General features: G+C 43.3%; 1 protein-coding gene across 2 annotated transcripts; it reads left to right on the forward strand.

Moving 5' to 3' along the window:
* Nucleotides 1-12,415: 12,415 nt before the first annotated feature.
* Ulbp1 (UL16 binding protein 1) lies at nt 12,416-34,292 on the forward strand. 2 transcript variants are annotated; one of them, XM_039098404.2, is made up of 5 exons: nt 12,416-12,891; nt 26,134-26,382; nt 26,820-27,086; nt 27,719-27,901; nt 29,336-34,292. In XM_039098404.2, the coding sequence occupies exons 1-4, from the start codon at nt 12,795-12,797 to the stop codon at nt 27,871-27,873; spliced, it is 768 nt and encodes a 255-aa protein (XP_038954332.1). In that variant the 5' UTR covers nt 12,416-12,794; the 3' UTR covers nt 27,874-27,901; nt 29,336-34,292. The 2 variants fall into 2 exon arrangements, 1 of the variants encoding a protein (XP_038954332.1); XR_005497168.2 differs by lacking the exon at nt 26,134-26,382 and having other exon boundaries at nt 12,804-12,891.
* Nucleotides 34,293-57,832: the final 23,540 nt, after the last annotated feature.

Here is a 57,832-nt window from a genome sequence, read left to right on the forward strand (position 1 = left end):
TCCTCACTCTCCTATCTTATAGGGGATATCAGGTTCCCATGGAGGTGGAACTTGCTACTACTCTAGGTGTTGGCCTTAACCAGGGAGAGCAGAGGATATGCTGAGGCAGAATGAAGTCTCAAGCAATAGCCAACTTTATTCAAAGCATCAGACAATTGGGATATCACACAATGTCATATGAGCAAAGTTCACAGGACTTTACATAGTCACAAGGACACCATGCTCAGAAACACTTCTTAGCTACACAAATAAGGAACCTTGTGTAATCTGGACCAAATCCATGCCGATTTACTCCTGGGATGGGTATGAACGTTCATTCCAAGAACAAATCTAGGATGAAGAGGAACTTAGTATACAAGGGTTGTCTTCTTTACTTAGTTTTCTCAAAAGGACTCAGAATTCTCTGCACACAACTTCATCCATGGACTGTGGTCTGACAGTGCCCAACTTTTCTGCAACACACACACACACACACACACACACACACACACACACACACACCTCTTCTGATGGTGTTGGTTATCTATGCCATTTCACTTTCACCTAAACATAGCATAAAATATTAAAAAGAAAAAGAAAGGGGGGCCGAGTTTTTGATAGGTGAGAGAGATAGGAGAAGAGGAGGATGACCCATGCTCATGTGGCTTTAAGTAGTCACAGGTAGCTATGAATATCTGATAGGGGATGCATTGTTCCAGGACAGTTTGTCTCATCTAGTTAGGGAGTTAATATCAATGTCAATTATCTCTGAGTTTATTGAGTGGCTATTTTGTAGAGTGAGAATTTACTGATATAAATCTGATTGAGAAATTACAAGCCTCTAGAGTTTTGACTTGTTGGTAATATGAACAGTGTTCATAACAAGAAAGCGGAGAGATAGGCAGACACTGCATGGGGCTAGCCATGGAGGCGGAGAGACTGCCAGGGACAGATAGTAGCAAGAGGCAGCATGAGATGGAATTGGGGAAATTAGGGAGTTCAGTGGAGACATTTTGAGAGTTCTGGGCCAGAGAATCTGCTGAGTCTGGCTGACTGAGATAAACATACCCAGGATATGCCATGCATCCAATTAATCAAAATTCATGACAATAGCAAGAAACTGCAGTGCATCAGAAGTATTTCGGTGCATTTCTCTCTATGGAGTCTTGACAAATGCAGCTCAACTACATGTATAAGAGTCAATACATGCGTGTCTTTAGCTATGAATCCGTCATCACCTTTCCTTTCACTTGCTTGTTTTAGCTGAACATCCTCTCTCCTGTGTCTGCTTCAGTGAGACATTCCATCATGAGCCTGCCTTACCTTTCCCAACTGTCTCCAACTTAACAAAATGTTCCTTTATGTGTTTGACCCAGAAAAGCACTATCCAACTGACTTTCGAAAAAAGAAAAACACCTTTTTTAGTATAAAATATAGCTTATTCAAGGCAGGGGTAGGTGAGTTGGGAGGGCAGCAGAGACAGAGAAAGGCAGAGAAAGACAGTAGGGAAGTAGAAGAGCAGAGAAGGATTGGAGTAGAGAAATACAGGAGCTGAGAAGTAGAGACCATGAGCACCGGTAGAGAGAGGGGGGAAGGAAATGGGGAGAGAAGGAGAAGGGAAGAGGGGATAAAACAAGAGCAGGAAGGCTTTAAAGGCTCTTGGCTTCCTCTTGAAGGAAATCTTCTTTTCCCTTAAAATTGATTGTATGAATGAGTGCTCTATCTGCATGTACACCTGCATGACAGAAGAGGGCATCAGATCCCATTATAGATGGATCTGAGCAACCATGTGGATGAGGAGGCTTGAACCCAGGACCTCTGAAGAGCAGTCAGTGCTCTTAACCATTGAGCCATCTCTCCAGCCTTCCAAAAAAACTCTTAAGTTTCCACTTCATCAGGTAAGTCACATGTGCCTGGGACTTCAGCTCCAAGGGATCTGAAGCCCTCTTCAGGGATTCATGGTCACCCATATGCACGTCATCACACAAATATAAATAATAAGCAACAACGTAATAAAGAATCTTGGTAGACATATTAGATCAGGAAAGAAAGTGAGGGACAGACTAGAGGAAGACATGTGTCTTAAAATAGAGCTGACCTCTTGGGATCCATGGCACCCATAGAGTAAAAAGTTACAACACAATGATTTAAAAAAATACTATAAGATCAGTTAACAGTTCTGGAGGATGACCTCATATAGGAAATACAAGGATATCAAAGCCCAGAGCTGAAAGTTACACATTTCTCAGAACAGAACTGATATGAAAGTGTTAACATGCCTGGTGAGATGACTCAGCAAGGAAAGTCACTTGCTGCTAAATCTGATGTGGTTTCCATTCCCAAACCCTGTGGGGAGCCAGGCAGACCCAAGATTTTCTCAGATCTCTGATGAAAGGACAGTGGGGAACCTTACTTCTGAGCCCATGTCAGGAGCAGACTTTCCATTGCCAGTCTGAAGTTGGAGCCAGGGCCTCAAAGCAGTCATGGTTGAGGTTTCAGGGGAAACACCTCTGCCCCACTGGCTCTGGTTATCATCTTGAGGCAGCCATGTCTGAGGTACACTGTGTAATCTTTGCCAACATTTTCTGATTTAGCTCTCTGCTGACCTTCACCCTTCCCTCCCTGTCCCTCTAAATATCATATCAAAAGCTATAGTGTCAGGAGCCATAACAAGACAAGCTGATAACTAGAGGGTGATCTTCCTGAGATGGCCAGCCTCGGAATATTATATAATCTGCGACTGGTTCACCCTTATTAAGCAAAGCTGGAAGGGATTCATTTTAGGAAAGATTCCTGCTATTAAAAGGCTTTTCCTGTTATGACTAAACACATATCAATCATTAAATAATAGCACACCCCTTTGGAGCAGATCTCTGCAGATCTACGAAGATGTACTATCTCATAGTGATGCTATACAGACAAATAGATGACTCCTTAAGTCTTAATGATGATCCTATAAAAATTCCTAAAGTTATGTCAATGATTATTAAGCTCTTATAGTGGGACTGCTATTACTTCTCTCTTTTTTTATTATTATTATTAACTTGAGTATTTCTTATTTACATTTAGAGTGTTATTCCCTTTCCAGGTTTCCAGGCAAACATCCCCCTAATCCCTCCCCTTCGCCTTCTTTATGGGTATTCCCCTCCCCATCCTCCCCCCATTGCCGCCCTCCCCCCAACAATCACGTTCACTGGGGGTTCAGTCCTAGCAGGACCAAGGGCTTACCCTTCCACTGGTGATCTTACTAGAATATTCATTGCTACCTATGAGGTCAGAGTCCAGGGTCAGTCCATGTATAGTCTTTAGGTAGTGGCTTAGTCCCTGGAAGCTCTGGTTGATTGGCATTGTTGTTCATATGGGGTCTCAAGCCCCTTCAAGCTCTTTGAGTTCTTTCTCTGATTCCTTCAACGGGGGTCCCGTTCTCAGTTCAGTGGTTTGCTGCTGGCATTCACCTCTGTGTTTGCTGTATTCTGGCTGTGTCTCTCAGGAGCGATCTACATCCGGCTCCTGTCGGCCTGCACTTCTTTGCTTCATCCATCTTGTCTAATTGGATGGCTGTATATGTATGGGCCACATGTGGGGCAGGCTCTGAATGGGTGTTCCCTCTGTGTCTGTTTTAATCTTTGCCTCTCTATTCCCTGCCAAGGGTATTCTTGTTCCCCTTTTAAAGAAGGAGTGAAGCATTCACATTTTGATCATCCGTCTTGAGTTTCATGTGTTCTAGGCATCTAGGGTAATTCAAGCATTTGGGCTAATAGCCACTTATCTAATAGTCAAAACTGCAGTGAGAACTCTGCCAGTCTCCCAGGTGTCACCAATTAATTGCTCTTATATAGTAACCAGATTTTCTCCTACTCAGAGCAATTATCAAGGGTCATAAAAAGAGAACAAACAATTTATTACAGGTGCAAGGACAGAGGATAAAATATCAACTGGGTTTATCTATACAAAACTTCACTAACAACTATGGTTTTAGACCTTCAGTGAACCTGTAGAACTGACACTGGAGATGAATGTTTAGCCAGATAAGTACTCCTGATGGATATTCATGTAAACATTCTCAGTTGTAAACTTCTAGTTCAATTTATGCTTCGATCTTTCGTATGAACTTGTGATGAACTTTGTAACATGTGATCATGTATTCCGAAAGATGTTTAAAGGCTGAGGACAAAGAGAAGACACACAGAAGGACAGACACAGAAGGACTGAGCTGGAGAGGGACTGAACTGAAGCTGACTCTTCAGCTAAGGAGAACAGAGCTAAGTAGAACTGAGCTAAAAAGACCTGGGCTGAGAAGAAATGCAGAGAGGAATAACTTAGAGACTATAGAAAACATAAGAAAACAATGTGCAGAATGTAGAGGAAAAAAGAAGCTGGAGAGAGCAGAAGGAACAGGCAGGTTTCTCCTTACCATGGGACAGAACAGGTCATTTCTCAATAGCAACACAGGCTTAGTCTTATTAAAAGGAACAAGTCTTTTCTCTTACAAACTTAGCATTAAACTTAGCATTAAAAGAATAGAAGCAATTTCTTTCTCTATGTAATAAAGATTGGAGTTCATCTTTCATCCAGAATGAGTGAGTTCTTTCTGCACTGAGGCTTGGTCTTTTGCTCCATATGCATATGTAAGTATGGATGTGTGTGTAAATATGTAATGATGAGAATGCATGCATGTGTGTGTGTAAGAATGCAACTGTGAGAATGCCTGTGAGCTGGCCCAACTGATTTTGAGTGGAAATGTATAAATGCGCATTTATTGAATCCGTGTGTGAAATTATATGTGTTTATGCATATTTGGCTATGTAGAAGCTTTTCCTTCTGCAAGCCCTATCCACTTCTCTTGGTTCAATAGAAATTTATTGCTCCAAACTTCCCCCTAGCCCAACAAGCCAGAGGCATAGGAACAAAAGGGAAAAGGCTCCAGCAAGTAATCCTCTACTTTATCTCCTGCTGTTTTAGAATGAGGTGCTAAGTGCCAGAGGCTGCAGTTTCTGGCCTCAGAGGAACACAGAAGGCAGGTCAGTTACAGTAGCAGAGCACAGTGACTTAGACATAGATAAGTAAATCAGCTACAGTAACACAGTAACTTAGACGTAGATAAGTAAACTTATTATTATATAGCAACACTAAGTATCTTGTAAGACAAAGTCTTACCCTCTGCCGACCCTCTTCCCCCTCCAATGCCTCAAAAAGAACCAACATGAGAAAGAAGACTAATGTCGGGGCTGGCCCCCAGCACTATAGTTCTTCATAAATGTGCTTGGCACAAGTCATCAGCTTACACAAGTCCTCCAGAGCCCAGAGACTGCTTTTTCCTTCTTTATTTCTTATCCTCTTTATTTCTCATCTCTGGTTCTTCCACTAAATACCATGCAGTTGAGAACCCTTAATTCTAACCAGGGCATCACCCATGTGCCTAGATCTACAGGTATAGCATCAGCGACATCCACAGATACAGATACAGATACAGATACAGATACAGATACAGATACAGATACAGATACAGATGCAGATGCAGATGCAGATGCAGATGCAGATGCAGATGCAGATGCAGATACAGATACAGATACAGCTACAGATACTGATGCAAATACAGATACAGATGCAGATGCAGATACAGATATAGATACAAACACAGACACAGAATACAGATGCAGATACAGATGCAGATGCAGATGTAGATACAGAGACAGATACTGATACAGATACAGATGCAGATACAGATACAGACACAGACAAAGATACAGATGCAGATACAGATACAGATGCAGATGCAGATGCAGATATATACAGATACAGATACAGACACAGACACAGAATACAGATGCAGATACAGATACAGATACAGACACAGATGCAGATACAGATACAAATATATCTACATCTACATCTGAATCTACATTAACAGATACATATATAGCTAGATATACATATATCAATACATATAATAAGATAAATTTAGTTTTATTAAACAATAAAGCCTGGGGAGAAAAATAGGTCAGATATTAAGGTACCTGTCATACAAAAACAGGGAGATCTGAGTTCAATCTTGACAACCAATGTTGAAAAGAGATAAGGCATGGGGTGGAGGCACATTCATGAAATTTCAGCAAAGAGCACTCAGGTGGCACCTTAGAGATTTTGACCAGCCAGTATGGCCTAATCTGTGATTTCCAGGACAGTGAGGGACTGACTAAGAAATAGACATAAAAACCACGATGGAGGACCACCTGAGGAGTGTATCCCCAAGGTAGGTCTCTTTCATCCACATCCCACATGTACATGGCCACACATACACACAAATATTTGTAAAAATATGTTCTGCGGACAATGTTAAAGCAGATGAATTATTGGAGAAACATGCACCCTTAGGCTAAAATAGGGTCTTTTATACCTAAAGAAATTAACTTGCATTATTTTAAGATACATTTTAAGGAGTTGTTTTAGCCTGGACAAGGTGTGGGGAGCATCTTAGTAGGTGGTACATTGTAAACATTATTGATCCCTCATCCTGAGCATAAACATATGGTGCCAGGCTTCATTAGGAGTCACCATCTAGTTGTTTGTGCAAGTCATCACAAATAACGATTCTAAGATATTCAGGTCTGTCTATTAGATTAGGGGAATTTATTTTTATTTTTAGCATATTTTTCTTTACGTCCCCCGTACTAAACCCACAAAATCAAATCATTAACAATTGACAAAGTTCCATTTCCTTTGTACTTAATTCATTGCTTAGAAATAGTGTTGGGCTCTTTGGCATTGCCCATCTGTCACAGGGTCATGTGATCCCACAGTGTAAAGATTGAGCCACAGATTAGGAGGGTGGGGGATACACTTATAGAAAGCTGAAGGCCAGATTGACGTGTCACTCAGGGGTTGCAATGTCCTCGGTGGTAGGAAGTCGGTAAAGATGTTGGTATTGATATGTCTGTCATAATACTATCTGTATCTTAATAGTGTCTACAAGATATCATAAAGGAAAGCTAAGTAAGGCTGGGCCAAAAACACATAGTAGATTAAAAACAAGACTGAGTCAGTGAGTGGGAGCAAGAAAACAATGAGTCACGGTGGTTAGAAGTCACCACAGAGTGACTTCAAGAACAGTGATCATAGTGACTGTGAAGAGGGAAGGGAATCTTACCTGAGTCTATGTCCCAGCAACACTAGAGTAAGGAAGTAAACATAGGGGACATGGCTCAATGTAAGTCCCCACACTATGGCTACTGGATGGGAGATGTGTTTGAAGATAGGACATTAGAGCTTTGGTCGTGGAACACTCTAACTCTGGACAGGTGGACCCCTGGTGACAGAGCATCATGACCAGGCGGGGTTTAGTGGATCTGCTCCAGGGCTTAGTGTGGTTTTGGCCAGTGGGTGGATTTGAAGATACAGTTTCCTGGGTTGCATAAATAGGTGGCTCTGCACCTGGTGTGCCCTTTCCCAAGTGTCCATCCTCCTTGGGTGGGACTCAGATGTGGCAAGTCCATCCCCCTGATCTGATCAATTGATTTTTTCAGTGTGTGAAGAAAGTGTCCCCCTCACCCCAGATGAATGCAGACTGACATCTAATTCTCTACAGACACCCATACCAACATTAGCTAAGGTGCCTGCTTATCCTGATGCATAGAAAAAAAACCCACTGAGATTACTGAATGCTGCAGGTGCACAGACATAAGGGCCCACCTCCTACCAGATCAAAGCTTTTCTGAACCCGTTTATGTACTTTGTTCATGACCTGTGACCCCAGTCAGGTCAATCTCAATGCCATGGATTTCCAGGCAAGCACAGCAGGTTTTAAAAGGCTGGTTGCATTAACTACTATGATAATGGTACCAGGGCTCAGTGAGAAGACTTATTTTCATAGCTGATGTTCTCTAGCTTGAAATCCTATCTTGTGTGTCTTCTAAAGACTCACCATTAGGGCTTTACAGACATCGCAGATTATAGCTTGCTGAGATCCTGCAAAAGAACTTTGGGTTTATCTGATATTTTTTCCCAGAAACCTGCAGTTGGGGTGCAGAACATAAGACAAGAATCAGGAGTGGTTGGTGAACATACCTGCTGTTCATGAAGATGACTCCCTCTCCCATACATACCTGCTGGAGAGCCTTACAGAGGGCAATGGTTCCTTAGGGGATGAGCTTTAGTTATAAAAATGAGGTACAGATTCTATAACTTCTGTGAGGGCTTCCCCTAGGTCTTCTGTTATGTCCCCATAAAATAACTTCCAGCATGAGGGTCTACCTGTAGGCAGCAGGATGTGAAGATGGGCGAGGTCTAGAGCAATCTTTGTGGTGTGGAAGGAAAGGATCTACTACTCACTGATTATGATCCCTGATACCTGTTTGATGGTCTTTCACGGGAGAGCTTTAAGGGCCTGGTAAAGTTTTACTTGTGCTTAAACCTCTTCTTGGGACATAAAGTACCATGTTTCCAAGGGAACCAGGAGAAGCAGGGATCCCCGTGCTAAATGGTAGAATTTTATGTTCTGAAATTATTCTATTGCTTCATCACCACGGTCTGACTAGATGTTTAAGAGAATGAAAGTACCACAATTTAACGTTGTGTTGTTATGATCAGCTAAAGGTCCCAACAGTTAATTTTAGGGCCTCGGAAAGACTGCATTTACTTTTCAATCTTAGTTGTGTCACCTGCTCTAATGAGGAAAGATCTTGCTGTCCATGTGTCTTCTCTTGGTAGCACAGAGGACATTCTCCTTATGATGCTGGAAGCATATTGATTAGAGGTCAACCACAAGGATCTGCAGGCCTCTGTGTTGATTTAAAGGAAAATGGCCCCCATAGGCTCACAAGTTTTAGTACTTGGTCCTCTGCTGGGGGAACTGTTTTGAAAGGATTGGGACGTCTGTCCTTGTTGAAGGAGGTGTGTCACTGAAGACAAACACTGTACTTTCAAAAGACTTCCACCATTTCCAGTCTATTCCTCTTATGCCTCCTACATAAGGATTAGGATGCGATCTCTTTGAGGTTTTACTCTGCAGTTATGGACTCTAACCCTCTGAAACCGGAAGCCAAATAAGAGCCCAATTTAAAGCTGTAAATTAACACTTAAATGTTTTATAACTTGTCTTGGTCATAGTGTTTGTCAAAGCAGTGGAGACATAATTAAGGCAGTTGCTCTGATCAAGGTGACAGGCTAGTTTCCAGGTCTGTAGGCCCCTTTCTTAGGTATTTTGTCCTTTGATACCCTTGGAACATAGCTCATCTGAGACAAAAGCCAAAATACCAGTTGCTATCTGTAAGGAAAACCATGAAATATAAAATATAAAATAAACATTTAAGAAATGTCCTGCATAAGAGAGAGAGACGGAGGGGGAGAGAGAGAGAGAGAGAGAGAGAGAGAGAGAGTTATCCTGATATGGATATCCCCTAATGAAGTAATGTATATGCTCCAAATATAATTGCCAATGCAGCTTAAAAACCCCCAATCTGGCCACTGCAAGGGACTCCCTCTTGGAGTCCAGCAGACATGGAGTCAGGCTGAGACAAGACTCACTCTCGAAATCCCTGCGATCTGAGCCCACCGACCCAGATGCTGGTCGCTGAGTGACACGAGCTAATGCAGCGAGCCAAGCTCCAGCAACCAGAAGGACCCATGCAAGCCCTACCTGATGCGCTAATACCGGACACAATTACGGGCCAGACCGGAGGTTAGTGAGGAATGAGTGTTGGATGAACACAATCCTATTTTGCCATTTATTGTACAAATACATAACTACATCTTATAACCTGACCTCCGAGTCTGAGGCCTCTCTCATGCCCTTGTTCACAACACTATCTCAGTGGATCCTGACTAGTTTTGATGTCCAAATATAATTATGGGATGTCCAAAAGGTCAGTTATAGCATCTTGAAGATTTCTCAAAATAAATGGAGAACAGTTCACACCTAGTTGGTGTGTAACACTGAAAGGTTAGCACAGATGTGCGAGTCAACATCGACTCTGTGGAGATTTGGTTATGAAAGAAGTTACAACTTTGACCTTGACCAAACATAAAGGTTTTGTTCTTTAAGAAGTTTTATTTTTAATACAGTTTTTAAGTTAGAAAATGTTATTGTGAGAAAGATTTATCTTCTGGGTTGTTGATCAAACAAATGTAGTTACAAATGGAAATCTTTTCTTACCCAGACGCATTTCGTTTTTACTGTGTCTGTGTTTATATAGGTAAACACTCCATGTTTCTTTCTCATGGTGACTGGGTCCTGCCTTTTTACTTTCCTTTCTAAAAATCTTCACATTTTGGGCGTCTCTTCTCTTAGAGTCTTGAGAGCCTGGATACAGGATACATCTCTCCACGTTCTCTCATCACACATGTAGCTAGAGGACAGCATCAAAGGGTGATGTGCCCTTGATTGTGTCAGCACCTAACTTCAATTTTCTGCTGGCATTACATAGTCTGTATAGGCTATGTAACATCAAAGTTAAAGTAACTAATTTGTTGCATTTACTCACAATCAGTGAATTAAAAGGATTTAGGACTAAATTGACATATATGACATGGGTATATTAATCCCACTGGAGGAGGAACTCAACATTAAAACATGTGTCACTATGGTGCAAAGGCAATGAACAAGCACTGTGGGTAGCAGGACCCACATAGCAAAGGGCACATAAGCCACTACTTAGAACAACTACAAAAACTCTACATAGAAACTGAAAGGATCAGTAGCATGTAGATGGCCATGATTCAACAGACTGTTTCCATAGTGAACATTCAAATCTCAGTCATGTAGACCTCAACCAAAACAGCATGTGCACACATCTTTAATTCTCCTCTGTGCTCCCTGCAGGAGATTCCCAGGACAGTGTGAGTAGAGAGAGCACTGGGTGGGCAGTGTCTCAGATTGAACTGCTCGTTCTAACTCATATCCACAGAAGCCTCAAGCCTTCCCTTGAGCGGTCTAAAGGGTGCTGGCCAGTGGCTGGGTTGCTGCATGAGTGAGTGAATGGATGCTACAATTGAGACACACACCAAGAAGAAAGTCTTTGTGGGAAAAAATCTGAGGAGAGAGACAGAGAGCTGACTCACAAAGAGCGTGCCTTGGACATTCCGTGAAGGTCCAGTTTGACCCCTAGGACCAAGTTTTAGAGTGAGGTGTGGTAGAGCATGCTGGAAATCTCAGCTCTACGGAGGTAAATGGAGACAAGTGGATTCTTGTGGCTCACTGCTCAGCCAGCCTTGTCTGCAGACTTGCTACTTCCTAAGTCAGTGAATCCCTCTGCCTCAAACAAAATTTCCACATCTGCTGAGGAACCACAGCATTGTGAGTTCTCTGTCAGCCCTTCAGGGACTTGAGCACAGTGTGGGTGAGCACTACCCCTACCCATGAGCAGTCACCCCTCCCCTTCACCATACACAAAAAAAGAACACAGAAGGACCTATGTCAGCACAGGCAAAGAACCACTGCCTGCATGTGGTAACATTTCCTCTGAAACTGTTGTTTGCCTGTGTGTGTGTGTGTGTGTGTGTGTGTGTGTGTGTGTGTGTGTGTGTGTGTGTTTCTTGAGACAGTATCTCATCATTTAACTCTGCCTGGCCTTTAACTCAACATGGATCTGCCTGTCAACCTCTACCTCCCAAGAACAGGGGAGGAAGGCAAGTGCCACCACAATCATCTAAATAGTTGCTTTCATTTTGAAACTCCATCCTCATTATCACAAGGACCTACATTTCATCCTCCATAAACCCACAAAGAACTCTAGACATAACAGACTGTGCTGCAATCCCAGACACAGGAAGATTTTGAAAGCTGGTCAGTCTAGCCAAATCCAGGAACTCCTAACTTCATAGCAGACCCTGCCTCAGAAAACTAGGGTCACATGAGACCTTTGGACACTCTGGCCTCAAAAGGCAAAAGCTTTGGGGAGGCAGAAAAATAAATAAAACACAGCTTGCAAGCTGGACAGAGAACAACTCTGATTTCCAGGGTGGGGCATAACTTGTCAGGCATTTTAGGACAGTTTTAAGAGGTGCAGATGGGAAGACAGAGGAAGTGGGGGTGGGGAGATGGATAGCTACAGCCAGATCAGTGCTGGAAGACCCCTAGAGGGCAGCAGGAAGCTGGAGGCATGAGAGGTGTTGGGGTGCCTGTAGGGGGGCACCACAAAATTATGCATATTGTATCCATGGTTACTGACTCTCTGGGTGCAGCTCCCTGTGGCGACTTTGTGAGCCTTCTGTCCAGGTTTATTGCTGAGATTCTCTGAGGACTAAGGCTGCTGAGTTGCTCCCTGAGGAATCTCTGTACAATGAACTCAGAAGCCCTGAGATCCTGCTGCTCTGTAGCTCACCACACCCTCCTACCTACTGCACACTCTGCCCTTACACCCCACCCTGGCTCACGTCACTCACCCCGCCCCACCTGCCAGCCAACCAAAAGCTTCCTGTCACTTAGTGACAGTTCCCGCTCTTTTCCTTTTCCTGTTCTCTTCCCGCGCTTTTCTTCTTCTGGTGACTCAGGAGGTCACATGCTAGTTCGCACAAGCCATGCGCAGCTGTGCTCCTTCGTGACCCCACCCTACAAAGCGCTGAGACTTGAGATAAGCACTGGCCCACATCTCAGTCTGCTGGGCACAGGGACCAGCCTGCAGGGCTGCAGCTAGGCTGTGAAAAGATCTGGAGAGAGGGAAACTAGAAACCGGTTTTGAAGGACTAAGGACGAAGGAGGGAGGAGAAGGAATTGTCTTGAACACATAGCCAACTTTCAAAACTTTCTGTGGTCCGGGCCATCAGCAGGAAGTGATCAAGTCTTTCCCTCCCTTGGGCCTCCAGCATCTAGAGGAGGAGCTATGAGGCGGGCTGCTGCTGCTGCTGCTGCCAAAGTCCTTTCCTGCTACTTGGCCCTGCTGTGCCTGCTGTCTGTCTGTCTGTGTTCAGGGACAGAAGGTGAGTTCCGGGGATCCCTTGGAGGGAGAGGGGTGATAGGAGGGCTGCAGCGATGGAGAGGAGGGGGAAACACAATTTGTCAGTGTTCAAGGCTACCCTGTGAATTTCCAAAGCCTGGAGTGGGGGTTGGGGAGCACAGCTGCCTCTGTCTTGAGCTAGCCAGTGAGTGACTTCCTGGAACAGGAACCTGAGGGGAATCCTGGGACACAGTGTGGGAGGACAGGACCTCCTCAGCCCAGAGCCTCTTTCCAGAAGAATCTAGAACCCAAGTTCCTTCCTGTCCTCACCCCACCCCTCCCCCTCTCTACCAAGACTGTCTCTCTCCTCAGGAGTTCTCTGGCCCTTTTGCTTTTGAGCTTCTCGGTGTGGTTTGCTAGATCACTGCACAAGCAACCAGCAGCTGCTGCCCAAATTCACACACCACTGTCCCACTCAGTCAGGGCTGTAGGCCCTGCCTTCACTGGGTGACAGCACAGTTAAATGGTGCTTAGTGGGGCATAAGGATGCTTCTGCCCCTGCCCCTGGGCCTGTCTAGACTCCTTCCACTGGGTGCAGGTCAGAGAATGGTGTCTGTTTAGACAGAAGTCAGTTTTTCTGGAAAAGGCAGGTCAGGAATACTTCCAAATTGGCAAGCATATTATATGTGTCTCTGTATCAGATACTCAGTCGATGACTAGGAGGTCAGATTTTATTTCCTTTTTTTAAAGATTAACATATGTTTTACTTTCATAACATTGATGATGGCCTCCAGTTCCCAAACACTTATTAGACAAGAATACATGTCTCTCTGCGCAACTTAATTTATATTATAATATGTAAAATAGTGTTATCAGTTTTAAAAATTTAGTTAATCTTATTTTATACTCCAGATTTTATCCTGCTCCTGGTCCACCCTCTGACTGTTCTCTGTCCCGCATCCTCCCCTGTCCTTGGCACCCAGCCCAGGAGGAGGCCCCGACCTCCCACCCTTCACCCAACCAGACCTCCTCACTTCCTGGGGCCTCTTGTCTCTTGTCTGAACCCAGACCCAGAAGTTCTCTGCTGTATATGTGTTGTGAGCCTCATGTCACCCTATGTACACGGCCTGTTTGGTGGCCCAGTATCTGGGAGATCTCGCAGGTCCAGGTTAATAGAGACTGCTGGTCCTCCTACAGGGTTGCCCTTTTCCTTAGCGTCTTCCAGCTTTTCCCTAGTTCGACCACAAGGGGTCAGCAGCTTCCATCCATTGGATGGGTGTAAATATCTGCATCTGACTTTCAGCTGCTTGTTGGGAGTTTCAGCAGGCAGTCATGATAGGCCCCTTTTTTTCCAGCCTCAGTAATAGTGTCAGGCCTTGGGGCCTCCCCTTGAGCTGGATCCCAATTTGGGCCTGTCACTGGACCTCCTTTTCCTTGCTCTTCTCCATTTTTTCCCTTCAGTTTTTTTTTTTTTTTTTTTTTGGAGAGAAAAATTATGAATGTTCTGTGTCTGGGAATTTTTGGATTTAATGTTTTCTGCACCCAATGTATCCATCTCTTCTGTGGTATTGCCCCTCATGAGAATCTCCCTTCCATTGCTTGAATTCTGTGGGTGAAGCTACCTCTGTCCACATTCCTAAATTTTTCACTCACAGAATTCCTTCAGGTTTTGTTTTCTGTATTGTTATATTTCCATGTTTGAGTCTTGAACAGCTTTATTTGTTTCCTCCAACCATTTGTGTTTTCTTGATTTTCTTTAAGGAATTTGTCTATGTCCACCTTAAGGACCTCTGTCATCTTCACAGGGTTGATTTTCAGGGCTTTGTCTTGTGCTTTCACTGTGAACTGTGCTGGGATGTTCAGCACCTGGTGTGGTGCAGTAGCTGGGCTCTAATGGAGACCGACTGATTGCACTGGCTCTCAGTGATCGTGTTGTTGCCCTGGCATCTGGGTGTGGGATAATTAAATATAGGAGGAGGTGCTGATGTCTGGACTTTTTTTTCCAGTGGGTGTTTTGTTCCTAGGTTTCTCTTTTCTCTCTGGATTTTTGGAGAGTATGATGCTTGTGTATTGTCTGTTTCCCTGGTCTGCTCAGCTGGTGTGTTCACAATGGATGATTACTGGTATTGGAGGTGGGATAGTGGATGGAGCTGAAGAAAAAAGGGTTGGAAGAGAATGTCTTTGTGATCCCTTGGGAATAGGGTGAGAGAGGAAAGGGAGGTCACAGCTGGTGTCCAGCCACAGAGGTTGAAATGAGAGTGTGGGATTGGATGTCAGGAGCAAAGGAGAAAGGTAGGTCCACCTTCACCCTACTTCTTGCCCCAGGAAAAGTGATCTTTATGTTAGCAGGGTCATGGGCACTGATGGAGCTGGGGGTTGTAAATAAACAACTAATAGGGTAAGGTAGTCAGCCGGGATCAACTGTGGGATCAACTGGAGATGAGAGCCGGTGGTTGGGAAAGGGAGAGCTGCCAATGATGTTCTAAAGAAAGAGCCAGGGAGGTGACCAGGGTATTGGACATAGGGTACACACAGGGGAGAGAAATCTGCAGGTAAAGTTCCATACCTCGCTTTTGGCAGGTGTGGCCTGTCAATGTTGTTTTCACAAAGAGGCTTTGTTCAAAGGTAGGATCTTAGTTAGTCATCAGGAAGAAATTGTAAATATTCAAAATTGATGAACTTCACTTTGGGTAAACAAGCACCGTTTTTGTTTATTGCTTCCATTTTGTCATTGATGTCCTCTAAAGATTTGGGTCCCTTTGGTGAGTTGTGGTTGCTTTCCTACACTCAGAGCAGTTTTGATGACCTTAAATTGAGGTTGAACTGTTAGTATTTCCTGTGCTAGTGACCTCTGCCTTTCAGGCTGTAAATGGCCTCACTGTAGATGTCTCCTGTAAATGTTCTCATTATAGATGTCTCCTATTGATGTACTGACTGGGACTTGATAGGTCCATGTCTTCAGGTTTTACTGCTGTGAACAGACACCCTGACCATGGCAGGTCTCATAAAGGACAACATTTAGGTGGGGCTGGCTTGCATGTTCAGATGTCCAGTTCACTATCATCAAGGTGGGAACTTGGCAGCATCTAGGTAAACTTGATGCAGACAGGGCAGAGAGTTCTACATCTTCATCTGAAGGCTGCTAGTGGATGATTCAATTGCAGTCAGCTAGGAATATAGTATTAAGTCGCACACCTACAGTGACAAACCTACTCCAGCCAGACTACACCTTATAGTGCCCAAACATTTACACATCATCACATTCTACTCCCTGGCCCCCATAGCCTTGTTCAAGCATATGAGTCTAAGGGAGCCACACCTAAGCATGGCATAATGCAAAATACATTTAGTCCAACTTCCAGTGTCCCCATAGTCTATAGCGGTCTCAACCATGTTAAAAGTCCAAAGTTCAAAGTCTGTTCTGAGATTCATCCAATCACTTAACTGTAATTCCCAAAGCAAGACAGGAAACCGGCTGGGCAAATTCCAAACTCTGTATCTCCATGTCTGTTGTCAAAGCAGTCTTAGATATCTGACTCCTTCTTCATCGTTTTTGAGTGCAACCATCCTCTTTCTCCTGAGTTTGTTGCACTACTGGTTAGCAGCTTCCCCCAGCAGACAGTCCATGGCTCTGCATCTCAGATTCCTCGGGGTCTCCAAGGCAACTTCAACAGGTTCTGGTTTCAATGTCTGGGATGCACACATGATCCTCTGGGCTCCTCCAAAAGGCTGGCATCACTTCCCCAGCTAGGCCCTCTGTAGCACTCTAAGCTCAGGCTGATGCCCTCACTGCCACTGCTGTTTTTCTTGGCGATAATTCTATAGTACTGACATCACCAATGCATTGTGGTCTTCCCCTACAAGTAGGCTTCACCAATAGCCTCTCTCAGGCTCTCTTTATGGTGCCAAGCCTCAACTACTTTTCATGACCCTGTTATTCCGGTGTTATAAACTCCATTTGAAGCTGTACCTTCCCCAGTGTCCTTCCATGGCCTCTCCCAGTGACAAACCTCAGATGCTCTGCATGACACCTTCATGCTTACAAAACCAGTACCACCTGCATGACTCTTACACATTACCAAGTCCAGCTGTAGCACGAAGTACAAGCTTGGCTATGTCTGGAAACAGCTTCTTTGTACTCCCAGAAAACACTTTCCACAAGAGTTCAACTCAGTGATGCTGGTCTCTCCTTAATCACCACTAATTTCTTAGCTCCAGCTAATCAGCATCAATTGTCCCAGTGGTCTCTGTTTCCCCTTGACTGTAAAGTCAGAGCCACATGGGCAAACTGCTGAGTTATGCTGCTTGTAGGGGCTCAAACATGGCCCTCTTATTCTTACTGCATTATCATTAACTTCCTCTTTTTCAAATTCTTCATTGTCTATGCTTCGTTGTCCAGGTTCTGGCTCTGTACATTGGCCTGGAACTCAGATGTGTCTGCCTGTCTCCTTGGGATAAAAGGGTGTACCACTGCTGGGTAGGGCCTTGCTCCAAAATCTCATTCCCTTAATCTATTTCCTAGAACACAGTAATTGATTGGCTCTATGTCACATCCTGGTGCCCCATTAATACTCTAATCATATATTTTATATATTTTATATTTTTTCTAAGCTTGCTACACTTGTTCAAAATGTTCTGCATGAGAATAAACCAGAGAACAAATTCTATGATGGGACTAAGACTTCCTTTGTCAATGCAATTAATATAAATCTCTTTCCTTAGCCTAACATACACTTTTCAGATAAGGGCAAAAGGCAGCCACATTCTCTGTGCCACACACTGAAATTCTTTTCCTTTGAAACCACTTGAGCCAGGTCTGTACAGTTCAAATTATTCTCAGCAAGAAAGTCTTCCGTATTCCTACTAGGATGGCCCATTAAGCCCCATTTAAAACTTTCCACTGCTTTCCAAATCCAAAGACCCCAAATCCCCATCCTTCCAAACAATAGCATGGTCAGTTCTATCCCAGCAGTACCCCACTTCCTGTGTGATCTTCTGTCTTAGTTAGGGTTTTACTGCTCTGAACACACACCATGACCATAGTAAGTCTTATAGCAGGCAACATTTAATTGGGGCTGGCTTATACGTTCAGAGATTCAGTCCATTATCACCAAAGTGAGAGCATGGCAGCATCTAGGCAGTCATAGTACAGGCAGAGCTAGGAGTTTTACATCTTCATCTGAAGGTGGGTAGTGGAAGACTCACCTCTAAGCAGAGAGGACTAGGGTATTAAAGTCCACACTCACAGTGACGCACCTATTCCAATAAGTCCACACCTCCTAATAGTGCCACTTGCTGGCCCAAGCATATGAAAACCACCACCGCCAAAATCACAAGGTACTACAGACAACCAGAGTCCACCAGGTATCCAGCTCATATGAAGAAGCACAATCTTTATTCAAATTGAAGCTCGGACCTTCCAACCCCTCTAATGCAGTGGATGGGTGTCTGAGGTCCATAGTTGTTGAAGCATTGCCTTTGTATCACAATTACAGCAGGGTGCTTTCCAACTTAACAGTTACATGATTGGTTAACCTTTGAAAATTGTACTGCAGTAAGGCTGATTTGTAATGCTAAGCATACGACTTATTTCCATTGCTCCTGCTCTCTTGATGCCCAGGAGGGAAGACAGAATGATGTTGGTAATGGGTTCTTGGTTAAATTTCTTTGAGGGTCATGGGTGAGGTGGGTGAGAACATCTTTTCCTGAATAGTAAGTCACCAATTGAACCAGAACCCAAAACTCAGAGGAAGCCTTTTGTGTTTCTGTGTGAATGCATGGAGTTAGGCCAGTAGAGCAGGCCTGCCACACATCTGGCAGGACTAAGAAGTACCCATTACTTTATCTCAGGGAATAGTCTGGTTACAATGGTTGTGGGAGTATTCTCCTGGTATTTCTCAGCATACACATAGCCCTAGCACTGTAACTGACTATAAGGTGATCCAGGTAGGTTGTGTCTGTTGCCATCTGCAGTGGCTTGCTTTTGTGTATTAAGAGACTGAAACATTGAGAGAAATGCCTTCACATTAAGAGGGTTTAACATTAGGCAGAGCCAATAATCAGGAGTGAGGTCATTATGGCTAATATTCAAAACCTCATATGTGAGTTCCAATAGGTGAAGAGGACTAGGTCCTTGCTAGTCTGAAGGTTCTGTGTCTGGACCTCAGAGTGTGCAATCCTGTTGGGGATTCAGGTAGACCCTATGGTGATGGTGAGGTCACGTTTGGGGTGTGGCTTAGTGTGGGGACAATGCTAGTTTTGATCCCAATGGTCTAGGAGGAACAATGGTTCTCTGACAAGACACATGGAAAATAGGTCCCCTGGTCCTAAAAGTGAGTTAATATGGGTCCTTAGCACACAGGTGTTCTCTAGTCCCTATGCCATAGCTGCTTTCCTGATTGGGTGAATTTTATAAAGATGGGATTACATTATGTTGTTTATGATATTGTGGGATGAACAAGTTTCTTACCAGGCCAAATCCATCCATAAGTGAACTTTGGGATGGTTGTCCTGTCTAGTTACCTGAATAAAATTGTCCTTGACTGGATTTGCCCACCAACTATCCCCCATATTCACGCACTACCATGATCCACAATAGGAATAGCGAGCACCTCACCATGGTAGTCTCCAATTCTTGATACCATTTTTATGGCATGGACAAACATAAAATTAATGTTTCTTTAGGTGGGTGCTAGTCCAGGTACCCACCAAAAGGTCATGGAGGTCAAAGATGGGGTAGGGATACCAGGTGCCTCTGGGGGCCACCCTATGTCCCTGCTGAAGGATGTTTCCCTTGGTGGCATTTTAGATGATTCAAACCAGGTTATAAGTCTGGTGAGCGTTGTAAGAGGAGGAGCAGTGATTGGTTAAAAGCCAGGCAATTAGAACTAAGATTTGCAACTCCGGTTTCAAGGGATCGTCTTTTTGCTTGAAGACCTGCTATCTGCCTGTGATGTCCTCTGCATCTGAAGAAAGGTCTGTGAGGCCATAGTGGGTGTGGATAATTGAGGTTGCAATTCTGTCTGCCTTAAGTGTCCTGGGTATAATCAGCACAGATCTGTAAGGTCCTTACGAGAGGGTTCAAGACTCGGGTTCTGATGTCTATTGAAGAGCACCCAGTTGCTTGTAAGTAATTATGAGCAGTAGGAGGAAGAGCACCCTGAGAGATGGCTCTCACTTATAGCCAGATTTCCTTCGGGATATAAGCTGGGGCACTGAGCGAGTCAAATATATGTATAAAAGTGACTTCAGCTAATACATCTGATTTGAGCTGGGGAATCATGGGGGGCGGGGAGGTTTCTCCCATACATACCTCGCAGTCAGTCCCAAGATATAGGGTGTGTTCCTGACTGTATGGATCATGGACGACGGAGAGCCACCAAGTCCCTGCCAGTCTCCATTGTTAATTTGGAAAGGGTCTCCTTCAGTGTTCTACTCATCCTTTATAACTGTTTTGAACTTTGTGGCCTAAACGTACAAGCTACTTCCTGTGTTACCTAAGCAATGAATGATGCAGTAAATATTAAAACTGATGTATGTATGCAGACATGGATGTGTGCTTGCTGTTCACCACCCACCCAAGTGTTTTGCATTCAAAAATGAATCTCTCTCTCTCTCTCTCTCTCTCTCTCTCTCTCTCTCTCACACACACACACACACACACACACACACACACACGCATACTAACTTATTTTTACAATGTCTTAGCTAGCTCAATGACAGGGCCACTCCCAAACCTCCACATGGCTAACACACTTCCCTCTGATATTCCTAAGTTAGCACTTACTAAGTCTATATTTCACCTTTCCTGTCCTGGATTCATCTGGGCAGCCCTCCCATGGAGCCCTTTTCCCTTGACAACAACATTTCGGCAGTCTCACCCTCTTCCACCTTCCCTGTGTGGTCCATCCTACACCCCTCTCCAGGAGGACTCGTCTCTTCTCTCTCTCTCTCTCCTGCATTTTTTGCTGAGAAATCCTAAATGTCCTGTCTCTGTTACCCTGGTGATCCCTTAACTGATGGCAACTTTATTTCCCAATCAGAGCCAACTGAGGGCAGGCTTCCTTTAGCCTACCTGTGTGACACTGCAAACAGGGTTTGATCAACATAATTAGCCAAGAACACAGGCCACTAAATGCGAAGGCAGGGCCATTATCAGAGCTCAACATTGAAGGCATACCATACCCAGGAAGGATATCTTCCAATACATTTTGATCACTGTTTTGCCATTTCTTGTGTCGGAAGAAAGGCCTCAGTCCATTCTGAGAAAGTATCTACAGGTACTAATGTTTGCCTGTATCCATTCCCAGTCCTCATGTAGGGCCTTGTTGAAGATAGTGGGCAAATTCTTAATCACTGGGTAGCCAGGTCCACAAAAGTTGTCCATTGAATCCTTCATCAAGATCATGCATGCCATTTAAAATAAATAGCAGCTTGCTGTTAGGTGCTGGGGGGTAGACTGAAGAAAGCATCCTTCTGGGCTTTCTGTGGCATTGGATATTGTTTAACCTGAGGTGGGGTGGACCCTGGTTTAAATTCTATCCTAATAGGGGCTCAGTGTCCTGCTTGTCCCATTTCCCCAGTCCCTGACTGGGAACTGTGACAGCCATGTGGAGACTCCTTCTCAAGTAGGCTTTAGTTTTGTGTGTTTACAGTCATCTACTAAAGATAATGTGAGGCCTGTATTGGTGGTCCATCTTGACCTGTGAAGGAATCCTAATCTGGGTAGAACTTGATTTGGGCCTGGATAATGTATGCCAAGTCACTTCCTAGTTGGGGTAGGGGCATCCAGGCATGACTAGGATAAGGTGGGATACCCATCTCATGCCGAGGTCTACTATACTTTGAATAGTCCATGTATATTGATTTGATGCCTGTGGCCTCCTGTATCCATGACTTTTTGCTTGTTGGTTTTCCATAACCCGTTGAGGGGACTGAATGTTGGCTTCCTGTATCTACTTGAAACTTGATGGGTTACCCCTCCACTTTAATGGTTACTCAAGATTCAGGGAGGTGGTTCAAGCACTGTCTCTCCTAATTGCTCAAATCTTCTAATTCCACCAATTTGGTTTGACCCACTTCTGGCATTTTGGGGGAAGGGGATTTGTTTGGGGCAATCCTTGATCCAATGCCCTATCTTCTTACACGAGGCATGTTGGTTCTTTTGGAGTCGGGGCTTGTCCCTTGTTGATAGTCTCTTACCATTGTTTACTGCTAGGTGTAGCAACTGCTGTTGTTTTTCCTCCTCAGTGCCAACTGTGGCTTTCAGCGAGATTTTGGCCGTGTTCTGTGTTTGTTGGGCATTGGAGTAGGCCTGTTTGTCTTTGAGGCTCTGAGTTATTGTACAGTTTCTCTAAGACTGCTAACAGTTCCTGTACGGACTTTTCCTTCATCCTATCTTCTTTGTGTACATTATGATTTATGTCTGGTGCAACTTGATTGATGAAAGCCATCATCACTGCTGATGTGTTCTCTGTTGACTCTGTGTTCACTGATGTGTAGATCTGGAATGCTGCCATAATTCTCTCTAGGAAGGCTGCAGGGGACTCCCTATCTTCTTGTCTAACATCACCTATTCAAGCCAATGTAGTGGAATGACCAGCACCTGCTAGGAGACACACCCCATCCTTGGAGTCTGAGGATAGATCTGTAGTTTTCCCTTACCTTCAGCAATGGTGAAGTAAGTCCAGGTTGTGCCTGGCCAAAGGAAAAGATGTGTCAATTATCAATGGATTAGTTTTCACCTGGAACTCTTTCCTGAGACTCACTGGTAATTCTTTCCCTCTTTTCTGTGGTGAAGAGAATCTGTCTCAGATGCTGACAATCATCCCATGTAGATTGATGGGTAAAGATTACCATATCCAGCAGTTCTGTAAGGGCCCTGGCCTCTCTGAAAATTTCAGGTGCTGATCTTCCTAATATACAGATAACTAGTAGAGAAAGGCCTTATTGTAAGGATCAGTTTACTCTGATCATGTGGGGTCCCTGTGGCCCTAAGGGGGAGGGAGGGTCACAGTGGTGTCTGTTGTCTTGTGACTAGCATGTTCGATAGCAACCTGCCCCTGTGTGCAGCAGTACTGGTTGTAGGGTTGTGGATCCAGTCACTAGTACTGGTAGAGGGGAGAAGAGGAGAGAAGCAAATCTGCATCCTCACTATCCTGCAAAACAAGGTAGAGTGGTACAGTTGGTTTAGTTTTCTGTCTTTTCTTCCTAAGCACTAGGATGTGTTTCTGTCAGGTGCATGGGTCGGTGGTATATGAGTTCTTGGCAGGTGGTGATGTAGGGGACTTGTTCTGAGTGGCTGGTCCAACTATAGATGACATCCTTGACTTTCTTAACATATGGGGTCCTGGGTTCCTTCATGTGGCCAGTCAACATGGAATGCTGGTAATTCCCAACCTGCAAATAGTGTTTAGTCTGTCCATCGTACCTTCTAACCCTAGTTCTAAAGTCCTTAAACCTGTCCAGGAAAAACATTGCAGGGAGGCAGAACATCTGGGTCTGTCCCATCCTCCTAACCTTGAACACAAGAAAATAAATCAGAAACAATGCAAATAGCCAAAGAACACAGAGATATGAATGACAATTAGTATACAATAGTAAAAGCATTGTTAGATGATGATGAAGTGTGTACAACCTGAAATGTCTATCTAAAGAAATTAGGGGATCCAATTTCTTGCTAATGGGTCTAGGAAGTCTCTCAGTGCTGCTGAATCTTGGTAAAGGGGTATCAAGCAATATTCTCTAGTCCCCTGTGGCCGTGCTAACTCACCTGTTTACAGATTTGCTGGAGAGAAAATAGCCAGATAGTTAGAGAAACAATATCCAGAGAATAGTTCCCAACTAGTCTTTGATTTACAGGTCGGAGACCCAGTGTAGGGGGTCATGGAAGTATCAAACGTGTCCCCAGATGCTATGCCCAGAACACAAGGTTCCCATAGACCACCAGAGTCCACCATGAATTCAACTCACATGCGGAAGCAAAGAGTCTTTATTCAAGCTTGAGCTTGTACCCTCCAATCTCTCCAATATAGTGCATGGGTGTGGGAGTTCCCAAGCTGGGGAAGCCTTGCCTTTTTATCACAGTTACAGCAGTGTAGATGCTTTCCAGTTTTGGGATTTGTTACCATTTGAAAATTGTAGCTTGGAGCATTCCAATGGGCTATTAATGATTTTACCTTGCTATGAGCAATTGTGAGTAACTTAAGTAATCAATTTCAAAACCTCTAGAACACTAGGTTTTCCTCTTAGGAGCCGATTGTCTGTTACCAAGGGTAAAGTGTCTGTTCTTAGGAAAGTCACTGCTGTTGAAATGTTAGGCTGGGCCCTTCAGATCTCTGTTCTTTCCTTCTCCACCCTCATTTGCAGCACTGGGTTCTCTCTTCTTGGTGGAACCTGGTGTCATCTTTAAGCACAAATCCCTTTTCAAGGCTCGAGAGAGTTTCCCCCAATCACTGTCCTCGACTTCCATCTTCCTCCAAGGAGAAGTTATCTGAAGCTGCCAGTGTTGCTTTAGTTGGACCGTCTTCATGGTCCATTGCCTCTTCTTCAGCCACACGCAGTCCATCTATGGACCCAGCTCCTAAACGCAGTCTTTCTTAGAGAAAACTTGTGCTTCTTCTTATCTTATCTACTTTAATGTGGGGGCCTTATTCGCTTTTTGTTCACAAACAAAGTGAGAGTTCTGGGGCTGCAGAGGGTTCATTTTCACGTCCATCAATCTTTTTAATGAAGTGACAAAGAACCTCAGGCAATCAAAAGGGATGAACTCAAAAGTTCAGGTGTAGGAGTTGAAAGAAAATGTGAAGATGAGAATTAAACACAGAAGGGGAAGCAGTGGGGAGAAGCAGAGTGAAAGGTGGTTGAGCCTGTGTATATCCAGCAGGCAAGGCAGGGCTTAGAGAGAGTATGTTCTGATACCTCCTTTTATATTTTATGATGAATAAGTATACTGCATTATGGATAAACGCTCCTTTAAGAAGTCCCTTTAGTAGACTGGTTCTCAGTTTCATGTGGTAGATTTGGCTCAGTGTTAAACCATGCATGGGAACATGTGTACAGATGCCTCTTGCTACTGCTTGCCACTCTTCACTCTGCTTAGTACAAATGCCCCCTTCACATTGTACTGTATGTCTTCTCTTGCTGCTGAAAGACCACAGACCATAAGTGTTCTGAGATATGAGAACTGGCTTGTGTGCCGATGGCATTGTGCAGGTTATAGCCTGTCTTAGAATTTTATTGATATGATAATATGACCACAGCAACTCTTATAAAGGGAAGCATTCATGTTGGTCTGGCTAATGGTTCAGAGGTTTGGGTGAATGTCATCATGGCTGGAAGCATGGAAATGCACAGCAGACAGGGTTCTAAAAATGTAGCTGAGATTTCTATATCCTGACTGGCAGGCAGCACGAAAAGAATGAAACACACTTTCTCCAACAAGGCCACCTCCTAATAGTGCTGCTCTCTATGAGCCTATGGCGGCCATCTTCTTTTAAACCACTAAATTCCATGTCCTGGCGTTCAAAGGTGTTTTTAGCCATGTCATAATGTGGAAATAGATTCAGTCCAACTTTAACAGTCCCCAAAGTCTCCAACACTCTCAAACTTATCGAAAAGTGAAAAGTTAAAAGTCTCCTCTGAGATTCATGCAATCTCTTTACTGTAATCCTATGTAAACTAGAAATAGAAAAACAAATCACATACTTCCAGTAAACAGTGGAAGATATACAATTCTACTACATTTTCTCTCAATAGCCAAATGCATATCTCTTAAAGTTGTGATTTAACTAGAGAGGATCCTATTTATCCAGTGCCCAGATTAGGATCACCAGGATTGGCACTAGGTAATATGACCATAGCCAGCAGCTTCCCATATGTGTCAAATTGCAGTTTTCTCCAGAAAACTTCTCTGGCACACTTAGGACTCAAGGCAAATTTGCCATGCGTCCTTGGGATATCTTCCCTTCTATAAAGGGTGTTCTCTCATCAGCAAGAGTAGAAGTGCCAGTTGCATAGATGGTATTTTCTACCTACATACTTAGAAAAAGACACTTGAGAAAAAGTCACTTCAAGTGTTTGCCAGGTAGGTCCTCCTGGTAACATTGTGTGCATCTGAGGGCTCCTGGTAACCTAGGAGGGTTTTACCAGACTAAAGCAGTGAAGGTAGCCCAAGGCTAAGGATCTAGTTGTCCCCACCAGTATATCCATAGAGTGCTGAGTTCACAGAACATGACTCCTATGTACTCTTCCCTGTTTGTAACTCACCTACACATTTTTCTCACAGATACATGCTATATCCGTTTCAACTTCACTGTCAAGGATCTTTCTTTACACTGCTATGAAGGACAGTGTTCAGTGAACGGAAAACCTTTCCTTCAGTATAAAGACAACAAGGCCAAGCCTTTGGGTAATCTGGGAATGGAGGTCAATGCCACCAAAGCTTGGGAAGATTTGACCGAAACCATAAAAGGCCTTTTAGAAGAGCTGAATAAAAATCTACATAACATGAAATCATGGCCAGTCAAGACCAAGGGTAAGACCAGGACATGAAGCAAAGACAGAGGCTATCAACAAGAAACAGGAAGAACATGCTGGGTGGTGGTGGAATGCCCTGTTAATCCCAGAACCCAGGAGGCAGAGCCAGGCAGATCTCTGAAATCCAGGTCAGGCTAGTCTACAGAGAAGGTTCCAGGACAGACGGGGATACACTGAGAAACCATGACTTGAAAAGAAAAGAAAAAGAAAAAGAAAGAAACAAGAGAAGCAAGCAGGTGCAGAGAGAAGGTTATACATGTATTTATATAAAAAAAAACCTGAATATTGATTGAACCTGGAAGTACAGGGCTCCTGAGCTGTAAGAAATGGCAACCCATGGAGGAAAGAAAAGAATGTGTAGGGGAAGACTTGTCAAGTCAGAGGGTGATGACTCTGTAACGTTTGGGAAATGATGGTGTTGTGTGCCATTTTCAGGTAATCATATCCTAGAAGGCACCCTGGTACTCCAATATGAACAAGGAAGACTCAGTGATAGCTTCTGGACCTTCACCATTGATAGACAACATTCCTTCCACTTTTATCCAACAAACAAGTTATGGGACCCACCTCAACATAAAGCCAACAGTATCATAAGGGAATTTGAGAATAGCATTGATCTTGAAGACCATCTCTCTATGTTCTCCATGGGAGATTTCAATAACTGTCACAATATGTTCTTAAAACTCTGGAAGGACGTGCCAAGTAAGTTATTAAGCAGATTATCATGAGGAAATATCCACAGCGTGGGAAAGGCATGGAGTTCTGCGGAAAAGTCTGATGACTTTCTGTGTGGATGCCAGTATGTGTACATAATGGGAAAATTTGGTAGACTTAGGCAATGTTTTTCTGGTGGTCTCCTTCTCTGGAGATCCCTGGTGATCACAAGGGTTCCTCTTTCCCATCTCATTTCTCACCGTTTCTCATTCCCTATTAACCAATGCCATGACATTAAATGGACTCTCCTGGACCAACAGTCTGTATGCATCACTCTAAACATTCAGGCTTTTCCCATCGTCTGTTATAGCTGCCCTTTGCATCAGTCCAAGCATCACGTTTGAAGGTGTCACTGTTTTCGTCTGGCACAATTAAGCACCACCAGTTGTGTCAACCACAGTAAATATGTCACATTGCTTGATGGTTCAGTAGACATTCTCTTTCTTTGATAGTAAAACAAACTCTAAGGACCTCTTACACACACGTCCTAGTCATCTTTCTATCCAGGGTATGGAAAATAGTTGTCGCACAGGAGTTCCTTGGACCTCCTAGAGAGGGAAGTTGCAGATGGAGGTGTGGTTTTAATCTTCATGCATATGTTTTCTGATTTCTTTTAACAGGATCAACAATAACAGCCCAGGATATAGCCCAGCTTACATCTGCCAACACCACTTCAACTACAGTGAATGGTACCTCTTCTGTACCTGACAGTCAGCATTTAAAGGCAAACTGGAGTCTGTTTCTATTATTGATATTAATTCGTTTTATCATCTAGTTGGCCAAGAGATGGTACAAAAATACGGGTAAGGAACATACTAGGTCCTCACTCTTTTTCTTGGTCATATTTGTCGGGTAACAACATAGAAAAGGTGTCCCAGTGGTTTCGTCAATGTCACTCTCCATCACAGTGGATCTCTGTCTACTAGAATGAAATCTCAGCTTAGTCTTCAGACCCTACTCCACAGTAGTGTTGGAGATGAAAATTGTTGGGTACAGGAGGCTCTCAGGGTCAGCATAACTCTGCAGTCAGAAGAGAATGAAACATGAAAGTCCTCCTGAGTGGACAGAGAACCCGAGAACCAAAGATCCATATAAGATCAAGAAAAACTGAAATGAGGTGTTCCCTCCTCAAAATCAAAAGAGGTTCCCCTAAGACTGTGATTAAAGTCTGTTTTTCTTCTGAGCATGATGTGCTCCAACACAATAATTCTTATACCTAGGGCCAAGTCTGTACATTAGTAGCACCCAGCTAATTAAGGGATAACAAAGTGATCAGAATGAGCAGACTATTCAAGGAGTTGGTATTGGGGGACCAACCTGTAATTCCACCACTCAAGAGGCCAAGGTATAAGGATCACCAAGTTCAAGATAAGCCTAGGCTGCATAGTCAATCCTTGTCAAAAGAACAAAGAAAAGAAAATCCATTCATTTATCTTGCTCACTCTACTGAGCCACAATTCCTTGCATGTGGAATTAAGATTTCAAGGTCCCTGTCCTCTGAAGTTGAAGTCACCTGTGTCCATGCAGGTAACATGAACCAAGTGCTCACTGCTGTCATTGTTAGATTTGCCAAATATTGTCTAGAGTCAAAATAGAGGCCTGTGATGAAAAAGCAAATGGTCTAACTATTTTAATATGAACTCAAAATGTTTACTATATGCACAGGCTGGTAAAACATTTACATCTAATATCAGGTCCCTCAGATACTTCAGCCAATATAATTATTTTGAATAACTTTTATTCCACAAAAAACTTAAATCCACCTGTATATTTGGTTCGACCTACAATTCCAGTAGCTGGAAGGCTGAGGCAGGAGGGTTGCTGGAAGAATTCAAGCCTGTTGTGGACTATATACTAAGCTGAAGGCCAGCCTAGGCAATAAAGTGAAGCCTTGGCCCACCCCCAAAAGATGAAAGCTAAAAGCCCAGAAAAGACAGAAACACTGGTATAATTTTCTAGCCTTTCATGTAGGCTGATTTATTCATGTTTACTAAATTATTTTAATATTTTTATTCACAATCATTGTTTCAGTACACTTACAACTCCAGCAGCAACTGCGGTCTTAGCATATCAGAGGTTAGAATGGCAGAAAGGTCTAGAAGGAAAGAGGAAAGAGAAAAGGATTGGTCCACTGACTCTGGTCTGTGGTGTGGGCGAGTGTCTGAGAGAGGAAGGAGAGTGGGTGCTGCAGCTGATGCCCAGGAGCTCACTGTAATCCACACCTGCTTTTGTCATAGGTGCTCCCTGCTGCTCCTCTTCCTCTGCAGTCTGATCTGCATCACCAGCTGTCGGGTGACACTTGAACATTGCCAGTGACTTCTTCAGCAAAGGAAGCAAACATATTTCTGATGGCATCTCTGAAATCTGACCTGTTGACTTCGGACCAAACTGGTGGGATCCCAGGAGACTGATGGCTGTCAGAGCCTCATGCATGAGGGCATCAGGGTGCACTAGGCTGTTGCCATTGGGGCCTTCCTCTTGCTCTAATCCTTTTCCTTTCTCACTCTTGCCTTATCATTGTGGAGATAAACCTGGGTCTGCCTCTAAATTACACATCACTTTCCAAAACAGGGCTTGCCCTAAGTGACTCCATTTTACAAGCTGCAGGTGGCTGTCTCCTAAGTGCCATGCAGACAATGGAGGGCATGAAACTTCACTTTATACAGAGACACATTTCAGCCCAGGGCCATCGATGACTCAGAGAGTGAAATTACCATAATCTCAAAAGTAAGAATAAGTCACCTGTACACTTATCAAAATGAGTTGGAAGCAGTGAGAATCACATGTACATATCAAATTATATCAGAGAACCAACTCAAGGATTTATCTCACCCTCACCTAGACCCTAGAAGAAGCCACCTAACTCGCAATAGTTATGTCACCACAAACTTGCCCCCTGGCTGTCTGTGTGTCAGGGAACCTGCAGGCAGAGAACTCCTGGCCATCTTAAGCCCTCATCTCCGTCCACACTGCTAATGTCTCCTCCTTGAATCACTGTCTGACAGCTCATCTGCTGCTCATGCTAATGTGGGTCTGCATCTCACCTGCTGGATCCTCAGTCCTGCACCTCACCTGTGCAGTTCACTCAGTGCTGAGGCTTGGTGCAGCCCTGCAGCCCTGCAGCTCTCCATGAGCTTCCTTCGCAGCTCCTCTAACCTCCTGCATTCAATCTGTCTGTGTGTCTGTAATCCCTCTGTCTCTGGCTCCAGTCTGAGCTCTTTAAACTCCAATGGCAACTCGTTCACTCTTCTGCAGCCATTCTGTGATCTAAGGCCATGAGATAACTCTGTTGTGTTCAATGTGTGATCTGAGAGTTTGTATTAGTAATTACGACTGGAGACAGAGAGCCCAGGATGGCCAGGAGCCAGTTGTCAAAGGTAATCAGGACTACTTGTTAATTACAGGCTGTGAATTGGATGGAGGTTGTAAGTTAAGGCATATAGATTTTCCTGGCATAGCTCACTGATTTGGGATTTCATACTTCATAGTAAAATAACCCAGTGAGTAAATAGTCCATTAGCAAAGAAATTAGAAATACATTGTTTTTCAAATGAATGCAGTACCTGATTATAGAAAATTCAGCTTCCCTACCAAACCCTGGTCAACAGAGACTAAACTTGCTCCATTGACCCAATGCCTGCCTCACAGCCCAGTGAAACTTCACACTCTTCAGTGTGACATCTGAATCACCATATTTGTTAGGAAGGGGAGAGGCTTACATCTGTCTCCCAAGAGGAGTGCGTTAGCAAAATAAATAACGAAGCAGAAATAGAAGTGAGCAAACCTCAGCTCACGCATCTATGATTATTAATGTATACGACGAATATAGAAGTATACCATACTACGAATTCATACTGTTCGAAAGAAAACTAAGAGAAATATGAGTGTTGGTGAGAAAGATGAGTAACAGACTACGTAATAGACAAATCCTCAGACGGTGCTGCCTCTGATGCAGCATCATCGATCTACAGAGCCCGAATAAACATGTGACAGTAACAGTCCTAGACCAATTGTCACTATCTTGACAGTAGCATATGGGAGCATAGCAAAGGCATAGATATGTTACATTCAGCAACTGAAAATTATACATACGTTTCAGTGAGGAATGAGGGACAAAGAGACAACTCAGTCATACAGCGCTCATGCTTTTTGAGAATCTGAGTTCCCTCCCCAGAATACGTGAACACTGTCGTGATACATGCTTGCAATCTCAGCATAGAGGACAGAGGGAAAGAGAGAGAGAAAGTGGGACAGAGGGGGTAGGGGGTCGATTATTGCATCTCTGGGGCTTCGTCATCAGAAGGAATAGTTAAATGGGTGAGTTTGGTGAGTTCCAGTACACACTGCCTCAAGACACCGTGGGCATGGCGTCCTGAGTAGTGACAGCAAAAGGTAATGTGTAGTACCCACATGTACTAGTATATGAACAAACATACACACAGGAAAAGATACACACTATGGACCAAAACACAGCTGATGACTTCCTGAGATGCATTACTTGGGAGATGGAATGGGGCTTTTTAAAACTAGTCACGAGATGTTACCTGTTCTTGGTTTCTGGGCCATTTCATATTTGTATTATAATAGATAAAAGGGGCCCTGCTTGTGTCTTCTTAGATGACAAGGGTCGTGACACCATTGTTCAACCACTGTCCCAAGGTGCCGGAGGTGGTAGGATTCACCCTCTAATCATAGGAGGTATCATGAGAAACTTAGACTCCAAGCACTAGACCCTGATTATTAAAAGAGGATATTTTGATTTTATTTTTGACAGAGGAACTCTTTGAATCTGCATTGCTGCCCTGAAAGATGAGCAGATTATATTGTGGACAAATGATGCAGACCACTTTCTCTTGGAAGGGCTTTATTGCTGAGGATAGGACATTAAGAGCCCTGTGTGGGAATGCTGAGCTCTTATCGGCTCCTAAGACTATACAACTTATGACATCAACCAACAATTTGGAGAGGGAAAGGACCTTTGTGGCCTGAGTTGAAGGTCAGACTGTAACATCACTCAGAGGTCAAGTGGTCCTCGGTGCTTACTGTAGGTGTTGGTGTAGATGGCAGTGATGGACAGCCCTGCCACAGCACTAACTCCATCACAGTGACTTCTAATCTAGACCATAGACATCATACTGGAGGGTTAAGTGAGACCAGCCAAAGTCACCAAAGAGTTAAAACCAGAAATAGGCTGTGAGCAGGAATAAGTAATTGTAGCCCACAGTGTTTAAAGGGGGAACTACCCTTTTGTGGTTTCAGCATAGGCAGGAGGTATGACCATTGTGACTGAGGAGGAGAAATCCTAGAAATGCAGAAATAAGGGGTTCATAACTTGACATAAAGACCTCAGATTATTGTTGGAAAATAGAGTCAGGGGGTGTTTTATGTATGTTGTACCAAACTTTCACTGAAATAATGAACACGAGTCTCCACGATGCTCCCAGGAACTAGCTGGTTGAGCCTTTGCAGGTTGAGTCCTATTAACTCTTCAGATGAACCCTCAGTGACAGGCCTTGTAACAACTACAGTTGGAGAGACGAGCAGGACCTGTTAGGACTGTTTCAGACATCACCCATGGCTTCCTTTGTGACCTGTGGAACAAATTTAAGATAAACTTAATGCACTGGTTTAATGACTGGAGATTATCCTAAAATCGTGGAGTCAGAGTTTGAGCTGTGCTTATCCTATTGTTCCGTGGCAGTCTTGAGTAGCTGTCCAGTCATATACAAAAACACAAGAGTCTCTTCCCTTAGGGAGAGCTGAGTGTGGAGAAAAATCTTCTGTACAGACATCATGGGTGTTGACAGACATAGAGATGGGAATAATTTACAATTAAATGACGACTAGTTGCTGCAAAAGGGTTGATACAGAGTTTGGAATAATTCAAGATCATAGATGAGAATTAATTAGAACGTGAGGGAGTTGGAACTTCAGTTCTCCCAGTTGAACCAGGTACTCTTGAGAATCCTGGTTGTAGCTGGTAGATTTATAATTTTATATTATTCCTGTCTGTACTCTGCTGGGATTTTAAGACCATGTAGATGCCAACAGCTTTCTTTTGTTGCTGGCAGTTTCTCTTTGAAGGTTATTTTCAGGGGTGTTGGAGACATTTAGGGGCCCTTTCTCTTTAGTTTCTTATATTCATCATTTTCTGGACAAGGATATTTCTAAGTGAATCTGGGACTCTGGGGTCTCCATATCCTCTCTGAAGCTGTCATATTGTTTTAGAGCTACCCCACTGTCCTCGATGCTAGGACATGGCCAACCTGGAGGTGAAGGTGAAAAATCTTTGCCCTCAGCCCAGCCCTTTCATTCTCATTGCTTTAGCCCTCTAGTGGTAGCCATTGCAATCTCAGAAAGACAGTTACACCAGACTTGCAGAACAAATAGTGGTTTTAATCTGTTTCATAGCTTCATGTGTGACCAGTTCACAGCCAAGGATACATATGAATATCACCAAATTAAATTCAGGGATTTCCTTAAAACATCAGGAGGGAGTTTTGCAAATATATTTTAGGAACTTGATTGTGTGGTCCTCAAGCATGAATTAGAAGATCACTTTGTATCATAACATCAAAAGGTTAGATACTTCAGATGAATACATATCGTAAAAACACATATTAAATCAATCTTAACTCTGAGAAGACTCCATTGTTAGGAAGTTAAAGTTGTGACCCACTCAGTTATCTTAGTAAACCAAACATGTAATGAAAAAGCTGTTTTAGAAACCCATACCACTTTACATTGAGTGTCCTAAGCCTTGTGACATACAAAAACGTCTGCATTTTCAACATCTCTTACCCATCGTGTAGAGTGAAAAGAACTTTTTGTATGAATCCCTCTTCCCATGAGCTTATTCTCGCCATCAGAAATGCATTTCTTTGCTTGCATCTGTTTATGGGCTGCTTCCTTCCTTTGTTAAATCCAGATGTACTTCAGGTGTCTTGTTTTCCTGGAAGGTATAAAACCATGAAACAGCAAACATCATGTTTTGTCTTTTACAAAATGGAATTAGATCCACATTATTATCAAGTGTTACACTGTTACTTGTTAATGTGCTTTTTACTATCTGGCTTTAATAACCATGTGACATTCTTTGTTAAATGCTGATATCTCCTTTTGCTTAACAAATTTAAAATAATTCAGGATGTTAGATTTGCTTGTATTTCATGAATTAAAGGAAATTTGAACTAAGTTTGCATATTGCATTTTCTTGTTTGCTTATCCATCAATTTATGTTAAGCCTTTGAGGGAAGGATGCTGTCACGTAAAGATAACCACTTAGCATATATCTGAAGGTGTAGAACAGATACATTGAATGGAAGATGCAGGCAGCACCTGGATCAGGCCACAGAATGAAACAAGAAGCATTGCTTATGGGAACAGGAGTTCCCAGAAAGATGCTCACCCACGAAATGTAACTGACTGGGTAGATCCTCAAGATGTGAGATGCTGGAATGCCACAGGTCCTAAGACATATTGTCTTGGTCCATGTTTAGCTTGCTTAGGATCCACTTACTGCCTGTCTCAGAATGTGAGCTAGCGTTCTTGTGACTATTAGACATGTCCTTCCAGACATATTCACGATGAGCATAAACCCTGCTTTCTTTAATGGAGACAGACAGAGCACAATGATGACAGTGACTCCACCTGGACTGTGGTAACACTAACCACTGGGGAAATTGCCCAGGCCTCACACACTGCCAGGACTCTGCTCCACTTGAAAACACTTTTGGGTTAATTGCACTGCCTTGTCAAACTGATGTCAATTTCCCAAGTTCAGTAATAAAAATACATCTCAGATGTGGATCTGACAGCTCAAGGCCACTGCCCTGATGACAGCTGAAGGCTTACCATTGCTGCCCGGCCGTCAAGACCACAGGAACCTAGGGATATTGTCTAGGTAATGAAAAAGTCTATGCTATTTTAACTGATATAGAGACCATTTAGATGACACCTCCTCCTATAATTCATCCCCAGATCTCTGATGATATTGACTGACCACCCTAAGCACACACCGGTCACTCTCCCCCACTCACTCCTTTCCCTCACCCACAGTCAGAATACACGGCCAGTGTTCCAAACCCCTCCACACTCCACCATTAACTCTCTTGTTGGGGGTTGGTCTGGTGTTGCGTTTACAAATCCTAAATTCTGAACCGCAAGATCTGGTTGTTTCCAGTGAGAGAATTCTCACATACACTATCTTTTGCTGTGTAAACCTTGCTATCCAACATCCTGAACTCCCCTACCTGTCCATTCCTATGGGTGGGAATTCTCCTCCTTTCCCTGGGATCTCTCCCCCTCTCCCTGATCCTCTCCCCCTTTCCCTGGTCTTTGAACTCCCCTTCCCCAAGTGCCAGGACCATGAGCCTCAAATCAACTAAAAAATGCTCCAGCAACTTGCCAGCCCCAGATGTTCCTTCAGAATCTCCATTCTAGACACCTCCAAAGCAACCAGCCCCAGAACGTCCAACATCACAAACCACTACAGTGCTGCCTGCGCTGCCCTTCACCTGATTTTACAGATAAGAAACAGGTGCACAAAGCTGAAAGATTACATGTCCTGCAACCAGGTGGGGCCTAACTTTCCTCTGAACCTGCTAATGAAGTGGTCAGTATACTCAGACCCCTCCCTCCATCCTCATCTGCACTCCTTTCATGGACTCTGCTCTGTATGCTGGGACAGATTTAGCTCTCAGTGACTCTACCCCCAGACCCATGTTGGGACCGATTGTGAACATCTGGCCTAGAAGAACCTCTCAGAAGTTTTCTTTTAGGATATAAGATGGGGAACAGAGAGACACAACTGAGTCAGAGTGGGAGGAATAGCTGAGGGGTCAGGTAGGCTCCAGGGCTACCTGAAAGGAGACTGCAGAACAGAGGAGCTGTTCAGCAGAGGAGAGACATGCTGTCAGAGGAACAGGTGGAGGACTCAGTAATAGACATTGAGAGAGGAAGAAGGGGAGACAGGAACTACCTTACTGCTTACATCCCAATGACTCCTTAATCACATACTTAAGACGACTAGTTGGGGAATTTAAATCTCACACACACAGACATACACACACACACACACACACACACACACACACACACACATGGGGGCGGGGAGAGAGAGAGACAGAGACAGAGACAGAGAGACACAGAGAGACACACACAGAGACAGAGACAGAGACAGAGAGACAGAGAGAGTAATATAGCCAGGCAGGAGTGTTCCAGGCCTTTACTCCCAGCACTTGAGAGGCAGAAACTCTGGCCTTAAACTCTGTGAGTTTAAGGTCAGCATGGTCTACACAGCAAGTTCCAGGGCAACCAGGGCTACTCAGAGAAACCCTGTTTGAAAAACTAAAATCCACAACACAGGACTCAAAAAATTATACTAATGTATGTGCAGGTGTACGTGCGTGTATGTACATGAGTGTATGTACATATGTGTGGAAGCCAGAGGACAACCTTGGATATGGTTTTTGAACACTCCTGCTAGTCCACATTTGAAGGGATTGTACTTAGGTTGGATATTCACCGAAGCAGATTCTTCAGAGGAATTTAAAATCCCCACTTTCATGTCCCTTCATCACACTGAGGAGAGAGACTATTCATTGAGCAGCTTCTGGGTACCAGATCAGCCAGCTGATCTCACTTCAGCTTCCCCATCAATTGTGAGTTTTGGTCTCCTTGTCTCCCCAAGTCACTGATGAAAACCCAGGGCTAGCCACAGTGTAACTTAGGAGGGCTAAGCCTTGCTTGTTGGTGCCATCTGGTGTTGGAAAAGAATTAGCAGTGCTTCTGTAAGACCCAAAAGTGATTTCTGAAGGCACACAGTGAATGACTGTTAAGTAAAAAATTGGGTTTGATTGTGTGTGTGTGTGTGTGTGTGTGTGTGTGTGTGTGTGTGTGTGTGTGTGTGTGTGTGTTTCTGTGTTGGGCTCTTCTTTCCCTTCTTAAGGTCAATGTCACCGAAGTGTGGTTTACAGGCAATAACACGTTTACGTTAAGCACTCCTTGTTGGCTGAGGAAGTTCTCCTTTCATTGAACAACTTTGTTGGAGCTCAACTGATTGGAGATGCTTTTCTGTGTTTTTAATTTCTCTATCTGGGGGCTGGAGAGATAGCTCAGCAGCTGAGGGAATATTGATTTTACAGAGGACCTGAGTTCAATTCCCAGCATCCACGCTGGGTGGCCCACAACTGCCTATTGGCCCCTGATGTGTATTCTCTGTCAGAGTGAGATGCAGGACCATCAGGATTGTAACCATGTTGGAAAGGGAAAATGTGTTTTACGGAAAGCCACGTTTATCATCAGACAACTGAAAGAATGGACCCTTAGGAGCAGGACTTCATCAGGAATCGCATGTTGGGTGGAGGACAAAGTGCACAGGAGACAAGGTGGGTTAGGGTTAGACTCGGTTAGAGGCAGGATGTGCTTAAGGGCAAGGTGGGTGTCCTGACTGGTTTTATGTCAACTTGACACAGCTAAGAGTCATCTGAAAGGAAGGAACCTTGATTGAGAAAATGCTTTCACAAGACCCAGCTCTGGGGAGGTTTGCTTTTTAAATCAGTGATTGATGGGGGAGGGTTCAGACCATTATGGGTGGTGCTAATCATTTGGCAAGTAGTTCTTGGTTCTATCAGAAAGCAGGCTAAAGATGGGTTGTGGTGGAACATGCCTTTAATCCTAGCACTTAGGTGGCAGAATAAGGTGGAGTCTGAGGCCAGCCTGGTCTTTGGAGTGAGTTCCAAGACAGGCAGAACCAGACAGAGAAACTCTGGCTTAAGAAGGCTGAGGAGGAGGAGGAGGAGGAGGAGGAGGAGGAGGAGGAGGAGGAGGAGGAGGAGGAGGAGGAGGAGGAGGGAAAGGAGAAGGAGGAGAAGAAATAAAGGAAGGGAGGAAAGAAGGAAAGAAGGAAAGAAGGAAGGAAGGAAGGAAGGAAGGAAGGAAGGAAGGAAACAGAGATAGAAGGAAAGAATGAAAGAAAGCAGTTAGGTTGAACAATCAAGCCACCGTGTCAAGACAGTAAGCAGCAATCCTCCATGGCCTCTTCTTCAGTTCCTGCTCCAAGTCCTGTTAATACATTTTAAAAAGTAAATACTCATTTCTATCCCTAGCTAGCTCATGAGTGAGAGTGAAGCCTACTAGATTTATTTAATCAGCTTTATCAAAACTATTGGGCAAAATAACTCTAATCTATTTTTTTATTATGCTAGACTGGCTAATTCCCAGCTAAGCTCCCCAAGTCCTAACAGTTTGAGTCTTGTCTGGATAATTTTTGCTCCATCAGTCTGTCCTCAAGGGCATTTCACTTGGCCATGTGCCCCTGGTCCATCTTGTCTCATGGAGATTTCCTGTTGTCTCCATCTTCTTTCTCTCCTCCTCCTTCCTTTCTCCTTCTTCCTCTCACCGTCCCTACCTGTGACCCCTCAGCCCAGTAACCAAAGCTTCTCCTCCTCCCTCTATTTTCCCCAGTAACTGGATATAGCCACTTTTACTTAACTAAAAACTTTAAATTAGGGAACAATCAGATCTTGGAGTTAGGATTTAGTCTTTGTATACACAGCACAGACCAAACCACAACAAGGTTCCTGCCCTATCTGAGTTTCTGTCCTGACTTCCTGCAGTGATGGATTATGATGTGGAAGTCTAACTCAACTAAACATTTTCCTCCTAAAGTTGTTTCTGGTCATGTTGTTTCATCAGGGCACTAGTAACCCTATGTGTGACAGTTTGTAGATGATTGGCCCAGGGAGTGGCACTATTGGGAGACATGGCCTTGTTGGAATAGGTTGACACTGTGGGTGTGAGGTTTAAGACACTCATCCTAGCTGCCTGGAAGTCAGTATTCTACTAGCATTCTCCAAATGAAGATGTAGACTCAGTTCTGCCTGCTCCATGCCTGCCTGCATGCTGCCACACTCCCACCTTGATGATAATCGACTTAACCTCTGAACCTGTAAGCCGGCCCCAATTAAATGTTGTCCTCATATGAGTTGCCTTGGTCATGGTGTCTGTTCATAGCAGTAGAACCTTAACTAAAACAGAAGTTGATACAAGAAACTAGGGCATTGCTTTGGTTGGCCTGAAAATGATTTTGTGTAGAAGAATGTGGAATCAGGGACTTTGGATTTTGAAAGAACTGGAATGCTTTAAATGGGGCTTAATGTCCCATCCTAGTAGGAATATGGAAGGCTATGTTGTTGAGAGTAATTTGAACTGCACAGACCTGGGCCAAGGTCTGTGGCTCCAGGAAGAGAGATTAACAGATGGGTATATTTTAGGCTAAAGTCCTGGTTTGATGCGTTGCTTATTGGTAATAGAATTGATAGAAGGTGTTTAGTTTGTTTTATGAATTACCCCGCTAAAGGCCATACGGCTCATTGATGCCAGCTACTGAGGGTTTGTGGTTACTTTTGGTATTTACCACAAGAGGAAGCTCAGATTCTCTTAATGTGGGCTCAACGGGAATTTTGGGTTCATTTCCTGATATCCTAGAGTACAAAAGCTTATCAGGCTCATTGTTTAGCTTATTTCCTTTTTAAACTATTGTTTAATCTTCATAATGGGTGTGACTTTGAGTTTTATGGTTATATTATTACTCTGGGAGAGAGTGCAAGATACAACCTTTTCTGGTTACTAAGAAACACAGTATTTTGGGAGAAAGATTTTGTCTTTGTGTTTTTAAAAAGTGTGATTAGGCTCTGGAAAGCTCACAGAGTCATACTGATCAGATTTATAGAGGTAGACCACCTGAAAAAAATGATTTAGGAGACATCAATCTGAACAAACAAAAGATATCTCGATTCTAAACTTTTGTCTTGAGAGCTGTATTTTGCAGTGTGCACCTTCTTGGATTCCTGGTCTCAAGGACGTTCATCTGGGTCCAGTCAGGACACATCTGGCTTCAGCATTTGCTTCATTCTTCCTGTCCCCTATCCCCAAGGATATCTCAAAGCCCATGATCAGCTTGAAGAAGTTATGGAGGAGTCGTCGCCCCAATTCCCTGGACTTTTGGGGAACTGAAAGTGGTTATTCTAAAGTTGTTTTTATGAGGAATTTGAAATTAGTTGTAATTTAACAGGGAGGAATTAGCTAGATTGAGTTGTACAGTCATAATCTCATTTGGTAACTAAGCTAAAATCATATCTTTGTTTTGGTATACAATTTGTTTGTTAAAAGAGTTTAAAAGTGCAAGGTTTATAGCCAGTCCTTCTAATGATGCCATTATAAATTTCTGAGTTGATTACACCTGTGAGTTAAGGGTCAAAGAGCAAATTCATGGCTCTGACTTTGCTAGAGTACTTTCAAGATAATATTAAGATATAAAGACAACAGTCCAGATTGTCTCATATACATAGATGGTTTTCACAAATGTCAGAAATCCACAAAGTTTGAGATTTAAAGTTATTTATCTTTTCTTCAGACATATCTGCTCCTAACTGTTGGCAGACTTAATGAAGACATATCTGCTCCTAATTGTTGGCAGATTTAATGAAGATTGTGAACATCTCTACATCCAGGTGAGGCAATACTTTGTGGCTGGGCAGCCACTGGACAAAACTGCCTGTTTCATCTGCAGACTAATACTGTCCAGAAAAGGACAAATTATGCAGAATAGTTGCCTGATAAACTCTGCCAAGACAGGGTGATTAGCCCTTCAAAATCTGCATTTCAAGAGTCAGTCAGTTGATTTTGGGCCAGAAGGCTGAAGACTTGCACTCACATGTTGCTAACAGGCGACTGTGCTAGTGGAGATTTGTCTCTACAACCTCTCAGTTCTGGAAGCCATGTTAGGCTTCCTATGTATATAGATATTTGGTCGTTCTCAGACTTCTGATGGGGTTGAAGACTGATTCTAGTTTCATAGCCTATCAGGCTGTTTAACTCTGAAAATACATATTTTATTGGATAGTTATCAGATAGTATACAAGCTAGCAATATATAATATAGATTTTAAGCCTTTCCTAAGCTGGAATGGATAACTAAATGTTCTGTTTAACTGATGTAGTGTTGGACTGGGTGTTAGATATATTTTATGCTTTTAATTACAAAATGATAATAGTTGTTCTCATATTTAAGAGAAATGTTTTCTTTTTTTAACTAGACAAAAAGGGTGAAATGTGGGATGATGTCAGAGGTGAGGCAGGTACAAGATAGAAGGAGGCCTGTCACTGGACGAGAAGGAAGGATGGGCTGGGGGAAAGTTTAAAGGAAGAAGAGGGAACTAGAACAGAAGAGGAGGAAGAGACAGGAGGACAGGGAGAGAAGCAGAGGGACAACAATGGAGGCTGACATTAAGATTCTGCTCTGTGTATTTACAGGTTGTTATTAGTGTTTTTAAGGCATGGATGTGTATTGGCCTTTGTATGTTTAGGTGGGTGTTTATCTTATCAATTGGGTCAAAGGTTATTGTGTTGTGTGTTCTTTCATGTAGCGATTTAAGTGTAAGAAAGTGTGCGGCAGCTGCTCTGGGCTGCTATGGAGTTGGGATGTGTGTTTCTGGCATGGAAACCTGCCTTAGGAACTAGATAGGTAGAGAGATTGCTGTCAGGCTAAGAGAGATGCCTTCGGCAGTGTGATATAGAATGGAGCAAAGCGGGTGAGACACTTGCTGACTGAGAATTAAGATATCCAGCAGATATCTTGGGTTACTGAGGTGCCAGACCTAGTGGGGGATAAAAGACAACCATACTTTTTTAATTTTTACATTTTTACAACAACAGCAGGGTCCTGGGATGACTTCAGCTGCCAAGAGAAAGCACAGCCCAAGTTGCTCTTGCAGAGTGCTGACTGCACTGAGTACCATGGAACAGAAAACTGGGCTGTGTGTTCAGACAGTTCCTGACCCCTGTCTCCCCACACGTGACCCCTAGTTTCTACATCCACATTCTGAGTTCACACTGTTTTTTAAAAATCTCTTCTAGGACACTTCAGTTCACCTGCCTCTGGTTTCCCCCTAAGTGACCCCAGGCTAAATGCCATGTAGCACCATGAAGGAAAGGTACTATTGCATGGTGTGTGCACTCTGCCTTAGTCCTCCTCCTCCCTGTGTCTGCTAGCTTTGTGACATAAGCAGACTAGAGTTTGCAGCAGTGAAGTGACACCTAATGATTGTTGCCTGATTCACCCCAGTATTTTCTCCTTATGCACTGGCCTCGATCCTTGCTGCCAGGAACTGAGAGAACAGTTAATGCTGACTACTCGCTTGTGTGGGTTAAGTTCTGTTTTGTGGTATGAATGCTCCCCCCCACAAGCCCTCACCTTCAGTCAAACACAGCCAAACACAGTTTAACCCTAATCATCTCTGATATCCTTTGAGGTTTTACTTTAAATTAAATACATCCTATGCCCTTTGTTCTTAGTTCTACCTGTTAGCTGAGACTGCAATTTGATATATTTGTTTTCTTTAGGATTAAAGTTTCTATATATATTACATGATTATACAAGAAAGACCACCAAAGAAGGGTCACTTTAAATTCATTTTACATGAACAAGAGAGTATTTGAGCTTTGTTCTTCTGTCAATTCATTAAATCACAAAATGGTGCTGTAAATTTGACCTTACATAGCAAAGACCTATCACACATCTCATACATACAATCAATGGCACTGGGTGATTTGTTGTGTGTTAAATGCAAGGACCAACCAAGGCCAGAGCATCCTCTGCAGCTGCGGTAGTAGGTGGTGATGAGCCACAGGTGGATGCTGGGAATTAATGAAGCTGGGAATTCTGTGAGAGCAGCCGGTGCTCATAAATACCTACCCACGTCTCCAGGCCTCAGTTACAGGTTGAAATGGATTAACTGATAATAATATGAACTTTGACAGCATTCTCTTACTAAATTCAAGAATTACTAGTAAGAATGGCTATTCTAACTGCATAGAAGTGAACTAAGACTATGTAAACTATCTTTTGAGTTTCCTTTCATAATGATAGTGGACTTTGAGTCTGATTAATTTCACTGTATGATTTTTTTTCCTGAGATTTGCAAATTCCTTTATTCTTTTTCATTATTTTGATTTACCAAGACAGTCTCTGTATAGCCCCAGTTGCTCTGCTCTTAGCTCTGTAGACCACGCTGACCTAGAACTCATGTGATTATACCTCCCAGAAGCTGGGATGAGAGGTGTGCACCCCCAAGCCCAGCTATCTGAAGTTCTTTATAATTAAGTACTAATAAATTCATACCTATTATTAAAGGAAAAAGATCAGATGTGGCCTTTGTCAAGATTTGTGGCTCTTTGAATAAATACTAATTCACGTCAAGGATTCTATAACTGAAACCATGACGTAAAGTAATTATAGCTGTAGCGAGAAACACAGAAGGTAATAGGTATTTGTTTTATTGAAAAAAATGTTTGTGACAAGAAAGGTTTTTAAATAAGGTTCGTCCTAAAGTAAGGATTACTGAAAACAAGAGAAAGATATCAGGATAAACACCACAAGTTTAAAGTAAGACACAGGGATGTTGTAATAGGACCCAGAGGATAGCAGGCCACCAGACCTAATGGAAGTGCCATTCAAACTGTAGGACTCAAGACTTAGGCAGCATCACCTGCCCAAACTAAAAGAAAGGTCTAGTCTATCTAAGGTCATAGGTAAGGAACTGTCTAACTGGTCTACTCTTGCTTTTTGGCTTCTGTAGTTCTACTTCTAGCTTACTGGGTTGTTGTTGTTGTGGTTGTGGTTGTTGTTGTTGGTTAGATTTATGTATTTCCTGTATGTGTGTATATTGTCGTTATCTACAGACAAACTAGAAGAGGGCATGGGATCCCATTACAGGTGCTTATGAGCCACCTTGTTGCTGGGAATTGAACAGGGGTTCTCTGGAAGTGCAGTCAGTGCTCTTCACCATGGAGTCATCTCTCTAGCCCAGCTAACTGTTTAGCTAACTGTTCTTGTTACCTGAAGTACCTCAACACAGGATAGGGGGTTTTGTGCTTAAAAGCCCACCCTGAAGCAGGTTCAGTGCTGCACTGGGATCTCACACAATCGCTGTGATCACTGACTAACATAAATTATTATATGTGCTTAAAACCCATGTCTGAGCGGTCTTCTTTGGTGAATACTCCACACATACACACAAAAAGTGTGTGAAACTTTACTTTAAACAAGGTGTGGGATCAGGTGTGGAGACTTGTGCCTTTCATCCCAGTACTTGGGTGGCAAAGGCAGGAAGATCTTTGTGGATTTGAAACCAGCCTGGTCTACTTAGAGAATTCCAGAACACTTAGAGCTACAATGTGAAATTCTGTCTCAAGAACATGGAGGTTAAATCATAAATATCTTACTTGATCAAGACCAATGCCTGTACATTTTACCAATTTTTTTAGCATCTCAGTTATTGGGGAAATGAAAGGAATTTTAACAGAGTCCAATTTAGGTCAAGGTTTCAATGCTCTCCACTGGCTGGATTTCAAAGGACTGGTGTGGTGTTTCTTCAACACACCTATGGAGGCTGATGTGGGTGAAGATTGAGGGCTAAGACAATAGTCATGATGTTGGCCCTTGTTCCCAGGTCATCTGGGTCCCAGATAGAACAGAGAACAATAGGACAAGTCAAAAGCACCCATGGTTCTGATATGACATCTCTCCTCTTGATAAAAGAGATCATAGAGAGTACAGAGGGTAGACATGGTCCACATGCATTCTGTAACAAGCAGGATGAGTCATAAGAAAAGAAATGTCTTTATTGTTTATAAGGGAAACCACACAGACAGCAATATGCTTATATATTCTAGCAGAGAGTATTCCTGAATGAGAAAATTAATGGAAGCAACAATGATTTCCAAATTCTCAATGTAACTGTGAATGAACCTCTACTAATCACATGAAAAAAAATTAACCTCTTGTAAAATCTACATGGTCTTAAACACATGACAGAAGTGTTAGTCGGGGTTTTCTAATCTAACAATATATAGAATGAATCTCTCTATATATAAAGGTGATTTACAAGGAAGACATGCAGGCTGGGGTTCAGCTAATCCAACAATGGCTATTCAATCCTATGAATGGAAAGACCGCAAATCCAGATGTTGCTCAGTCCACAAGGCTGGATATCTCAGGTGGTCTTCAGTTTCAGAAGAATGAAGTGGTAGGCGCAAATGACTGTGAAGGAATGGACTTGCTAACAAAGCCAGAGTAATCAGGAAAATACAAAAAGCATACTTCTTCCATGTGCTTATAGGAGTTCTAGAAGATGGTGTGGCCTATATGAAACATGGGTTTTCCCAGATGAAAAGATTGGGATTAAAGGTATGTCTTCAAACATTAAATAACTTATTTAAAATTAGATTTTTCTACTTGTAATTAATCCAAAATCCCTCTCAGATGTTCCATTTTGGGATATGAATTCCAAGTGTAATCAAGTTGACAGCCATGAATAGCCACCATACACACACACACACACACACACACACACACACACACACACACACATATATATATATATATGTATATATATATATATATATATATATATATATATATATATACATGGCTTATAAAAAGGACTTACAGGCCATAATCCCACCTTGATGCCTATGTAGTGAACATCCAAGAATCCAGAAATTGTCCAGTTCATGGGACTGGATGTCTCAGCTATTTCTCAGTCTATTCAAGAATTCCAAGGAAGTAGATTCCAATGTTTGTGAATAGAGGGACATACTAGTAAGTGTGGACAAGGAAGCAGATGAAGAGAGACTTTCCTTTTACCATGGTTTGTATAGGCTTCGATGGGTCAGTAACCTAGTGATATAATTCCTTAAGCCCTGACAACGTCAGTTTCTCAAATAGCAAACTCAATGTCAAAGCCTTCCAGGCCCTTAGAGCTCTCAAGTGAAGGGCTTTCCACTGGGTCTCAGGTAATAACATCAGAGAGTAGTAGACCTACACATTAGAGTGATTACTATAGACCTTGTCAGACTTTACACCAATGCTTTACAAACAGTCTCAACCCTCAAAGTCATTTTATGATGTCAGACACAGGCCTTTGGGTTACACAAACTGAGTCTCACAGAGGTCATAGAATCAAGCCTCTTATGGAAATTCCATATTAGGCAATATGTTCAACTAACTGCATTCGCTAAGATTCTGAAGCAAAGGCAGTGATAGCCATTAATATTTACACAAACAGGCCCATACTTCTCATATGTAGGTGACATATGTCATGCAGTTATTTGATGGGAAAGTCACCAAGACAATTGGTTTTATATATACACGAGACATAAATCAGTCATATCAACTCTTGTATCAACCTCTCCTTTCCAATCCCCTTAGATGACTTTCTTTTTTTTTTCTTTTCTTTTTTTAATTTATTTAATACTTAATAATAATTCTTTGGTTTCCTGGCAAACATCCCCCTCCCTCCTCCCCTTCCTTATGGGTGTTCCCCTCCCAACCCTCCCCCCATTGCCGCCCTCCCCCCAAAAGTCTAGTTCACTGGGGGTTCAGTCTTAGCAGGACCCAGGGCTTCCCCTTCCACTGGTGCTCTTACTAGGATATTCATTGCTACCTATGGGGTCAGAGATCAGGGACAGTCCATGTATAGTCTTTAGGTAGTGGCTTAGTCCCTGGAAGCTCTGGTTGCTTGGCATTGTTGTACATATGGGGTCTCGAGCCCCTTCAAGCTCTTCCAGTTCTTTCTCTGATTCCTTCAATGGGGGTCCTATTCTCAGTTCAGTGGTTTGCTGCTGGCATTCGCCTCTGTATTGCTGTATTCTGGCTGTGTCTCTCAGGAGCGATCTACATCCAGCTCCTGTCCACTGATGAGAGTGGGGTGTTGAAATCTCCCACTATTATTGTGTGAGGTGCAATGTGTTTTTTGAGCTTTATTAAGGTTTCTTTTACGTATGTAGGTGCCCTTGTATTTGGGGCATAGATATTTAGGATTGACAGTTCATCTTGGTGTATTTTTCCTTTGATGAATATGAAGTGTCCTTCCTTATCTTTTTTGATGACTTTTAGTTGAAAATTGATTTTATTTGATATTAGAATGGCTACTCCAGCTTGCTTCTTCTGACCATTTGCTTGGAAAGTTGTTTTCCAGCCTTTCACTCTGAGGCAGTGTCTGTCTTTGTCTCTGAGGTCTGTTTCCTGTAGGCAGCAGAATGCAGGGTCCTTGTTGCGTATCCAGTTTGTTAATCTATGTCTTTTTATTGGGGAGTTGAGGCCATTGATGTTGAGAGATATTAAGGAATAGTGATTATTGCTTCCCGTTATATTCATATTTGGATGTGAGGTTATGTTTGTGTGCTTTCACTCTCTTTGTTTTGTTGCCAAGACGATTAGTTTCTTGCTTCTTCTAGGGTATAGCTTGCCTCCTTATGTTGGGCTTTACCATTTATTATCCTTTGTAGTGCTGGATTTGTAGAAAGATATTGTGTAAATTTGGTTTTGTCATGGAATATCTTGGTTTCTCCATCTATGTTAATTGAGAGTTTTGCAGGATACAGTAACCTGGGCTGGCATTTGTGTTCTCTTAGGGTCTGTATGACATCTGTCCAGGATCTTCTGGCCTTCATAGTTTCTGGCGAAAAGTCTGCTGTGATTCTGATAGGTCTGCCTTTATATGTTACTTGACCTTTTTCCCTTACTGCTTTTAATATTCTTTCTTTATTTTGTGCGTTTGGTGTTTTGACTATTATGTGACGGGAGGTGTTTCTTTTCTGGTCCAATCTATTTGGAGTTCTGTAGGCTTCTTGTATGCCTATGGGTATCTCTTTTTTTAGGTTAGGGAAGTTTTCTTCTATGATTTTGTTGAAGATATTTACTGGTCCTTTGAGCTGGGAGTCTTCACTCTCTTCTATACCTATTATCCTTAGGTTTGATCTTCTCATTGATTCCTGGATTTCCTGTATGTTTTGGACCAGTAGCTTTTTCTGCTTTACATTATCTTTGACAGTTGAGTCAATGATTTCTATGGAATCTTCTGCTCCCGAGATTCTCTCTTCCATCTCTTGTATTCTGTTGGTGAAGCTTGTATCTACAGCTCCTTGTCTCTTCTTTTGATTTTCTATATCCAGGGTTGTTTCCATGTGTTCTTTCTTGATTGCTTCTATTTCCATTTTTAATTCCTTCAACTGTTTGATTGTGTTTTCCTGGAATTCTTTCAGGGATTTTTGTGTCTCCTCTCTATGGGTTTCTACTTGTTTATTTATGTTTTCCTGGAATTCTTTCAGGCATTTTTGCGATTCCTCTCTGTAGGCTTCTACACATTCTCTAAGGGAGTTCTTCACGTCTTTCTTGAAGTCCTCCAGCATCATGATCAAATATGATTTTGAAACTAGATCTTGCTTTTCTGGTGTGTTTGGATATTCCATGTTTATTTTGGTGGGAGAATTGGGCTCCGATGATGCCATGTAGTCTTGGTTTCTGTTGCTTGGGTTCCTGTGCTTGCCTCTCGCCATCAGATTATCTCTAGTGTTACTTTGTTCTGCTATTTCTGACAGTGGCTAGACTGACCTATAAGCCTGTGTGTCAGGAGTGCTGTAGACCTGTTTTCCTGTTTTCTTTCAGCCAGTTATGGGGACAGAGTGTTCTGCTTTCGGGTGTGTAGTTTTTCCTCTCTACAGGTCTTCAGCTGTTCCTGTGGGCCTGTGTCTTGAGTTCACCAGGCAGGTCACTTGCAGCAGAAAAGTTGGTCTTACCTGTGGTCCCGAGGCTCAAGTTTGCTCACGGGGTGCTGCCCACGAGCTCTCTGAGGCGGCGGCAACCAGGAAGATATGTGCCGCCCTTTCCGGGAGCTTCCGTGCACTAGGGTTCCAGATGGCGTTTGGTGTTTTCCTCTGGCGTCCGAGATGTGTGTGCAGAGTGCAGTCTCTTCTGGTTTCCCAGGCGTGTCTGCCTCTCTGTAGGTTTAGCTCTCCCTCCCACGGGATTTGGGTGCAGAGAACTGTTTATCCGGCCTGTTTCCTTCAGGTTCCGGCGGTGTCTCAGGCGCAGGGGTCCTGCCGCTCCTGGGCCCTCCCCTACGGGAACCCAGAGGCCTTATACAGTTTCCTCCTGGGCCAGGGATGTGGGCAGGGGTGGGCAGTGTTGGTGGTCTCCTCCGCTCTGCAGCCTCAGGAGTGCCCACCTGACCAGGCGGTGAGGTCTCTCTCCCACGGGGTTTGGGGGCAGAGAGCTGCTGCGGGCCTGGATCCGAGGGTGTGGGACTTCCGGTAAACACAGGAAGTGCCCGGTCCTAGAGGAATTTTGCCTCTGTGTGTCCTGAGTTCACCAGGCAGGTTTCTTGCAGGGGAAAAGTTGGTCCTACCTGTAGTTCCAAGGCTCAAGTTTGCTCGTGGGGTACTGCCTAAGTCCTCTCCGCGGTGGCAGCAACCGGGAAGATCTGCGCCGCTCTTTCCGGGTGCCTCCATGCACCAGGGTTCCAGATGGCGTTTGGTGTTTTCCTCTGGCGTCTGGATGTGCGCAGAGTGCAGTCTCTTCTGGTTTCCCAGGCGTGTCTGCCTCTCTGAAGGTTTAGCTCTCCCTCCCACGGGATTTGGGTCCAGAGAACTGTTTATCCTGTCTGTTTCCTTCAGGTTCCGGCGGTGTCTCAGGCACAGGGGTCCTGCCACTCCTGGGCCCTCCCCTACGGGAACCCAGAGGCCTTATACAGTTTCCTCTTGGGCCAGGGATGTGGGCAGGGGTGGGCAGTGTTGGTGGTCTCCTCTGCTCTGCAACCTCAGGAGTGCCCACCTGACCAGGCGGTGAGGTCTCTCTCCCACAGTGTTTGGGAGCAGAGAGCTGCTGCGGCCCGGGATCCGCGGGTGAGATGACTTTCTTTAAGGTTCTCCTACCTCTGCTTTCATATGTGTGTGTGTGTGTGTGTGTGTGTGTGTGTGTGTGTGTGTGTGTGTATCTGTGCAGGGACCAAGCCCACACACAGTTCTGCTGAGCATCTAGCAGTGCGACGGTGAGTTCATGGCTGGAGAACAGCATTTCACATCATTCCACCCCATCTTGCTCTCACATCCTTTCTTCTGACTCCTATGCCATGACTCTTGACTCTTGGGTGGGTTTATATACTGTTTGATTTAAGTAATATTTTGTCCATGCTTTGGACTCATGCCCATGAGGCAAATCATGGGTGACTTTGTTGGAAAACTCTCTTCCTGACTTCCTCCTTTTCCTCTGTTCCCTGTGGTGGTGGTTGGAGCAGTCATGGACATCTAAAGATTTCTGTCTGGAGACTTTTCAGGGAGATCCAGTGGCCTCCATGTTGGAGTTTGAACCTCCTCAATCTGTCAAGGGTCGAGATGTATCATGATGTAAGCCAAAGACTGACTGTCAGACTTCTGTGGAAGACTTATGGGCTAATGTTTCATTTCTCATGGACTCTAGCGGTGAAGGGGGAGCAAAATTCATTTCCAGAATCCTGAAACACAATGTGGGAATCTCCTCATCCTCCCTCTGGACTGACATTTGTGTCCACCACGTTGATTTCTCAACAGACACCCTGATGCAAGGAACTCTCGGTGATCAGGGTTTTGCTCTCTGCTGCACAGTGAGTCCCCTCTGGGTAGGATTACTAATGTTATCATGAAACACCATGCCACAAAGAGTGTTAGGATTAAACTCTAGCTTCTGTCACCGTGACAATTAAAATTATTAGCACAACTGAGTCCTTATCCCCTTGATGTACAAAAACAACACAATAATTTATTTTTTTTTTCACATAGTGTGATTTTTATTTTTTTTCCTTTGTGTATGGAAAATATACTTCACAAAATAAAATGGAGATTTTTAATCAGTTGGGAAAATTAATTCAATTAAAATAGAGAACTGACAAATACAAAGTAGAATAGAAGTTGCTTTGGGCTGAGCTAAAGCTAATGTTGTCTTTCTTTTTTTTTTTTTTTTTTTTTATTAATTTGAGTATTTCTTTTTTTTTTTTTTTTTAATTAACTTGAGTATTTCTTATATACATTTCGAGTGTTATTCCCTTTCCCGGTTTCCGGGCAAACATCCCCCTCCCCCCTCCCCTTCTTTATGGGTGTTCCCCTCCCAACCCTCCCACCATTGCCGCCCTCCCCCCATAGACTAGTTCACTGGGGGTTCAGTCTTAGCAGGACCCAGGGCTTCCCCTTCCACTGGTGCTCTTACTAGGATATTCATTGCTACCTATGGGGTCAGAGTCCAGGGTCAGTCCATGTATAGTCTTTAGGTAGTGGCTTAGTCCCTGGAAGCTCTGGTTGCTTGGCATTGTTGTACTTTTGGGGTCTCGAGCCCCTTCAAGCTCTTCCAGTTCTTTCTCTGATTCCTTCAATAGGGGACCTATTCTCAGTTCAGTGGTTTGCTGCTGGCATTCGCCTCTGTATTTGCTGTATTCTGGCTGTGTCTCTCAGGAGCGATCTACATCCGGCTCCTGTCGGTCTGCACTTCTTTGCTTCATCCATCTTGTCTAATTGGGTGGCTGTATATGTATGGGCCACATGTGGGGCAGGCTCTGAATGGGTGTTCCTTCAGTCTCTGTTTTAATCTTTGCCTCTCCCTTCCCTGCCAAGGGTATTCTTTTTCCTCATTTAAAGAAGGAGTGAAGCATTCACATTTTGATCATCCGTCTTGAGTTTCGTTTGTTCTAGGGATCTAGGGTAATTCAAGCATTTGGGCTAATAGCCACTTATCAATGAGTGCATACCATGTATGTCTTTCTGTGATTGGGTTAGTTCACTCAGGATGATATTTTCCAGTTCCAACCATTTGCCTACGAATTTCATAAACTCGTTGTTTTTGATAGCTGAGTAGTATTCCATTGTGTAGATGTACCACATTTTCTGTATCCATTCCTCTGTTGAAGGGCATCTGGGTTCTTTCCATTTTCTGGCTATTATAAATAAGGCTGCGATGAACATAGTGGAGCACGTGTCTCTTTTATATGTTGAGGCATCTTTTGGGTATATGCCCAAGAGAGGTATAGCTGGATCCTCAGGCAGTTCAATGTCCAATTTTCTGAGGAACCTCCAGACTGATTTCCAGAATGGTTTTACCAGTCTGCAATCCCACCAACAATGGAGGAGTGTTCCTCTTTCTCCACATCCTCGCCAGCATCTGCTGTCACCTGAGTTTTTGATCTTAGCCATTCTCACTGGTGTGAGGTGAAATCTCAGGGTTGTTTTGATTTGCATTTCCCTTATGACTAAAGATGTTGAACATTTCTTTAGGTGTTTCTCAGCCATTCGGCATTCCTCATCTGTGAATTCTTTGTTTAGCTCTGAACCCCATTTTTTAATAGGGTTATTTGTTTCCCTGCGGTCTAACTTCTTGAGTTCTTTGTATATTTTGGATATAAGGCCTCTATCTGTTGTAGGGTTGGTAAAGATCTTTTCCCAATCTGTTGGTTGCCGTTTTGTCCTAACCACAGTGTCCTTTGCCTTACAGAAGCTTTGCAGTTTTATGAGATCCCATTTGTCAATTCTTGATCTTAGAGCATAAGCCATTGGTGTTTTGTTCAGGAAATTTTTTCCAGTGCCCATGTGTTCCAGATGCTTCCCTAGTTTTTCTTCTATTAGTTTGAGTGTGTCTGGTTTGATGTGGAGGTCCTTGATCCACTTCGACTTAAGCTTTGTACAGGGTGATAAGCATGGATCGATCTGCATTCTTCTACATGTTGCCCTCCAGTTGAACCAGCACCATTTGCTGAAAATGCTATCTTTTTTCCATTGGATGGTTTTGGCTCCTTTGTCAAAAATCAAGTGACCATAGGTGTGTGGGTTCATTTCTGGGTCTTCAATTCTATTCCATTGGTCTATCTGTCTGTCTCTGTACCAATACCATGCAGTTTTTATCACTATTGCTCTGTAATACTGCTTGAGTTCAGGGATAGTGATTCCCCCTGAAGTCCTTTTATTGTTGAGGATAGCTTTAGCTATCCTGGGTTTTTTGTTATGCCAGATGAATTTGCAAATTGTTCTGTCTAACTCTTTGAAGAATTGGATTGGTATTTTGATGGGGATTGCATTGAATCTGTAGATTGCTTTTGGTAAAATGGCCATTTTTACTATATTAATCCTGCCAATCCATGAGCATGGGAGATCTTTCCATCTTCTGAGGTCTTCTTCAATTTCTTTCCTCAGTGTCTTGAAGTTCTTATTGTACAGATCTTTTACTTGCTTGGTTAAAGTCACACCGAGGTACTTTATATTATTTGGGTCTATTATGAAGGGTGTCGTTTCCCTAATTTCTTTCTCGGCTTGTTTCTCTTTTGTATAGAGGAAGGCAACTGATTTATTTGAGTTAATTTTATACCCAGCCACTTTGCTGAAGTTGTTTATCAGCTTTAGTAGTTCTCTGGTGGAACTTTTGGGATCACTTAAATATACTATCATATCATCTGCAAATAGTGATATTTTGACCTCTTCTTTTCCGATCTGTATCCCTTTGATCTCCTTTTGTTGTCTGATTGCTCTGGCTAGAACTTCAAGAACTATATTGAATAAGTAGGGAGAGAGTGGGCAGCCTTGTCTAGTCCCTGATTTTAGTGGGATTGCTTCAAGTTTCTCTCCATTTAGTTTAATGTTAGCAACTGGTTTGCTGTATATGGCTTTTACTATGTTTAGGTATGGGCCTTGAATTCCGATTCTTTCCAGGACTTTTATCATGAAGGGGTGTTGAATTTTGTCAAATGCTTTCTCAGCATCTAATGAAATGATCATGTGGTTCTGTTCTTTCAGTTTGTTTATATAATGGATCACGTTGATGGTTTTCCGTATATTAAACCATCCCTGCATGCCTGGGATGAAGCCTACTTGATCATGGTGGATGATTGTTTTGATGTGCTCTTGAATTCGGTTTGCCAGAATTTTATTGAGTATTTTTGCGTCGATATTCATAAGGGAAATTGGTCTGAAGTTCTCTTTCTTTGTTGTGTCTTTGTGTGGTTTAGGTATAAGAGTAATTGTAGATTCGTAGAAGGAATTCGGTAGGGCTCCATCTGTTTCAATTTTGTGGAATAGTTTGGATAATATTGGTATGAGGTCTTCTATGAAGGTTTGATAGAATTCTGCACTAAACCCATCTGGACCTGGGCTCTTTTTGGTTGGGAGACCTTTAATGACTGCTTCTATTTCCTTAGGAGTTATGGGGTTGTTTAACTGGTTTATCTGTTCCTGATTTAACTTTGATACCTGGTATCTGTCTAGGAAATTGTCCATTTCCTGAAGATTTTCAAATTTTGTTGAATATAGGTTTTTATAGTAAGATCTGATGATTTTTTGAATTTCCTCTGAATCTGTAGTTATGTCTCCCTTTTCATTTCTGATTTTGTTAATTTGGACGCACTCTCTGTGTCCTCTCGTTAGTCTGGCTAAGGGTTTATCTATCTTGTTGATTTTCTCAAAGAACCAACTTTTGGTCCTGTTGATTCTTTCTATGGTCCTTTTTGTTTCTACTTGGTTGATTTCAGCTCTGAGTTTGATTATTTCCTGCCTTCTACTCCTCCTGGGTGTATTTGCTTCTTTTTGTTCTAGAGCTTTTAGGTGTGCTGTCAAGCTGCTGACATATGCTCTTTCCTTTTTCTTTCTGCAGGCACTCAGCGCTATGAGTTTTCCTCTTAGCACAGCTTTCATTGTGTCCCATAAGTTTGAGTATGTTGTACCTTCATTTTCATTAAATTCTAAAAAGTTTTTAATTTCTTTCTTTATTTCTTCCTTGACCAGGTTATCATTGAGTAGAGCATTGTTCAATTTCCACGTATATGTGGGCATTCTTCCCTTATTGTTATTGAAGACCAGTTTTAGGCCGTGGTGGTCCGATAGCACGCATGGGATTATTTCTATCTTTCTGTACCTGTTGAGGCCCGTTTTTTGACCAATTATATGGTCAATTTTGGAGAAAGTACCATGAGGAGCTGAGAAGAAGGTATATCCTTTTGCTTTAGGATAGAATGTTCTATAAATATCCGTTAAGTCCATTTGGCTCATGACTTCTCTTAGTCTGTCGACATCACTGTTTAATTTCTGTTTCCATGATCTGTCCATTGATGAGAGTGGGGTGTTGAAATCTCCCACTATTATTGTGTGAGGTGCAATGTGTGTTTTGAGCTTTAGTAAGGTTTCTTTTACGTATGTAGGTGCCCTTGTATTTGGGGCATAGATATTTAGGATTGAGAGTTCATCTTGGTGGATTTTTCCTTTGATGAATATGAAGTGTCCTTCCTTATCTTTTTTGATGACTTTTAGTTGGAAATTGATTTTATTTGATATTAGAATGGCTACTCCAGCTTGCTTCTTCTGACCATTTGCTTGGAAAGTTGTTTTCCAGCCTTTCACTCTGAGGTAGTGTCTGTCTTTGTCTCTGAGGTGTGTTTCCTGTAGGCAGCAGAATGCAGGGTCCTCGTTGCGTATCCAGTTTGTTAATCTATGTCTTTTTATTGGGGAGTTGAGGCCATTGATATTGAGAGATATTAAGGAATAGTGATTATTGTTTCCCTTTATATTCATATTTGGATGTGAGGTTATGTTTGTGTGCTTTCATTCTCTTTGTTTTGTTGCCAAGACGATTAGTTTCTTGCTTCTTCTAGGGTATAGCTTGCCTCCTTATGTTGGGCTTTACCATTTATTATCCTTTGTAGTGCTGGATTTGTAGAAAGATATTGTGTAAATTTGGTTTTGTCATGGAATATCTTGGTTTCTCCATCAATGTTAATTGAAAGTTTTGCTGGATACAGTAACCTGGGCTGGCATTTGTGTTCTCTTAGGGTCTGTATGACATCAGTCCAGGATCTTCTGGCCTTCATAGTTTCTGGCGAAAAGTCTGGTGTGATTCTGATAGGTCTCCCTTTATATGTTACTTGACCTTTTTCCCTTACTGCTTTTAATATTCTTTCTTTATTTTGTGCGTTTGGTGTTTTGACAATTATGTGACGGGAGGTGTTTCTTTTCTGGTCCAATCTATTTGGAGTTCTGTAGGCTTCTTGTATGCCTATGGGTATCTCTTTTTTTAGGTTAGGGAAGTTTTCTTCTATGATTTTGTTGAAGATATTTACTGGTCCTTTGAGCTGGGAGTCTTCACTCTCTTCTATACCTATTATCCTTAGGTTTGATCTTCTCATTGAGTCCTGGATTTCCTGTATGTTTTGGACCAGTAGCTTTTTCCGCTTTACATTATCTTTGACAGTTGAGTCAATGATTTCTATGGAATATTCTGCTCCTGAGATTCTCTCTTCCATCTCTTGTATTCTGTTGGTGAAGCTTGTATCTACAGCTCCTTGTCTCTTCTTTTGGTTTTCTATATCCAGGGTTGTTTCCATGTGTTCTTTCTTGATTGCTTCTATTTCCATTTTTAATTCCTTCATCTGTTTGATTGTGTTTTCCTGGAATTCTTTCAGGGATTTTTGCCATTCCTCTCTGTAGGCCTCTACTTGTTTATTAATGATTTCCTGTGTTTCCCTAAGTGTGTTCATGTCTTTCTTGAAGTCCTCCAGCATCATGATCAAATATGATTTTGAAACTAGATCTTGCTTTTCTGGTGTGTTTGGATATTCCATGTTTGTTTTGGCGGGAGAATTGGGCTCCGATGATGGCATGCAGTCTTGGTTTCTGTTGCTTGGGTTCCTGCGCTTGCCTCTCGCCATCAGATTATCTCTAGTGTTACTTTGTTCTGCTATTTCTGACAGTGGCTAGACTGACCTATAAGCCTGTGTGTCAGGAGTGCTGTAGACCTGTTTTCCTCTCTTTCAGTCAGTTATGGGGACAGTGTGTTCTGCTTTCCGGCGTGTAGTTTTTCCTCTCTACAGGTCTTCAGCTGTTCCTGTGGGCCTGTGTCTTGAGTTTACCAGGCAGCTTTCTTGCAGCAGAAAATTTGGTCTTACCTGTGGTCCCGAAGCTCAGGTTCGCTCGTGGGGTGCTGCCCAGGGGCTCTCTGCAGCGGCAGCAACCAGGAAGACCTGTGCCGCCCCTTCCGGGAGCTTCAGTGCACCAGGGTTCCAGATGGTCTTTGGCTTTTTCCTCTGGCGTCCGAGATGTGTGTGCAGGGAGCAGTCTCTTCTGGTTTCCCAGGCTTGTCTGCCTCTCTGAAGGTTTAGCTCTCCCTCCCACGGGATTTGGGTGCAGAGAACTGTTTATCCGGTCTGTTTCTTTCAGGTTCCGGCGGTGTCTCAGGCGCAGAAGTCCTGCCGCTCCTGGGCCCTCCCCCACCGGAGCCCAGAGGCCTTATACAGTTTCCTCTTGGGCCAGGGATGTGGGCAGGGGTGAGCAGTGTTGGTGGTCTCTTCCGCTCTGCAGCCTCAGGAGTGCCCACCTGACCAGGCGGTTGGGTCTCTCTCTCACCGGGTCTGGGAGCAGAGAGCTGCTGCAGGCCGGGATCCGCGGGTGTGGGACTTCCGGTAAACACAGACCGTGCCTCCTAGAGAAATTCTGCTTCCGTGTCCCAAGCTCACCAGGCAGCTTTCTTGCAGCAGAAAATTTGGTCTTACCTGTGGTCCCGAGGCTCAGGTTCGCTCGTGGGGTGCTGCCCAGGGGCTCTCTGCAGCGGCAGCAACCAGGGAGACCTGTGCCGCCCCTTCCGGGAGCTTCAGTGCACCAGGGTTCCAGATGGTCTTTGGCTTTTTCCTCTGGCGTCCGAGATGTGTGTGCAGGGAGCAGTCTCTTCTGGTTTCCCAGGCTTGTCTGCCTCTCTGAAGGTTTAGCTCTCCCTCCCACGGGATTTGGGTGCAGAGAACTGTTTATCCGGTCTGTTTCTTTCAGGTTCCGGCGGTGTCTCAGGCGCAGAAGTCCTGCCGCTCCTGGGCCCTCCCCCACCGGAGCCCAGAGGCCTTATAC

This window comes from Rattus norvegicus, chromosome 1 (assembly GCF_036323735.1).
Source record: "Rattus norvegicus strain BN/NHsdMcwi chromosome 1, GRCr8, whole genome shotgun sequence".
In the NCBI taxonomy this organism is placed as follows: domain Eukaryota; kingdom Metazoa; phylum Chordata; class Mammalia; order Rodentia; family Muridae; genus Rattus; species Rattus norvegicus.

Bases quoted from the DNA above. Each gene is read 5' to 3' on its own strand.
- Ulbp1 (XM_039098404.2), top strand. From the start codon at position 12,795: ATGAGGCGGGCTGCTGCTGCTGCTGCTGCCAAAGTCCTTTCCTGCTAC. The intron at 26,383-26,819 runs GTAAGACCAGGA...TGCCATTTTCAG, and splicing joins ATGGCCAGTCAAGACCAAGG to GTAATCATATCCTAGAAGGC. The intron at 27,087-27,718 runs GTAAGTTATTAA...TTCTTTTAACAG, and splicing joins ACTCTGGAAGGACGTGCCAA to GATCAACAATAACAGCCCAG.